Below are 72,089 nucleotides of genomic sequence, written 5' to 3' on the forward strand. Positions count from 1 at the left end.
AGCATGATTCTACGAAAACAGCCCTTTAGAAATGTCAGTTTTATTAGGGCAAGCCTATTTCCAAGTAATAGAGCTAGCACCTAAAATTCAGGAGTGGCACATAGCAAATAGATGAGAGAAAATAAAATTGTAGTAGATTAAGATTTATTGGCAAATAATTTTCTCCTTGATTTGTGTTGTATTGTCTTGAGCTGTAGCATTGTCTGTATATTTGCAGGTAATTTCAGCAACAGATTTATGTCTTCATCTAATTCAAAAGTATGCCTTCATAAAATGTCCACTTGCTTTATCTTCCTATAAACAGTGGCATTTCTCCACTTCTTTATGAAGAAGTGGGTAAAAAATAGCTTCTTTCTCAAAATACATGTCTGTTTAAAAGCACTGCCATCCAGACTGGGTAAACGTATTCATACTAAAATCATAGGGATAACATATAATCAATCCTTGGATTTTCCTCTGTAGACTATTAGAATCTACATGCTGAAATAGTTCTGGACCAATGGTTCATCGATCTGGATCTGGGTAGGTTCTGCCTCACCTTCAGACCTCATTCTTTTCAAAGAAAAATTAAGATTATGGTGGGTGGAGCTAAAGTTCAATTAGGCATCTTCTACCTGTGATAGTCCATTTCTAGGCTAAGTAGTAATACTGGGGATATTTTACTTAGAGGAAAGTTTTCTTATGTGTCATTAATAGTCCATGAAAAACAAAAATAAATTTGTAAATTATTTGAGAGGCACCAATTGTATGCATCTGATGCTACTCAGCCCCCATTTAAAGAGTATGCAAATTAATTCATGTGCGTGTGCACACGCGTGCACACACACACGCACACACACACTCACACACACACAAACACACATACTCATGCGAACTCAGGCAGCAAAAAAAAAATGGAAATGAATAAAAAAAACATACAACATACAGCTGGACACTGAAGGCCAAACATGATTTATGCAGACAACATATTAAAAGGGAGCTAGGAAAGAGGAAAAAATAAAAACAACATATCTTCCCCAAAATGTGAATTGTTCTGGTATGAGACATGAGAAACCTTGAACTCATTATAATTTATGTAATTATATAAATTAGTATTTTCAACTCACTATTTCAAAATGAGCATTTCTGACTAAGCTTACAGAGAGTTTTAACATGCACCTTTTATTTGCACTAGATTCCACAGATTATACTTTGGTGTTATACACTGAACACCCCAAACTTTACTAAAGGTAGAATGTGAGCCTACATGGCTCTAGATTAAACACTAAACTGCCTGTCGACTACAAAAAGTTATTGCTTCCTCTTCTAACATTGTCTTACGTATGCAAAGAGAGGAATAGATGACTTGAAGCCTTTGGAAGGCTGAATAAAATAAAATTTCTAATTATATTAATAATTATTATGATAGAGTTATCATTTTATTTATTGTAGATCAGATATTTCTAAATATTATGTACTTATTCATATTACCCTTAAATTACTAAATTGTAGGTATCCCTATTTTAATAATAAAGAAATTTAAGTACAGATGTGAAATAATTTGTCTGGCTCTACTCTCCTAAAACGCATGTGCTTCAAGACAGCCTTTACTCTCAGAGACTCTACAGTCATATTTTCTGTCCATAGAAGAATGCTTCTGAGTTAATCTATTCAAAAGTGTTCACAAATGAACTAAACTTAGCTTTGTGAAAGGGAATAAAACAGATATTTTTCTATTCCTATTTTCAGATTGTTAACACAAGCAAAGAGATTCTAATATGGCAAAAGAGAGCATAGGGTGCCCAGAAATTAAAAGGCACCTGTCATCAATTCCATTGTGTGATGAGGCCTACAAGCTACAGGTGGTTGCTCTATGGCAGGAATAGAAAAATTTAGATCACATGGTTGTGGATTATATAAATGAAAGTAAAAGGCATCATTTTACTCAAACTGACCTTTTAAAATAATCTGCTTTTAGTATTTATCTGTATTACAAAGTTTGAAAAAAATCAAACCATATTAAAAGGCTATAACATAAATTTGTACCTGGTGCCCTTTCTTATGCCAACACTCTCCCCAAAGGCAAATGTCTTTGATAATTTTACCTGTTCCTACTCTGGTTTAACTTCCCTTATTAAAATACACAGCTCACAGTTTTGTCTCGTGAATAAGTGATTCCAACACTGCTTTGCACTTCCAATTATATTACCCAGAAATTTAACCCTGATATGCATTCAATCCCATTCTTCTCTCTTCTTTCCTTGATAGTCATGTATTCATTCATTCACCAATTCATATATTAATTAATTTATTCAAAATAGTTATTGAGCACCTACTATCTGTCACTCATTTCTCCAGGACCTGGGAATAATGTCATGAGAATACAGTTATATCAGGCAAAGCCAAGCAACAAATAAACAAATTGACATGCCAAGTAAATGGTGTGTGCTAGCAAAATAAAATATGGAGAGAGAGGGGAATAGAGAATTACAAGGTGGTTTGTTAAGAAAGAAATCACATTGGAACAGAGGCCTGATGAAGTGAGGAAGGGTCAACATAGATATCATGAGAAAGTATCAGGAAGGAGAAGAATGAGTTGGAAATCTTGAAAGCAAGAGAATGACTAACATTTTCTAAAAATGGTAAGAAATTGAGAGATATAGATCACCACCATGAGAAAGCAAGTATAAGACTTTTTTCTTTGAAAATGCAGTGAACTGAAAGCATATTAAATAGAATGTATGGTCTGGGTGTGTTGGCACATTCCCATAATCTTACTAACTTGGGCAGCTGAGGCAAGAAGATTTGAGACCAGCCTTAGTAATTTAATAAGACTCTTGTGTAACTTACCAAGACCCTAGTAATAATGAAGATAATACCTTTTCATTGAAGGTCTTTAATTAAAGAAAGAAAAGGAAGAACTTTTTGTTACTCAGTGGTAAAATGCCTCTGGGTCTAACCCCCAAGTACAAAAAAAAAAAAATTGGGACCAAGAAATTAGTCTCTGGAAAGCTCTCTTCCATGTCAAAAATACTCTAAAGTTAACCCTAAAAGTGGAGCTATTTGTATGCCAACTGCAGCATTTACCTGGTATCAAACCTCCTTTCTCAAATTTGTAATTTTTCTCCCCTATCTTCTCTTTTCTTTCAGAACAAAAGATCTCCATTGACACAGGATTTATGATTATCTGTTAATGTGATTACTTATAAGTATGAAGGCCTTGGAAATCTGTGTCTATACATTTTACTTTTAACTAAGTTTATTTTATTCAATATGTAAGGTACATGTTCTTTTATCATTTCATTTACTTCACTATAATAATGTTTTTTTTTTTTTAATTGTTGGGTTTTGATCTTTGGATACTATGCTTTTCATTATTCTTGAAACCTTTCCACAATGGCTAACTTTACTTTTTGTTCTCTCAAATTACTGAGTTCTGAAAAAAGTGCACAGCTACTAACACTTTTTTTTTTCTGTTTGGTTCATTAAAGAACATAGGCGAATCTCTGGCTTTAAACATACTATTCCTACTCAGTGCACAAGGTTGCTCAAATAAATTTTTACTGGTTCCCCATGTAGCAGTAACTTCCTAAATAAATGTATCTTATTCTATGGGAAATGTTTGATATTTGTAAATTAATAATGATGATCTTAAAGAGCAACTTCTTGATACAAAAATATATTGCAGAGACAATGCAAATTAAATATTAATATATTTTGTATTCCCCAAAGCTAGAAATACATGTGATAAACTTCAACAATGTTTTTCTCTCCCCCAGATACCACATAATATTCAACATCAAAAATGCTCAATTATTATTAAAAAATTTTCCCTACTTTTTCTTGCTCACTTATTTGTATATTTACCTACAGGCACATTGAAATTGGATAAAATTAATGTTCCTGTGAATATCAGAAATTTGGATGAGGTTGGGTTGGTAATTCATAATTAAAGCCCTTGATATCATGATAAGTAATGGAGAATAGTGGAGATTTTGTCATTTAAGGGGACATTTGATTTTTGATTATGTGTTTTTCTGAACTTTAAATGCTTTTTTTATTAAGTATTCTTTGAAAAATCAATCTTTTGGAACTCTTTCTTCTTGTATCTCAAAACCTTTAATGGAAAACTAAAGTTATAAAACCTTAGAAGTTGTTTTTACCTCTTTATATGGAAGACTGCTTCCTTCCTTCCTGTGAAAATCTTGGCCTTATACTATTATATGTGCCATTTTTTAATCCTGTTTATTCCAATAACTATATTACTGAAATGTGTGCTTGGTATTCAGGTTATCTCTTTCGCTTTGTTAATTACTTCCAGGTCTAAAGAGCATGTATTTCAATTATAGCCTCCTGCCTCGGATTGTTCACTAAAATTCTCACTCCCTGGAAAGAGACCATCAAACCAATTGCAGAATGAGATCAAGGTTTTTAGTATCCTGGTACAGTGAACAAATGATCAGGAATCTTAAGGTCTTATCATAAAGCATAGATAATAAAGTTTTATAAATAACCCTATATCTATATCTATATCTATCTATCTATCTATATATATATATATATATATATATATATATACATACATATTTTCCTTTTATTTGACAATACACTTAGGGATAAATATTCAGTCACCACATGAACCAGGACATAACTCTTTCTGCTCCAAGGTAAGTACTCCTGTACTACCTAGAGGCCAACACTAGCAACTCTGTTTACCAAAAATGAATACCAGTGGGGGAATGGGAAACCCCAGGTGTGCTTCTCAATAACCTGGGGTCTCCAATCTTCTCATGCCCTGAATCTCTTGCTCTGGTTTTATTTAACATCTCAGTAGCTCATTCATCTCTCATACTCACATCTCAGCTTTTCTCTGTGTTGATCTTTCCTGAAAAATATTCTTTCTCTCACCCCACGTCTATTTTTTGTAGGTTTCTGTATCATAACTAATACATTACCTAAAATCTGTACAATATTTAGCAATTATAACTTATAACCACAGATTTCTCTAAAACCTGTAATTTTTTTTCTTCTGGAGTCATTTCTGTTATGTGGAAGCCTCAGAAGTTATTTGTATCAAATGAAGGCTGCTCATTTTTCCACATCCCATTAATTTTCTCAAAGCCATTTGTCACACTCTGACAGTTGCTCCTGGCTCTGCCTTGTGTCACACACAGTTTTTTTAAGGCAATGCTTATTTGGTGCACTACCAATGACACCTTCCTTATTTCTACCCATTCCCTTTTCACTTCTACTCAACATGGAACTTCCTACTTGTAGTGCATTCACATTTCTATTGATATATTTTTTTTAAATACTGACCGTATCATCATTTTAAGAGTTTATTGGCTAATTATCATCAAGACCTAGGTTTTCCTTCCTCTAATTCATAAATTCTTCTTAGATATTTCTTTCATTATAAAAATGTCTACCTTCTTTTTCATACTTGTAGATAGTATGTCCTTATAAATAGACTATTTTTCTTAGTATTAGGTGAATCTTCTGGGTTAGCTCCCTGTTGACCTATTTAAGGTACTGAGTGGTACCAAAGATAAACACTGAATCAGGTAGACTAAATCCTTGGTTGCCAATTACAAGTGGCCCCTTGGTGTTTCCAATCAATGCTGTGCAATTTTCAATCACTATGTGTAACCTCTTCTTCCACCATATATCTTAAAAGTCCCACATGCACTCAAACTTTTAGAAGATAATTTTGCCCTCACTGAAAAGCATTAAAGTCATTGGGGAGGAATACTATTTTCTTCTAGTGAACCAAATCCAAAGCTGAACTGTACATAAAATATACATCATGTCCAAGGCCATTTTGTCCACCAGTCTCTATATCTCATCTTTTGGGAAGTTAATAATGATGCCATTCTTACTATCCTATTAGTGTCTTCAATATTTCCAATACTACAAACATATTATTGTAAAATTTAAAAAAATATTCAAGTCTCTGTGAAATAATACTATCCCACCATCAGTCATATTCTTTTCTTTATCATAGATTTCTAATCCCTCTTTATGTCACTCTTTAAATGTTCATAATAGCTTCTTTTTATTTTTTTTTTCACTTCTATTCATGATCCCATTTGCATTCTGGCCCAATGATTTCACTGAACTAGCTTTAAGAAAAATCCAAATATGATCTCATTGTCACTGAATTTTATATATTTTTCATCCTTTATCTTGTTTAAATCCTTCCAATAGTTCATGCTATTTGCCACTTTCTCCTTCTGGAAACATATTCATCTCTGCTTTCATGGCACCACACAGTCCTGATCTCCATCCTGCACTGAATCACTGTATTTCACTATTGAGTACAACTGTCTTCTTCAATTTTTACTTTCATTGATGTCCTTTAGAGTTTAGTGCTAGTCATTTCTGATATTTCTTCTTTCATAACTTTGAGTATAAATAGTTCACCAGCTTACTTGATATCTACAATTTCCAGTAGATGAACTCAACATTCCCTAAACAGAATACACAATTATTCAGTCATAATCCTCAGAGTTAGCTACCTTTTTCAATCTCGTCTGAGGCTACTCTGTCCTCATGCCTACAACACATTGCACTTCCCTGCAGCTTTCTCTACCTATAGCTTATTACCCTGTTCACACAAACATTATTTAAGTCTCCTTTTAAACACTCTTTTGAGCAAAAACTTTGTATCTAATCAGTATTTTGTTTTCCCCACTGATCTTTGCAATTTCATTTTTCACAACTGCTTTTTACATATAATTATACATGGCTTTGTTAATAAAGTATTATATTAATCAAATGAGTACTAAGTAATCTGAACCTTAATTCTTTCAATCCCTGTAACATCACAATTTTGGATTCATATAGCTGAGATCAGTGAGAAGATATCTACTGGTTTGGAAATTTAAAAAAAAATTACATCTGTGATGTTCTTTCTTCTTTCCTTTTTATGAAAAATTTAATGCACACAGGTACACAGAGATTGATTTTCATCTTACAGTTTCCAAATAGTTTTCACTATGGCTTTTTTGAAAAATGATTTTTATATTTTAGATATGTACTGATTAATAAATATTATAAAAAGCTTTACCTAATAAAAGTTAGCAATATTTGAACAAATCTAAGGGAGTTTAATTTATGATGACTTGTATTTTAACCTTCTAAAAATTTACCCTTTTTATAATTTTAGTAGTTTAAAATTACTTCTAGCTGTCATAACTATTGTCATCAATTACTGGTATGAGGAAAGAAGCAATCTTTGCTTTTATTCAGTCCCTCATCTGTCAAACTAGAAGATAGAACAAAATGTTTTTCTTTAATTTCCATATTAAGATTCTGCTATATAGGGATGTCTTCCTTTCCATCTTGCAAAGTTTTAAATATCTACTTAGTGAAATGCTCTGTATTAATTAACTTTGGAGTTTATAACTTGGTTAAGGAAATGCAAAGGGTAAAGAGAAAAGGAACAACATCTGGTCAAAATCGAATAAGAAGCAAGATAGTCATGAAAGGGACTGTCATTGGAGGGTTAGTTTGTCAGAAAACTTCATCCTATTTTATCTCATTGTATTTCTTTCCATGCTATTCTATTCTGTTTAGTAAACATTTATTCAATGATATTGCTGTTCATGCCATATTTGAGGACAGGGCTTGACATATAAAATGAATAGAACATAGACTCTCTTCCCCCAAATTTGCTGTCTAATACCAAATAAAAAGTGTTTTTCACAAAGGGTATATAAAAGAAAACTGCCTCATGCAGGATATGGTAGAGATAGGAGCAAAGTGCAGTGGTAATAATACAGTGTGGGCTCAATTCTTATTAGAGGATTAGGAATTTCTATGAGAAATGGCACTTGAGTTGATACTTTGTAATGTGTAAGGCTTCAACAAGCATAGCTAAGGAGAAAGGTAATTTGTGCAGGGTAAACAGCAAGAGCTAACAAGAGATGTGAAATGCTGGTTGCTGGACAGTTAAAATTATATTTTTTGTGCATATTGTAGAGCTGTGCCTGAAATGATTCACTAATAATAGGTGGTAGAATACCAATGCCACTCACACAATTAATCTTTAGAAAGGAGTGATGGATAAACATCTTGGAGCATCCAAGTTGTTTGACCTTAGTCTATTTTGAGCAATTAATTTGAAAAAGTTTAGAATATTTTAAGAAAATTGTTTGTTCAGTCATTTTTCAACACTGGTTTATATAAAACCCAGACAACTTTGAACTTACACTTCAGCAAAAATGTAAGATTAATTATATAAAATAGCCTAATATAAAACAATGAAACACAATGTAATATAGAACAATGAAATATGAAATTATATTATAAAATATGAATTTATAAATTAGTAGAGGTAAGTAAAATAAATATATGATTCAATATAAAATAAGCAGAGTCTGATGATGGATTTTTAAAGTGTAAGAGAGAAGGGTTCATACTTTTCTGAAATTTCTAGGCCACAGAACTGAGAATGTTGGAAGCATTAGGCAACCTAGTGAGTTATAGAGAGAGAACAATCTTTGTAGGTAAACTGCCAAGACAGTTGAAGGATATGTTGGTTTTGTATTGTGGGGATGGCCAACAAATAATTGTAAATTTGGGTCCAAGGATCTAGGGTAGCAGAAAGCTAAGAATTATGACATGTTCTTCAGTACCTTACAAATCTCTTTCAAAATCTAACTAAGTCATTCATAAAAAAGAAAAGGAACAAAGATAAAATCTTACAAAGCTGCATTATAAATATTGTAAGTAGCTAAAACTGATTTGAAGAGTATAAATAAGTTATTTTTAAATGGAACCAAAAGACAAAATGTTTTTATAGAGAAACTACAGGGAATCTCTGTGGGAAAGAAATATAATACACAATCTACTGAAATTCAGAGTATATTTTTTAGAGAAGTAGGTGATAACAGAAGATGGGAGAAATCCCTCCTTTTGGGGGGGGATATATTTTATTCTTTGCATTATTTATTCTTTGCATTATTCCTAATTGATTTTGTGAATATGTCTATCACGCATAAAAGGTTTCTGTCAAGTACCTTCTTTCTTGACAAATGTTTCCTCTTGAAATACCATTCCTTTTTGAGATACCAACTGATGGCAGAACAACACAGGAACATCTAGTGTAATGATAGAACTTAAAAATCAGCAGAATGGTTTGTAGCATCCGAATGTAGTGGCAAAGATTGTCCAAAATGGATTCCTGCATTTTGATAAAACTTGAAACCAAAGAGTTCACTCTTTCTACTTCTTTGGCAAGTTATTATGTACTTGGTAGTTACAGAGCTTTAAGAACTGTTCTTCTAACTTGCCTGACAGAGAAATATTCTATCAGAGCCACTGAACTGTTATGCTGAAACCACTGTGGCATGGAAATAGAAGAGCATAAATTGCTATTATCTGTACGTGTCTTTGGAACTAAACTCAAAGAACTGACTTAATTTGATACAGTCACCAGAGAAAATTCATGTTTAAATGAGACAAAGGTGGTAGTATAGGGAAGAAGAATGCTGAGATACAGGGGAGAGGCAATAAATTAAATAATTTAAAACCTATATTCAAATATGGCTCAGAACACAGGTGATTTTTTTAAAGTAAAGAAGTTATGTATTCATATGAAAAGTGGCAGACTTCAGTGTATTTATCAAATCTCCAAATATGCTAAAAATACTGATTCATATTTGTTATGTTCTACTATAAGCAATTTGTACTTTTTTTGCCTGCGATGGTACCAAGGATTGAACTCAGGGGCATTTGGCCACTCAACCACATTCCCGGCCCTACTTTGTATTTTGTTTAGAGACAGGGTCTCACTGAGTTGCTTAGTGCCTCGCTTTTGCTGAGGCTGCCTTGAACGCAGAATCCTCCTGTTGCAGCCTCTAAGCCCTGGGATTACAGGAGTGTGCCACCTTGTCTGGCTGGCATTTTGTACTTTTTTTTTGTTGCCTCAGTTTGCCAACCAGTGTAACAAACAAATAAATAGTATATAGATCAAAAAATAAAGTGAGAATAATGAGTCAGAGAAGAAACATAAACCACAAATTACATTCAGTTAAGGCGATTTACTGATTCAAGACAAGATGAAGAATTAATGAGATATGCATAATGAAATTAGCAACCCAATGAACCTGAGCTTCAATGAAAAGACAGCTAGCAGGCATGAAACTTGCTCCCAAACACCATGTTCATTGTATTCCCAAGTAAATTGGATATTTTGTACTCTGGTGCCAAACGCATGGGAAATCATGTTCCTGAAAATTGTTTATGACATGAATTATCTCTCTTATATATTATTGATCATCAACATTCATTCTCCAATCCCATTTGTTGTACAAAGAGCCTTGAAACGCCACTGACTTTGGCACTGGCCTATGCATACATGCAGCTCTACTTCATCAATGGGAAATGCACAGAGGTGTGACAACGGTAAAGCTCCTTATCTGCACCATAAGTGCAAGGTCCAATGAGTGAGTATAAATTTAAGCTGGGTATGAGAAAAATGAGGCAAGTTATATAGACCTGAACCTGACTGATAGTCTGGAGCTGAGAAGAGCAGAATTCTAAGATGATGAAGCAGAACTGGGGGAATATTTTAAATGTATTATTTTAAAAATCTGACTAATAAACATTCTCACCATCTAATATCTCACTCTCTAAGAAATCATTTAAAGATAACTTATGGTTACCTCTGAAGTAAAAATCAAAGGAAGTGAATATGCATCTTAAATCAAAGTATGTATTCATACCACTCTCCACAGAAGCAAGATCCATGAGCAGTAATCACCTGTCACACACAGAATATGTTAAAACATTTTTAGTTTTCAGTTACAAAATGAACGAATCATCATTGTTCACCTCAGTTGACTTTAACAGATGTGTATAACCTTGTTAACATTCTCTTGGGTAAGCACCAGAGAATAGAGTTGCTAGGTCATGTGTTAGGTGCATGTATAATAGTATAAAAATATGACCATACTCTTACAAAGTAGTTATGCCATTTTACATCTCTACCAATGTTTAAGAGTCATAATTGTTCCTCATTTTTGCAAACATTAGACATTTCAAAGAATTTTCTAATAATTAAACTTAAGATATATATATATATATATATATATATATATATATATATATATATATATATATATATATTTGAAATTCTTATATTTGTCTATCTTCTGTTGTATAACCTCTGTTCAAATGTACTACAAATTTTTAGTTTTTATTTTTCTCCTAGTAGATTGGTTGGGATCATTCATACACTAAAGACACATTTTTTTTGGTAAGATATATTTATTGCAAATATATTCTCACAGTATTTGTATACTTGTTTTGTTGTCTTAATGATGTCATTATAAATTATAAATCATTAAAATTCCAATTCTAGGTCTGGGGACATAACTCAGTGGTTAAGCACTTGCCTGACATGTGCAAGGCCCTGAAGGTTGAATCCCCAGTACCATAAATAAATAAATAAACAGATAAACAGATAGATAAATAAATAAATAAATAAATAAATAAATAAATAAAAGTCCAATGCTATCTTTAAAATATATATATATATATACACATATGTGTATATGATTCATACTTTTTAAATCCTCTTTAAAAAGGCATTAAACATTTTAATTTCAGAAAGATATTATTCTCATATTTTTCTAATTTTTAAGAGATTTGTCCTTTATGTCAATGATATTTCTTAAATGCATTAATTTATATGAAGCAAATTTTGCATATCGCTCAAATAAAGGTTTGAAAAGAGATTTATTTTTTTAAAGAAAACCTGGATAATTAATTTTTAGAACACAGTTTGTAAAAATGCCTATTCATTCCCTGATAAATTACTTTGTCACATTGACTCTTTATGTGTTCATGCATGAATATGTGTGTGTTTCCTTACTGACTTCTATTATGTTTGTCAATGTATCTATCCTTCTGCCAATAACACACTGTCATAATGAATATGTCTCCTAAATAAATCTTGGAGTCATGCACGAAATGTATTCCAAAAGTGTTCCTTTTCCTCTTATCAAAGTAGTTTGGCTAATTCAGATGCTTTTACATTCTGTATGAAGTTGAAAATTATCTTGTACATATCTTTGAAAAAGTGGTTAGTATTTTTACTGAATCTTGTTGAATTTAGAAAGTAACTTACTAAGAATCAATTTTCTAACTGCATTTAGTGACTCAATCAATGGATACAATAAATTTCTAAATTAGTTTTACTTTACTTTTTAATTAGCAAATATTTTAGTTTTTAATGGACAGTTTATGCCCAAGTTTGAAAAATCTAATTATTTAATTGTCTTCTGCTATTGTAACTAGTGACTTTTAAAAGCATTTCCTTTTCTTACTATTCATCTCCAGAATATTAAAATAAAGTCAATAAAATAAGTGAATGTGTTCATTTTGGTTTTGCATCTTATGAATTCACTTTTTGTTTCAGTTGGGTTTTTGTATGAATAATGTAGTTTTCTTTCTTTTCAGTCTATATGATAACTATTGATCCTTACTTATTGCATTGACTAGAAACTCCAGGACATTGTGGAATTAAAGTAGCAAGAATCCACAGATTTTTTTTTATAAATTTTTAAATTTTGTTCTAATTAGTTACACATAATAGTAGAATGCATTTTGACACATCATACATAAATGAACCATAACTTCTCATTCTTCTGGTCATACATGATATAGAGTTAGATCAGTCATGGAATCAATCATATATGCATATAGGGTAATAATGTCTGATTCATTCTATTATACTTCCTGCCCCCCAAGCCCCGCCCTGGATAGATATCAGTTAATATTTAGCATTAAGCATTATATTATTTATGAATGTGTATTTCTTGGACATGCAGTAGAATATTTGTAGTGTCATTGTTTGTATGAATAAGAAACTAGAAACATTGTAATATTCATCAAGATTAGAATGAAAATAATTTTTGACATGTTGATATGATAGAGGAAAATACATGACTGAAAATGAATGAAATGGTTATACAAAGCAATAATATGATAGGTATAAACCACAGAAGAATATATGAAATATTATTGAATTTAAAGATAGAAGCCAGGATATTACTAACCATGTGAAGTTCAGAAAAAAAAAATTTATAAGTGAAAAAACTAGAAAAGATTTAGAAAGAATAAAATAAAAATATAGATAATATTTAACTTGGATAGAGGATGAGAATATGTTATAAAGGAAAGTGACTCACATCAGGATAAGAGATCTTCTATATAATCTTGTATGTGATAATGTTGTGTATACTCTGGATCTTAATTGAGAGAAGGAATTCCTTGGCATTTATTTTATTGTTAGAACTTTCCTCTAGGTTTTATACCTCTCTCTCTCTCTCTCTCTGTGTGTGTGTGTGTGTGTGTGTGTGTGTGCGCGAGCACATGTATTTGAGTGTGGTGTGGTGTGGGTGTATGTTTAACATCACTATGGACTTTATCAGGTTAATATAACCAGTTTCCAAAACAGTTAGAATCAGGTAATGCTCAATTTTAGTAGCACTTATGGATTTTCATTTTCAAAATATATGTTTTAGAGTAAAATTATATCTTGTATCTCTTAACGAAGATGCAGTAGGAAGCTTAATTTTATATTGATTTTTTTTTCTTTTTGTTTCATTGATCTTTCTATTGGCAGGACTTGGAACTAATAGCTCTAGCAACAAAAACATTTTGGCAAATGTAGCACCTACTCAAATACCAAGAATTTGGAGTTTGAAATTGAACCCACACACTTTCAGTTTCAAGTTCTGTTTGTTACTACATAAAATCAATTCCTGGTTCAAGAGAAAAGGTCTGATTCTGCTAAACCATTAGGAATATTTAGTACATTCTATGTGAAGAAATATTTGACTAATCAAATTCAGCATGATGATTCTGAAATCAAAGATATTTAGTTCAAAACTAAAATGATATATTTGATTTTAAAATATTTTAATTATAGTTTAAAATAAGACTATAACCAAATTATTTAAATACCCAGTGGATCTCTTATACTACTAAGCATTTAAAATCTGCTTGAAATCCAGCAGTTTTCTACCTATCCCTGGAAGAAAACCACTGACAATGAATGGAAAAAAATGTGCATCTTAGATTTCCATTTACATTTCTAAGCTCTGTCTTCCAAATCTTTAAGGAATAACAAGAATATTTCAGAGATATATCATGATCCAAAATTTGCTGAGGCTGGCCCTGAACTTGTGATCCTCTTGCCACAGCCTCCTGAGTTGCTGGGATTACAGGCCTGGCTTATTTTCTACAAGACAATCAATTTATAATTTAATGTTCAACATAAGTAATAAGCAATTAGAATATCAAGGAGAACAGAGAAAGTAATTTGTTAATGTCAACTGGAATGAGTCCCTCAATCAACAATCACTTAGAAATTGCCTGCTAGCAAGATATAACACTATTTCCACAGATACTGCAAACAATACCCAATTTTTGCCCTCAAATCAGGGCAACTCTAGTGTTACTCCCCTATTCTTTATACTTCCACTCTATTTTTTATTTGGGCATTGTCTTATCAATGAGAGTTTTTATCATTATAAATGATAAGTTCATGGCTATAAAAAATGTAGAAAACTTCATGACTTCTGAATACTTATAATAGCTCTGAATTGCTTTTAATTTATTTATTTATTTATGAAATTATTGTTCAATTAATAAATGTAGTCATACAAATACTGCAAGGTCTCACTTGTATCAGAAGTAGAATCAAAGAAGCAGAGAGTAGCACCGTGGTTAGTAAAGGCTGGGAAGGTAGTGGTGGGATTTAGGGAGATGTTGGTCAAAGAGTGCAAGAAAGGAGTAAGGAGTTCTATGTAAAACATGATGACTAAAGTTAATAGCAATGCATTACCTATTGGAAAATGTTTAAGAGTAGACTTTAAATGTTCTTACCACAAAATACAAGTACATGGGGGTATTGCATACTTGATTGAGCGATTTGATAATATATATGTATATCATAATTTTCATAATATATATGTATATCAAAACTTCATATTGTATACCAAGAATGCCTACAATTTTTGCTAATTAAAAATAAACTTTTGAAAGTATAGTCAATCAATTTAAATCAGAACACATATTTCACACTGCAAGTACTAAGAAACAGTGGGAAAATAGTTTATGTTTAGAGAAATAAACTTGCACAAATTGGAAAAATCAATAATTGCTAGATGTTACCAGAGCACCTGAACGCAAGAGAATTTCACACCATGGAAAGCTATTTTCCAGTAGGTGACAAAGTGGTTCTGCAATGGTTCTATTTGTGTAGAATCAAAATCCAGTAGCTATTGACAACCCAAGGGATACTTGAATATATCTTTTAGTTTTTGTTATAGGAACATCATAAATTGCATGTACTTTATCTAAATTGAGGTGGATTCCTGCAGACCTGGTGCAGCAATCTTAGAATATTTGCAGATTTATTCCAATTACATTTCTGCCCCATGATGTGAAAATGTTATAGAAAAGAGAGAGAAGAACCATAATAGCAAATGCGATATTGGTTTGAAATGTCTTTAGAAAAAAAAATCCCAGTTTGTTTCTGTGAATAACCCTCAAAATATCTTTTCTTGGAATTTCTAAACTTTAGGGATTGTATATCATTCAGTTTTCAGTGGTACTATCACAGAAAGTGTTAATAAATCACTAGGAACTACTTACAGATTCATGCTGACAAAACGTTTCTCCATTTCTTCCTTGTAACAATGATGCAGCCTTCTTAAGTGTTCTATGTCCACTATTGAAACAACATAAGTATTATCCACTTCTGAGGGGAATGGATAAGTTGATGGGATGCAAAAAAAAAAAAAAAAATAGAAATGTAGTGGAAAAGTGAGATAGCCACTGAAGAAAAGCAGCCCACAAGGCCATTTGTGCTTCCAACATACCCAGCACTCTTGAATTGAGTCAGTCTCCTAATTAATCCAGGAGCTCTAAGAAGACTGATTCTTAACTTTTATCTGACAAATAATCCCAAGGTTTGCATCTCTCTTCTTGAAGAAAAATATGGCTTGAGTAGATATGAGAAATATAGTTTGAAACTATCAAAGTGATAGTCAATTTCACAAAGAATGTTCTAGAGATGGTTGGCATGATAAATAGAAATCAAAATTTTATTGGATTTAAAACATTAAACAGGGATGAGAGGTGGGAGGGAAAGGGAGAGAGAAGGGAAATTGCATGGAAATGGAAGGAGACCCTCAGAGTTATACAAAAGTACATACAAGAGGAAGTGAGGGGAAAGGGAAAAATAATACAAGGGGGACAAATGAATGTCAGTAGAAGGGGCAGAGAGAGAAGAGGGGAGGGGAGGGGAGGGGAGGGGGGATAGTAGAGGATAGGAAAGGCAGCAGAACACAACAGACACTAGTATGGCAATATGTAAATCAATGGAAGTGTAACTGATGTGATTCTGCAATCTGTATATGGGGTAAAAATGGGAGCTCATAACCCACTTGAATCAAAGTGTGAAATATGATATATCAAGAACTATGTAATGTTTTGAACAGCCAACAATAAAAAATTTAAAAAAATAAATAAATAAAATAAAATTTTAGCAAGTTATTGAGACCTGTAATATTGCAGTTCTTTCTTACAAAATATGAAATGTTTTTAGTAGACCATTTTGCCATCTTTTAGGTTGCTATACAGTCTAGGAATCACTAGTTACAAGATATCATTAATTATTACTTTCCAAAACAGTTATGTATTATTTTTGTAGTAACAGTAAGAATTGAATAAAAATAGTAAAGGAGGTTTATGCATTATTTTCCTAGAATACAAGTCTATCTCCTAAGTCAAAATTAATAAATTTGTTTTATACTTCATTGAGTTGAGAAACATTTCTTGAAAATCCTCTTTCTTCATCTCCACATTCATATGCACAATTCTCAAGATCCTTATCCATCAGAGACTGATGTCACTTCAGAACAAGTTATAATAGAGAAATTGGTGTTAGAAGATGGTTTTATAGTCATTGTAGCAGAACTAAACTCTAGATATTACATTTTAGGTAATATGATATCTCTTAGAAATAAATTAGACTTGTTTAGAAATTCTCTTTGCAAGAGGATTCAACTTTCTTACATATTAAAATAATATAGTCTACCTTCAATTTAAATGAAGAGAATCATTGTATTAATTCATTCAAAGGACATTTAAAAAAACAACTTACATATGTCAGGAAGACTGCACTAAAATACAAAATTACACTAAAATAAAAACTTGTATACAACCTTTGTTAAATAAGAGTTTCCATCTACAAATTATAGATAAAATACAAATAAATGGCATTCAAGAATCACCAAAAAGTTTATGACTGTCTCAAGAAGAAACTATTGCTCTGGACCTTTCCAAAGGTAATAGCTTCATTGACTCTACCATTCCAGGTCAAATTAATAAGTTAGAACAGAGGTTTATATACCAAGAAAGAAAAGGGACTTTAAAATCTGTTTATCATAAAGACTATGTGTTTTTTCACAAAGAATGTAAAGGAGGGTTAATGTCAGACTTTCAGTAACATCTTGAGAAATTTGAACTTGATAGGAGTTGGAAAGCCACTATGTATATATGTATGTATGTATGTATGTATGTATGTATGTATGTTTGGTGGTTTGACAAAGATCATAACATTAAAAAGATTCATTTGGTAAAAAATATGAATTCAATCAGATGAAAATAAATAGAAACATATTGAAGCTGTTACATGATTCTGCTTTTAACAACATTATAATTAGAAAGTGAAAGTAGTGGAGACATAATGTACATTGGAAGAGTAGGATAGAGTATACGTTTGATGAATAAATAATAGTGAAGTGTTACTTAAAGGTTATTTTTCAATTCTGCATTCAATAATGATCAATGTTTTACAATTATATGCTTTTAAACATATTACTATAAGAGCATAAAGAGAAATCAATATATATTCTGAAGCTAAGAATAATACTGTCTATAAGATTGTGTTATTAATTATATTTCTTCCACATCACTGTCATTAATTACAATTTTGTTAAATCATTAGAATTAAATTATACATCAGCATGACTCTGCTAGGGTATAATAGAAAAAAATACTTCCTTGTGAATTGGTCACATCCATTGTTTCCACTTTAAAAATCATCAAAACTAAATTATATGGAAATGACCAATGTTTCCCAAGTCAGCAATAGTATTTGAGTCAGGAAATTGACATCACCTGATTAATAGGGCAACAGGATGCTATACCAGCAAATTCAACACATATATTCAAGCACTACACGTCAATGTTATAAAAAATTTATTGACCCAACTGTCCTCTTTTACAAATGAGGCACTTGCAAGTATATTTTTTTTTTTTTAATCACCATTCTTTGTTGGCCTATTCAACAAGATCAATGATCTAAATTCTGACCTTCCAATTCAGACACACTGGGGACATGAAGGCAGGTGTCAAATACATACAACAGCTCCCAGAAATAAAATTCAGTTTCACCTTGAATTAACAGGATATAGAAGGCATTAACCACTGTGTGACCCTGAGCTACTGACTTGATATCACTTATCCTGTGCTTTATGAAAATATACTAGGGGACCATTGCAATGTCTTACCAACTCTGAGCAAATGAGGAGGAAGTTCTTAGGAAAGAGTATCTTAACCTAGTGTTGAAAAGCAATTTGAGGTTAATTGCCCGATCTTGAAGCAGAAATACTAGCTCTCCGTTTCCAGGGCAGAAGTTGAACCTGAATGAAGAAGAGAGATTACTCCAGGAGGAAATGTAATGACTCTATTTGGAAAGTCTGTGATTGCAGGAGCAATGATCTGTTAAATGATGCAAAATCCTCCAGAGAGGAACGCTCTGATCCAGAACTTAGTAATGAAAGTTAGATCAGGGACAGAACTGTCTAATTGCCCTCCCCTGATAACATTTATAACATTTGGGAGAGGTTTCTTCAAGCTGAAGAGCTTCCAATAATAAGTAAAACACTCACTACAGTGGACATGATTCAATGAGCTGAGCTGAAGAAATAAGTACCTACAGGAAGCTCTCAAGAAATATATATATACACACACATACACATATATAAGACCACATGCATGCATATACACATATATGTCACATATGTGTGTATATATGTATATATATGTGTGTGTATACATATATAACTTTATAAGTGCATACTATGTGAATATGTATTTTAGTATTATACACTATAATATAGACTTAAAATTATATTTGGCCATATAAAATATATATTCTATGTTATTTATCAAATTGGAGCACAAGCCAAGACAGTTGAGATACACAGAAGGTATTGCATAATTCCAGACTCTAAAATTTGAGTGAATTTTAATTTAATATATAATTTTTAATACTTATGGATGGGATTATTATTTAATTTTATTTTTATGTATCCAAGGTAAAATTTCCTCAAACTTTCTCTGTGACAAAAAATGTGATATTCTGTGTCCTGAGTGTGAGATGATCTGTTGCTAAATTATAAGATAAAGATGCATTTTATACACAGTTCCACTGATTACCATTCATAATCGTCTCAATGATGGCTTATAATGAACAATGACATTGGTAACATCTTTAAGGACAATAGCAATGCTTTAGTTCTCTTACAGTTAAAAAATCAGAACTCACAATTTGATGAAAAGAAAAATGACTTAAGAGATCTGCATTTGACTCTTTGGGATAAATAACAAGAATCATAATTGCTAGATCGTATGAGCGTATGTATGTTTTATTTAATAAATCCTGCCAAGAGGGACAATAACATGGCCATGCCATTTTGCATTCCCATTGGCAATGAGTGAAAATTCTTGTTGCTCCATAGGTGTTTAGAATATTGTGAGTGTTAGAATTTTGAGGGTGTTTAGAAGTTTAACCACCCTAGTATATAGTGATGTCTCAAAGCTATTTTAGTTATTTCATGATACAAGATATGTAGCATTCTTTCTTTCCTTTTTGCCCTCTGTATCTCTTCTTTCCTTACATGTAATTATTTGGTCCAGTTTTCATCAACTCATCTGTTTTTCAGGAGTTCTTTGTGTATTTTTGGTCACAGTTCTTTATTAGGTACATCATTTGCATATTTTCTTTTTACTTTCAACCTTTGACTTGTCTTATTCTCTTGGCATTTTCTTTTTCAGAATAGAAGTTTTCAATTTTAATGAAGTTTATCTTATTAATATATATATATATTTTTTTCATGGAACACACCTTTGGTGTTATATGTAAAAAGTGGTGACAGATCCCAAAGCCATTCTCTCCCATATTATCCTCTGGGAGTTGTGTAGTTTGAATCCTACATTTAGGTCTGTATTCCATGTTGCGCTCACTTTTGTGAAAGGTATAAGGTTTCTTTCTACGTTGACTGATTGATTAGTTTTTATGCAGTTGTACAAATGTTCTAGCACCATGTGTTAAAAAGACTTTATTTCCTATATTTTATTTTCTTTGCCTCTTTATCCAAGGTAAACTGGTAAATTGATTTTATCTATGTAGGTCTATTTCTAGGGTTTCTATTGGACCTTGATCTATTTGCCTATTATTTCACTGTCTTCATTACTTTAGCTTTATTATTATAATTTAGACAAAATTTCTTTTATCACTTACTATGAGCCAGACTTTGTAGTAAGAGTTGGTGACAAAGACTGAATGCAAAATCAGATATAGTTTTGAACTCGTGGATATAAAAACTCAGTAGAGAAGATAGTAATGCATCAACCAATAAAACCAATCAACAAATTAAATTTTAGAAAACCAAAAGATTACAAATTAAAGAAGTTGTACTAAAAGGTGGTGAGAACCAGGAAGGGGTATAATTGAATTGTTTGAGAGATTGTAATATTTTTTAAATTATTTCCTATTATCCAGAAAGGAAAATTAATAATATTTTTATCATGGTACAGGACAATAATTGGAAGAGGCCTAAGGATAATTTGTAGACAAGGATTGTTTGTGGATGGAGGAAACATGATACAATTTAGGAACTTAAAACCTATGCAGGAAGTAAGTTGACCATTTAGTCAAATGGTTTAAGTGCACAGTGGCCAGAGCATAGCGGGTATTGCAGGTATTCTAGCAGACTTTTTATTTATACTAAGGTTCTAGGTAAGATACCCCAATGAGTGTGTGTGTTTGGGGGTGCTTGTTGGTCTTGATCATATTGGTCCCATTGAAAATAACTGTCTCATCATTTTTCAAAGAATTTGAAGGGGATGATAAGAAGTGATATTGGGGATGAGCTAAGATATGGTTGCAGCCATTTAAATGGGATGGCAACATGCATGACAGAATGGTGGTGAGTAGAGGAGCCAGGCAGATTAAAGAAATGCTAAGAAAATAAAATAGCTGGAGAATTATAAGGAATTGGCCTTAGGGAAGCATGTGGTATGAAGCAGATTCCAGATGTTTGGTTTATTTGAGTATTTGAATGATGGTGATAATACCCATTGAGTTTGGGAAGAACAGGAGAGTGTTAGACTTACAAAGTAGACAATAAGTGTGATTTTAGACATCTGGAGTTTAAGAAAAACTTAAGAAATTTAAGGAGTACCAACCTGTCTATTGGTTGTAGAAAAGGAAAAGAAATTAAAAAAATATATATTGTTAGCAATTTAGGGAGATAGTTGGCTTTAAATAATTTCTTTTTTACCATGTTACATTTATGTTGGACCTAAATAGAAAGATCAATGCATAAATAGATGAAATATACAATTCTATGAAGAGTAGACACTATTCTAAGAGGAAAGACCAGTACATTCATGAAGTGGTTAGAAGGAATACATTTGAGGAAATAGAGGATAATCTAGCCTGGAAAGGCCAGTAAAATTAGATTTTAAGGTTTCGTTAGAATGGTTATGACGCCATAAAAACTAGAATTATAATATTTGTTAAGTGATGGAGAGAAAAATATCAAATGAATGTATATAACAAATATGACTGTAATTATACTGCAGAACAACAGTTACTAAATTATGAATGTTGAACTATGCACACTGCCAAGATATTTCAAGAGATCTGCAAGTTTGAAATTACTCACATTTACAATAATAGTGCAAAAGTAAAGGCAAATAAATCTTCTGCATTTGTGTGAATCAAAGCAGTGGGAACAAATTATATGTGTAGAGGGTATATTCTTCAGCACTACTCCTGCTTGGTAATTAATAAATAAATAAATAAATAATTCTATTTCACTTAAACAGGTCCTAGAAACTGAAGCCATTATTACTTGTATTTAATCTCAAACTTTGGTACAGATCTCTTGATATTATAGCTTTCATTTCACAAAATGAAAACACATGTGCTGGAGACTGAAATATCAGAGTTGTTTTGAGAAAAAGCATTGGATACAATTTTTTCATTATGAGCTGAACTAGCTGCCAGTGCAGAAAAATGATAATATAGCAGATAAGATTGTGTGTCCTTAGGAAGGTCTTTCAGTGTGGGTTTTGGGGAGTGTTCTTCCTCTTCCCCAAATCTGAACTTTGCTTTCATAGTGGAAACGTGCAATTTTGTTACATGCCAGGCAAAACTTGTATATCACAAGCTCCCTAAAAGAACATTGGGTTTTGAGGGGCTTCTTGTTTCCTTCTCATTTATTTTTGAGTCTGGGTATTACAAAGTTCTCTAACTGTCCTCTAACCCTTGGTTACAAGTGATCCTCCTGTACCTCTAACTGTCCTCTAACCCTTGGTTACAAGTAATCCTCCCAAGTAGCTGGCATCACAGACATGTGTCTCTGTTCACTGCACAGTGTTTGTTTGTTTGTTTGTTTTTCTTTTTAGATCCACATGACAGTAAAAATGTATTTTGACATGGAGTATAACATAGTCTAATTAGGATATCATTCTTTTGGTTGAACATAATTTTGAGTTTCATTGTGATGTATTCATACACATGTGCGGCATACTTATGTCCAACACATTCTACTGTTTTTCCTATTCCCATCCATACTCCCCTCCCTTCCTTCCTCTTTGCAGCAAGTGTTTTTTGTTTGTTTGCTTGTTTGTTTTTAAATAGAAAGAGTGAAGAGAGAAAGAGAGAATTTTTAATATTTATTTTTCAGCTTTCGGTGGACACAACATCTTTATTTATTTTATTTTTATGTGGTGCTGAGGATTGAACCCAGCGCCCCGCACATGCCAGGTGAGCACATTACCACTTGAGCCACATCCCGAGCCCCAAAACAAGTGTTTTTAATATTTCACATAAGTTGTTACAACTTGTTGCTGGGGGAAGAAGTGCATCCTGGAAACTTATACCTAGATCCCTGTAGATTTTATTTCTTGTGCTTTTCCCATTAGCTGTGGTTGCTTAGTTGTCATCTTCTCCTTCTTCTTCTTCTTCTTCTTCTTCCTTTCTCTTCCTGTCCCCCCACCCTCCTCCTCCTCCTTCTCCTCTTTCTCCTTCTCCTTCTCCTTCTTTCTTCTTTTTTTAGTTCCTTTTATTTATCCATAATATTAAGGTCCATTTTATTTTAACATAATTATACAAGCATGGTATGTGACAGGCTCTAATTCAGTTCCCACTAGATCCCCTTTCCCTCTCCTCCTCCCTCTCCTGTCTTTTCCATTTTATTTTTATGATATTTATAGTTTTTTAAATTAGTGCCTTGTGAATATGCATGAGGGTGGTTTCACTGTGGTATATTCATAAATTTACATAGGTCAGTTAGATCAGATTCATTTCACTGTTCTTCTCTTTCACTCCCCTCCTTCCCTTTCAATCCCCTTCTTCTATTCTACTGATGATATCCTTTTGTGTTTTAAATTTTAGCCATAAATATATGAAGTCCTGTGAATCACAAAATCTAGAGTTGAGTTTGAGGCATCTTGTCATTTTACTTTTTTAAATAAAATATCTTCTACTAGAAAGAATGACTACTAAACTGTGATAATTCAAATTTGGATATTTTGATAACATTGTTTCAACAATTTATCAAGTGATCTTGTCACTTAAAAAAAACCAACTCAATATTTTTTGCTAATGATAAAGCTTGAGCATTTAAACAAGAAAAATGAGTTTTGATAAATTAGTCTATACCACTAAAAGTTTGATTAATTCTCATAATTAATCCTTTTCTGATCCTATTGTTGATGATATTAATTCATGTGAATATGTTTGAGTTTTTTTAACTATTGATGACTGAACCCAAGATCCTTCTTCCACTGAGCCACAGCTCCAGCCCTTTTTATTTTTCATTATGAAGTAGGCTCTCACTAAGTTACTGAGATTGAGCTTGAATTTGGTCTCCTCATGCCTCAACCTCTGGGTTTTCTGGAATTACAGTTCTGGGCCTCAATTTTATGACTTTTATGTTTGTAATACAATTAATCAATATTTGGGAGGTGGGTATACAACTCAGGAAAACAACATTTCAAAACATCAATTCATAATGCTACAAATTCATGAACAGATAAAAATTCAAACCACAAGATGGACCCATAAATCCTAAGTCAGGAGAACAAAAGCTTATCAATATGGTTTCTGATTCCACATAGTAACTAACCAATAGAAAACTACAATTACTGCACCTTGGAGTTCTACCAAAGAAGAATAATCACAATTATGTAAAAAGATATTTGAATATCATTTCTTAAAACTATGTGTTTCTGTGATGCCATATGTGATATCATAACAAGTTTAATACAGGAGTAGACACAAAAATCCATTGTGTACTATTATGTTAAAAAACTAGGAAAGCAATGCCTCTCTATTCTCTAAATTTTTGTCTTTGAAAATATATATTTTCATAAAGATATGTCAAAACTTTAATAAGTAATGGATTTTTCTTTTTAAGCATCTTAGAGACTATTTTCTAAATTACTTTGTCATTCTTTGTGCAGCAGATGATCATATAAATATTCTACATTAACAGAATCTCTTTGAAGATTTTAATAAATTTTGAGAATGCAAATGATTCCTGAGACCACAAAAATTAATAAATAAATAAAAATCTTTGGTGAAGAAGAATGGAAAAAATGGTGCCTGAGAGGCAAGTTAGAAGATTATTTAATATTTTCAATAACAATAAAGAAGAATTTCACATAGGCATTCACAATAAGCAAAAAAAAATATTTAGGGCACTTTGTAATTAAAATATCCATCCTGTATAACTAATTAATTGTCTGGGAAGAAAAAATAAAATTTTGAGCAAGGCCAAATTTGGAGTCTAGATGAAATGGATTTCATTACTCTAGGCAGGCAAGAGGAGAAGGCAGACAAGCTTAGGGCAAAACTGGAAGTTGTTAATGATTAAGAAATATTATGAGAGTCACTGTATCAGCTTTCTAAATATTAATCATCATTAAATTATGGTAATTATGTTATTGTTTTATATCTCAAAGCTATGACTTTTTTAACATCACAAGTCATCAATGTTTACTATGATATTTGATAAAGTGCCATGAAAATAATCATATAATTAATAAATTGTTTATATATGTATATAACTTATCATATGCCATATATTTCTCTGGGTATCACATTTCCAATAAATCAAAATCATTTCAGACAGTACATTTTTCATAAATATTCCTCCCATTTCTTTTTACTGGCTTCCGAGTTTCTTTATTATCATTAATTCTACAGTTGGCAATATTGACAATATGTTGTCAGAACCATGGGTTATGACCAACACTTTTAATCAAAGGCAATTCTGAGATTTTTTTCCATTTATATAATTAGAAGATTTTCTCACATCCCAGTTTTTTGTTTTAATTTGAACAAAAAAACTGGGATGTGAGAAAGAGTAATCTGTGCATTAATTAAAGTGAACATATTTGGCAATGTTTTGGGATATCAATGGTCAAAAATAATGATTTTTTAAGAAATGTTATAAATTAGATTTCTTAAGATTCATATACTTTCAGAATATATATGAAACTTTGGAAGAGTGAAGAATAATTTTCTTTTCTTAACACAAAGCATATAATTTTCAATATCTTCAAAAGAAGTTATAGAATTTTTTTCTATATGCTTGTCAATTTCATCTCTTTGATGCTTAAAATTAAAAGAAGTTGGAGGAGGCAGACTGTTAGAAATGTGAAACATCAGTAAGTAAGAAAAACTGCCTTAATATTCCCTTTATGGAATAGCATTAGCATCCATACTATTATTTAACAAAAGTGTCACCTTAAATATCATGTCCTTAAGAATAATAATCAAAGCTAACATAATAAAGCAATTCAGTATGCTTCCTTCTAATTTCTGTATCATATAATTTAGCTGATCATGTAATGTGCAGATTATTATTGCAACTTTAAACAATTAAGATACAGTTGTTTTTTTATGTATACACACATATAGATCTAAATAAACATTTCTTTGTTTCAAATACCATTCATGTTCTGTTCAATGAATAAAAATTCAAACTAATTAAAATCTCATGCATACCTCAAAGAAATAATATAGTAATAGCACTTATTAAGATGTGTAATCTGATTTTGCTCATTTAAGAAATTATTTAAGTGAGAATACCTGGAGGTAGTTGTTAAGAACACAACAGAAAAAAGCATTAAACTCCTTGTATAAAACAAGGTCTATAAAAACTGAAAATAGTGGTGAATTCTCTCCTTAGAAATAAACTTCTTCTATGAGTATTAACAATGAATGTTAAGAGGAAAATCAACTGATTTATGTATTACTTAATAATTAAGAAAATAATGACTGTAAAATCTTGTTCTAGGCATAGTCAAGTACATTTGTCTTTAGTTCAAAGTGAACTCAAGTTGCTACGGCAATACTTGTCAACTTCATTCAGAGAAAATTAAATATAAAGAGCTATTAGTAAGTATAAATGGACATTCAACTTTTATAAATAATTTAAGATAGGTGCCAATTGACCTGAACCCAAATCAAAGTAATGTAAGGTAAAAAATAAACATCTCAGAGAATCTACTGAAAACGTAAACCAATAGAATGACAGATGAAACAGTGAAACAGGTCATGAACACCTGGATGAAGGACTGCAGCAGCACAGTCAGGACCTTGCTTATATTGACTTTTTTTTTATTTTTTTTGCCCAATATGTTGTCTTCCTCTTCACTCTTCATTTACTGTATAACAATTTCCTCTAATCATTAGGTAATATAGCCAGTGAACACACCAATATTTTTAAGACTTATAGCTTTCCTCAACATAAAAAAATTACCTTTTAAAATAATAGTTTGAAATATCTCACACAAGAACTTGGCCATTTGCCTGATATTAAATCAATTAGCAATGATGTGGTATTCCCTTGTTAACCTATCTTGGGTCATGGACGAATGGACTCATGTGTTTATGCATCAAGGAATTATTATTTTTTTTTCCAGAGGCAGTAGTAGCTTTGGGGCCTGCTTATTTGAAAGAGAGGATTTTGTAGGGAAGAGGAAAAACTTTCTTTTCTTGAAGTCTCCAGAATAAATATCTACTATATTGATCTTTTCTGAGATTTCACACTCTTGAGACAAAATTATGTTGGCACTAACATAGCACAGATTGCTCTGGGTTCATTATATCTTGCTTTCTGTAAGTTCATATCATCTTGTGTATTGGGTGCAGTGTCTCTCCTACAAAATCATATCTTCCAGCTCAATAAAAGCTGCTTTCACCAGAGCTTATGATGCCAGTCATTCTCAATATCTAATGCAGCACTTTAGTCTTTAGCCTAGAATAAAATTTTAAAATTCTGCTTATTTAAAAAAAAAATGGACATTGCAATTCAGAAGGACTGAGGTCCCAGCGTGGAGCTTGCTACTGCAGAGTGAAGTCTCCATAATTTGGCATTTGTCTGGGTGGACAGTGGAGACACCCTGGGTGTCCACTGTTAAGCACTCACTAACGTGAGACAATAGGGAAGGCCTGAATACAGTGAAAATCTCACCTAGCTGGCACCCCTCAGAGGGTCAATCCACAGGAAAAATAACACAACAAGAACCTAGTGTGAAAGGCTAGAAAACTACCTGAAAGTCCACAAATTGTACAGATATGAAAACAAAGATCACTGACTTTTAAGGGAAAGCATCAGCACAAAAAGTAGAACCAAGACCATGAAAGAATGAACAAACTTGGGAGAGAAAAAAGAATGAATAACTTTAGAGAGCTTAGATTAATTAGAAATAGCACAATTTTGAGAAGCCAAAGATCAATTAACGCAATGGTAGGACTCAATAATGAAATTTTCTGAATTGTAAAGAAAACTTGAAAAGTGATGAAGGAGTAAAATTTTAAGAGAAAGGAAGCTCAATGAAAGGAATTTAACGTGAATTTCTCTTTAAAAAGAAATAAAAATAGAGAAAAAAGTGGAAGACAATATATATTGAAAAGTAAAATTTTGCTGACCTCAAAAAGAGGTTAGTGTTCATAGAAGTTCCCAAATAGTACCAGCATGTGAAAACCTCACAACCTCACTTTTGAAACAATTGTAATTATAGTACAGGTTATAAATAAAGGAGAAAGAATAAATTGACATAACATTTATATGAAAATAAGATATTAGAAGAATATGGTAATTGACTTATGAGTTATATAGTAAAGTAAAATTATTTTAACCCACAATTTTATATCAACTGAAAGAGTAAACTTAAAATTCGCCCATTTTTGAAATAAAAATTTAATGAATCCTCAAATTCTTCAAAATCCTAGTCCTAGTATAAGCAGACTTCTTATAGACATAATCATTCTAAAATTCACATGGAAACAAAATGTTTAAAAATATGCACTGTATTATATCAAGGTTTATTATAATGCTACAGGAATCCAGAAAACAAGATATTAGCCTAAAAATGAGTAAAATACATCAGAAGTACAGTAAGAAAAAAATGTGAAGGCATAAGATATTTGTCACAGAAAATAGACAAAAAAAGAAAAAGAAACACAATGGATCTAAAGCAATGGTATTAAATGTATTGAGACAGTAGAAAAAGCTGGATATGATGATTATTAGAAGGAGGGTCAGAGGGGGCTTGAGTCTCTTTATTTGTAGAATTTTTTTGATGCTGTGCGTGTTTCAATCATGTATTTATATATTATAAAATACAATTTAAAGTTGATAGTATATTTAACAATAAGTGGATTTAGCATTAAATAAGGCAGGTAGATAACGCAACTGTCCCATGAACTGTCCAGATGTTCAGGAATTGCCTGAATGCCTGTTGATCCAAATTCATTCAGGAGCCTTGGTTACATATACAAAGGTATATAGCACGCCTTTTACTCTCTTTACATGCCTTGAACATTGATAATGCTTAGTAAACTGATGCCTTCTCCAATTCTCTGGTACCATTTAATAGTCATTTATTTTATGCCAACATAGTTCCAATTGTAAATTTTATAATCTATTCTATCCCCAAACAAAACTCTAAAACTTCTCAGAGAGACATAATATTTATTTTTCTATGTGAAGTATATTCTCTTTCAAATAAAAGACAATAGTTTTGAAATGTGATGGTGAAACCAATGAAATTTGAAAAGAAAGTATTTAAAGATAATTTTCTAGCTTTTTCTTTCTTTCTTTCTTTTTTTTTTTTTTTTTTTTTGGTACTAGGGATGAACTCTGGGGTGCTTAACCACTAAGATACAATCCCAGCAATTTTTATTTTGAGTCAGGATCTCACTAGATTACCTAGGGCCTCCATAAGTTGCTGGGGCTGGCTTTGAATTTGCTGCCACCCTCCTGCCTCATCCTCCTGAGTCACTGGGATTACAGGCATGTGCCACCTTGCCAGGCTCTAGCATGATATTTATTCAAATAATGAAACAAAATTTTCATATGGGGAAACAAAATAGAAAACATGTAGCATTTTTGCAACCCATTTTTGATTTGTAAAAGATCTTCATGGTAAGAAGAAACTGAAATAGAGAATGAAAATATGAGGAGGGGCCAGGAGGAGGAGGAGAGGGGATTAAGGGAGCAGATGAAAGGTGGGAGAGTTAAGAAGGCAGGATAACACAGGAGTAAATAGTGTCCAGGGATTCAAAGAAATGTGTCAGTGCCCCTTTTATTACTACCAGCTCAGCAGTGATGACTCCCTCTGCGAACATTGTTAGGACATACTTAACTAGCCAGAGGAGTTATATCGTCCCCCAGGCTTTATTCTGCTTTATCCCTAGTTTCCTTATTTAACCTCTGCTTAAAGGCAGTTTTCAGTATTTTAGGGCTAAAACATCATGCAATATTTTCTTGGAGAATATCACAACAAGGCCCTCTTTCACCTGCATTCTGGAGAACAGTAGTTTTAAATACACAAGGAAATAATGTATCAAAGGGAAATCAAAAGCAGTGGGCTGCAGAGTCAGCAAGGGAACTGTGTCATCATAAATAAAAGCAAGTTCGGAGCCCCTTTCTTTCTTTTATCTCCACCCTTTCAATTTCTAACATCAGAAAAAAAAAATATATATATATATATGGCTATTTATGCTGCCTGTGGAGTTCTAATGACTGCTCTGCTAAGGCATCCTGGTGAGCTGGAGGTAGAAAATAATGACTATTGGGCAGAAGATGTCATCCAGAAGGTCAAAGAGAGAAGCTTGCAATACCTCCTCAGAGGAATGAAATACCATCCACTGCAGCTGCCAAGGTGGATGCAGTCTGAACCCTAAAGTAATTTGTGTCTAAGCAGCTTCTGCCCAAGTGAAGAAATGCAACTTACAGCAGCACTCAGGACTGAGATGGGTTCGAAGGTCAGTGATCACATTGCAGTTACAAACTTTCCATGAATTCACTCTAGATCATGAATGGAAGGTCCACTCTCTTTATTTTGCATTAGATGAATGCAGAAACAATCATAAAATATTTTGCTATATTATTTTCTAAGTTCACATAATCACATTATTAAAATGGTGATGTCAATAATACTTAGAAGACCTCTAATTTAAATCTGAGCAAAGGGATAAATAACAAAAGAATCTGAATGAGTGAATTCTGCACATGGATTGCCTGGTAGATTGCAGTATTCTTTCATATTAGCTTTATCTGATTAACAAATAGTATAATGTAAATCAAGCTTGTTTATTCAGTTGTCTTAGATGAGAGTGCAAAGATATAATGTGATGATAGGTTGATCATTAGATTATGAGCATCTCATACCTTTCAATTTCTTTTTGAGATATCAGGAAATGAATTTTTCAGGGGCAAGAAGAGGCTCATTGCAATATCATTTTTCTACTAATGTCACAGAAATGATGATTTTCCTAAATTTAGCCTCTGGATGTTTTTTGAATATACAAGAAATTTTTTTTTTTTGTTTCAGTCTATTACAGAAAAAGCAAAGATACAGAGTAAAAGAAAAGAGAATTGTCTACACATGTGTTTGAGGGGAAGCGATGCCCTTCAATAGCATCCATTATAAAATTTTAGTAAATTCATGTAGAGAAAAAATTGTGATTGTCTAATGAATGGATATATTTTTCTTCCCAAATGTATACATATGTACTTGAATTGTTAAAAATCACTGCACATCTCTTGTAAAACTTGAATTGAGGTTGTATGGAAATGCAATAATAAATATAATCAAGGGCATGGTATATAATTTTATTAAATACACAATGTCCTGTGTGTCACTAATTGTTTTACACAACTTAACATTTAATTCCACCAATGATTCTCTAAAATAGAAACAATTATTATACCCACTTATATTTTAGAAAAGCAAGGCTTATAAAACCTAAGTTTAAATATTATTGCTAAAGACCCCTCAGTTGTGACTATTGACCATTTAGTCAATCTAGAAAAAAAAATAATATCAAATATAACAGATTGTGATACATTTTCATTTCATTACATACTATCAATGTTCATCATCTTGTTATCCGCATATGAAAAATGCTAATAGTATGAAAATTTTCAGTAGTTAAGTTAGTCTTTAATTAGTCTAGACTGTTTTTGAACTTTTACTCCTAACATTTAATGATTCTAAAAAAGAAATATTCATGTGTGTAATAATGTACTTGTGAATCATTCGGAAATAACTCCATTTTGTGGGGTTGAAATTTTGACATGCATGTTTTATTGAGATATTTTGAAATATAATTGCTATATGTTTCATAACAAATTTAATATCATAAATGAATAGTATTAGGTACTGGTATTTTAGGCTGTTTTGGTTTAAATCATCTCATTTATATTATTTATAAATAATATATTTTATTTATAAATTATTTCTATTATTACTAAATTATGTCTCCCTAAAATTTTTGTGTTGACATCATACCCCTAATGTGACTGCATTTAGAGATGAAAACTTAGGAGTTAATAAGGTTTGAATGAGGTCACCTGGTGGAGCACTCACCCAACAGATCTGGCACTGTTATAAAGAGAAAAGACATCAGAAGTGCCTATGTACAGAGAATAGGCCTTGTGAGAGAAGGTGGATGTCTGCAAACAATGGAGGAAACTCTAATCAGAACCCACTCCTGCTGTTGCCTTGATTCTGGATTTCCAACCTTAGACTGTGAGGCAATACATCTCTGTCGTTTTAGCTACCCTGCTGGGTATTGTGTTATGAGGCACTAAAATAGGTGATGTAGGTTCTTTCTCTGTCTTTCATATGCATTACAATTTCCTATTTCCTCTTGAAAAGATGACCAATATATTGGGGGAATGAGAAATTAAGTTTCTATGATTCATTTCCTAAATGAATTTCAGCGGCTGCCTTTCCACACTTGGGGATGCAGCTAACTGCTCAACTTTCAACTGTTTACTGTAGATAAGGTCACCTTCAGTATTGGCTGTATCTCCAAAGTCCCCTGATCATGACATGTGATAACTTCAAGGTTCTACTTTCTGATGAGCCAGGCCTTTGCCCAAACTCATTGTATTTAGTCTCCTTCTCCATTAGTGCTGCTCTGTTGTTTTGGGTCCTTGTTTGTGGTTTAGTTAATTCCTAAGGAAGGAGGTGAATATTTCTGATTTCCTCATGTTCCTTCTTGCCAATTTAGTAGTTTCTAACATTCTTGTACTTTTGAGTTTCTACTTATTGGTGGACTATAAGAAAAATATGGACATGTCTCTTCCCCTTTTATCCTCTCTTGTCTTTTTCATATATATCAGATGGAAAGGGGAAGATTTTATAATTCTTTCCACATACCTGAAAACATCTAAGTCTAATTTTTGAATTCTTATGACTAAGAGTAAAATTTTATGATTCTATCTTTTGATCTTGCCTTGATGAGAGCTAACAAAAATTTTAAAGTTCATTTCTGCCTTGGAAAATTTTACTTAACTTGCAGGCTCATTTTCCTGTTAACAGCACTGAAAAAAAAAATCCCTCTAAAACAAATCCAAAAAAAAGAGAAAAGAAAAAAAAGAAAGAAATCTTAATGTGGATGTTAAAGATTGAATATCAATATCAAACGTTTCTTTTGCATTCTTGCTTTAGTAACCCCAAACTCTACTTAGGCAAATGAATTAGTCTTATAAACATTGTACCTATAAAAAACAGGTAAAACAGTATAAGGACCCTCTGCTTTTCAAACCTCCAGTAAGTTGGCTTTAAAATATTTTAAAGTTATGCCTATATGAAGGAATAAATCATATACCTTGTTATAATTTTGCTCATTTTTGTTTCATTTTTTAGGATGAGGATTCTCATGCTTATTGGCCATTTGTATATCTTTTTTAATGAAGTTCCTGAAAATGTGTTCATTTTCCAATTGTATTATTAACCCTTTCCTTTGTGTTTATAGTGGAGGCAATAAAGTTTAACTATAACTAAAGATCCATGAACATTGATCACATACTTCCTGAGATCAAATTCTAGTTTTGTCACTAAATAAATGTGACCCTAGGTACATTTTAAGAATCAGTGTCTGCATTTTTCAATATTTAAAGCAGAAATAATAGCAGTCCTAAATTCATTGTGAAAATGCATTAATACTGCAAATTACGTGTAACAAGGTCTTGTTATAGAAATCTAATCTCATCAGTTTAATACCCCTTCTATATATTCTTTCAGTCCTAACTCCTTTTAATTATTTAATTGACATAATAATTGCTTATCTTTGTAGGGTTCATTGTTATATTTTGGTATATTTATATCTTGTATAATGTTTTCCCATAGTGTTTATGTCATCCATCATTTTTATCACTTATAATTTCTTTTGTGATAAAATACCACAAATCCTCTCTTCTGGCTATTTTGAATTATACATTATAGTACTGTTTCTATAATCACCTTTATACCCTTCATGGGTAGGATTGGTGTCATTGTAATACAAGGACTTGAGCCCTCTCTTGAGTTTTCTGCCTTCTACCTCCTGCCCTGGGATGGTACGGCAAGCAAGTCCTTGTCAGATGCTGCATCTTGTTATTGGACTTTCCAGCCTTCAGAGCTGTGAATCACTTTCTGCTTTCTATTTAAATTTCTGGTCACAGGTATTATGTTATACCAACATAGTACAAATTAAGAGAGCATGGAACAAATTTAATGTGGGATTTAAAACCAAAGGCCAAGAAATTAAGTGAAAGGACATTTTAATACATTAGACAAAATACTGTGGAGGCACTTAAATTTAGGAAGTGGTTATACAAAAGACTAAAAAGATAAAGAATGCAAAAATGTTTAAGAATTTACTTAGCCTGGATTTTATAACTAGTTTGAAAAAATAGTTTGAAATAAGAAATGATTTATAATGAGAGCAACTAAGAACAGAGCAGGGAGGAAGAGCAGGAAGAAAAGATTAACATTAAACAGATACATGAGGTGGGATGGAAAGGGAGAGAAAAGGGAAATTGCATGGTAATGGAGGGAGACCCTCATTGTTATACAAAATTACATATAAGAGGTTGTGAGGGGAATGGGAAAATAAACAAGGAGAGAAATGAATTACAGTGGATGGGGTAGAGAGAGAAGATGGGAGGGGAGGGAGGGGGGATAGTAGAGGATAGGAAAGGTAGCAGAATACAACAGTTACTAATAGGGCATTATGTAAAAATGTGGATGTGTAACAATGAGGGTCTTGGAAATAAAGAAAATTTAAAGTTTTAAAAGAGAAATATGCTTGTGTGTGTGTGCATGCACACAAACACACAGACACACAAGTATTTCAGAAACATAAATTGCCAAAGTACATTGAGAGTTTTCAGCTGAAGTATCTCTTGCAATTTGTAGATCATCATTTTAACATTACCAGGAAGATTTTGTTATTAGGACAAAAGATACTCACTTTCAAATGATATCTTTTAAAACATGATAATTTAAGAATTTTCTTCTGAAATTATCAGTGAATGGACTTGTTCATTATTTCTTTCTGCTGTTATAACAGACTTCAACTTTGATATGCAAAAATCTTTATTTCTTCTACATAAAAACATGGATAATTAAGTACTGAGTTAGTAAGGTTGATTAGCATTTTTAAAACATCTGTCCATTTAGCTGCTAAGTTTGTATCAGTTTCAACATAATGATATTCATTATAAGATATGCTTTTCTGAGAGTTATTATAAAATGATAAGAAGCTGAAGTTTATTGAGTCTTCAAATTTAAAAAAGGATTTATGTTTTAAGAGTTATTTCATATATTATTTGTCAAAATATATGTAGGACAATAAAAGAGTGTACATTTCATAATAATATCAGATATTCCATCTCTTTAGTTGAAGAATGTGATTATATTTTGTTAGTTTGAAGATTATAAACTATATTTAGGCTAACCTGTATGATCATTAATGCTAAAATATCACCTCTCTCAATGTAATATTTTGCACCTAACCTTCTTCATTTTCAAATCCTTTTCTGCTCTTACATTTCTCTCATAATGAATATCTTATGTTTCTCTGTTTTTCTCCAGTTATATTCTCAGTATTTTAGCTTATTTAAAATAATTAATGGACAACCTTAAATATGAGCAAAACAACATGTCAAAATATATATCAAAATTGAATTATTAAATTGTCTTTTAGAAGAGAGAGATCATGGAAGGTGTTAAGAGACCTTTTAGGACAATTATGTTTAAAAACAGACAACATAGCAAACTACTAATCCTGTAATAGTATTTCCAATGTAGAAAAAAATAAAATGCTAGAAAAATAGATTTATAATGAAATTTTAAAGTCATGGCTGAGATCACAAAATAGACTGGAAAAATCACCAAACCAGCCTGAGACAAGGTTAATTCCAAAGAAACAAAGGAAGACATTGAAACCTGAGACATCCTCAGACATTGGTTATGCTCAGAGATAGAACACTTTCTTTCAGAGGCCAGGTAGGGGCAAGAGACCTAGCCTCAGTCCATTGTATGAAGCCAAGTCCCTTAAGTGTTACAACTTTAGTATAAAACAAAAATGCAAAATAAAGGGAGATGAAGGAACAACAGAAGTTCAGTGGATTAGATAAGTAGGAATGAAGGAAAGGGGGTTATGAATAGGAAAGACAGTGAAATGAATCTTTCATAATTTATATATATATATATATATATATATATATATATATATATATAAACACAGCACAGTGAATCTCACCCTCATGTACATTCGCAAGTCTAGGATCTTAATTAGAATAAGATATAATCCATGTTTATATAATTATTTCAAAATAGAGTCTGCTGTCATGCATGACTAAAAAGAACAAATTTTAAAAAGACAGAAAATGGTAAGGAAACCTATCTGCTTTGGTTATTGCTTTGGATAAAAAGGAGAAAAACACCCTGTTCTATGCACAACTCAAATTCACACATACAGTTTGGCCAAAAACTTATTTAATTCTGAGTAGTTAGAAATTTCAAGATTAATTATACAAGCAAAGATTATCTTTAAAAAAATATGATATTCATTAAATAGCTAATGATGATATGTTTGTAGCATACTGTTATGATCATAAATAATTCTAGGAAGGATGCCCATCATCACTTTGATTTAAAATTGTTTATACCAAGTACCACCCACTGATATGATGTAATGATAAAGGCACATTATCCTTTGCTACTGTTTTTCCCAATGTATAAACCTAAACTAACTTTGAGAAAAACATCAGACAAAACTAGATTGAAAAATTCTGAATAATATCTCACCAGCAATCCTCAAAACAGTCAAAGTTATCCAAACCGAAGAGAGACAATGAAACTGTGACAGAAAATAGGAGATTAATAGGGTGTGAGGGGAAAATGAAATGTAGTATCAGCAATAGGGAAAGTATGTTAGAGGGAAAACCCAATGAAGTGTGGGAATGTAGTTAATAGTAATGTGCTAATAATGATGGTTACTAATCATGTTGGTTCCTTAGTTGTGAAAAGTATATCATTTTGATATTTGAAACACAGAAAACTCCTGAGAGTTATATCTTTGTAATTGTCAATATAAAATTTTTCATAAATAAGAAGTTTATTAAAAACAGAACTTTTTTATTACAATCACAATAAAAACACTTTTTTGTAAATCAAAAGACGTGACAATGAAAATAAAACCATACAACCTAGTAAGGACAGTTGGAACATTTTTAGCCCTCAAACCACTAGTAAGAAACGTATAAATAGTTACTAACCATTAGAAATTAGACAAAATAATATAAAAATGGATAAAGATATTGACAAGTATTTTACTAAAAAATCCTCTTCATTAATCATGAAGATGTATGGGAACATGATCAATCTCATTAGTTACAGGAAAATAAAAATTGACACCAACATTATTCTCTATTTGGCTCTAAGTAAATTGACAAAAATATGTAGCAGCTGAATAATACCAAAGGTTGATGAGAATCTTGTGTCTCAGAAAATCCATGTTATCGTATTCTATTGATGGGTGAGTTTGTTGATAGGAATAAATTGGTCAACAGTTTGGAATTTTCTATAGCATAGGACATATGCATTCTCTCTCCCACATATATTTCTTTAGTAGGCATACTAGGTATATAATTGTAAGTTCTCCTTGACTTGTTCAGTTTTTCAAAGAATTATTTGTAAATAATTGAAATTTCAATCATGTGTAAAACAGATAAAATAAGCTATTTGTTACCATTGAATACTGTGTCACAGGAAAAAAACGATTGGTTACAGCTCTATGCATAAACTTAGGTGACCACTGCAACTTAGTATTAACAAAAAGTAAGTTGTGTAAGGATTCATGCATGTGATAACATTTACACAGCATGCCAAAACAAGCAAGTAAGCTATGTTTTACAAAACTGAGTGGAAAGCAAGGTAATAATAAATAGAACATTCAGAAAAAGGGTAGCTTTTGGGGGTTAGACATAGGTTATGAATCTGGAGATGTTTCAAAATTGTTAATGTTTTACATCTTAAAGTAGGTGGAAATATATGGGTATTTTTATTTTATGTTCTAAAGTACCCTATTCATTATTCATGTTGTGTACATGAAACAGATTATAATAACATAGTAAGGCAAAAGTAAAATCAGATACATATGTGATGATATCATTGAAAATTCTAAAAAACTAGAAACATAAACATTTTAATAAAAATGTCAAAAAATAACAGTGCAATGCTTTTCATTGAAGATCAAAGATGGGAGGAATAATTATCAATAATTAGGGAGTGACTGATCAAGAAAAACAGATTTGTAAATCAGTCTTTTCCTCCAATGTAGAAATGAACATCACTGCTGGCAGTTTCAGTGAGATTTTATTTTTCTTGGTTCTAGTTAGCTTGGAACCAGTTTCTTCTACCTTTCCTGTTCAATCTGAGAAAAATTGTGAAACTGCTTTGCAAAGAGAGGACACTTTATCCAACCAGTCAAAATAGGTTTGATTGAATCAGACTGTGAGTTGAACAGGGGAGACTGGCCACTATCAATATGTGCAGTGTGAGATGCCTAAAGGAATCTTTTTGGGCAAATGCCCAGAAATTTCCTAAACATGAAGAAATGAAGAGGAGAATGATTCAAACTGGAGAAATAAATACGAGCCTCATCGTATCATGGAGTAACTTATATGTAGCTTATTATAAAAAAATTTGGGTGAGGGTGAGACAGGGCAAAGGACAGGTAGCAGATTATGAAAGAAAAGGAAATGAGTGGCCAGCAGCTAACCTCTAAATAGAATTTCCCAGCTCAACTGGTTGCTAAAATCTCCAGGGGATGGGAAGGATCTCCATTTCCAACACAAGTGATTACCAAGGCAAGATAGGAAGAGGAGGTGGAAGAAAGGAAAGGAAACCTGACAACTACACAGAGGCAAGACACACCCTCCTGTGGGCACCAGCACTGGGTCCTCTTCTCTGGAGAAGTCTGTCTCTGTTCTGTCTATTAAATATAAGTTGTTTTCTCTGCTTATCTTTGTGTTTCTCAAGTGTAAAATCCCCAAAACCAACATGGGAGGAAAAAGGAGCTGATCCTGATTTCTAAGACCAGTATCAAGGGCAAGGAAAATAACTTGTAATGAAAATGAAGAACTTCAGTATTTCTATGCTAATTACTTTTGGAGGGGGGCATTATTTTAGCCTGAATAAAGGTTTAAAAGAAATGAGCATATTTGTGTAATTCCATTCATTTTTACTATAAAACATCTGAGAATATTAAAATAATCGTAAATATAAACAATTTTATTGAATATTTTTTTTCAATCATATATTTAGTACAACTGTGCAACAGTAATTTTATTTCAATCTTTATGCATGCTTGGTCTGTCCCTTGGTAATACGTTTTTAGTAATACATTTTAAATAATTTTATTTCATAAAACCTGTTTGAATGGATTTTTATGTCCTTGCTTTGCCATGAGGTACTTCATTGCATTAAAAGTGGCTTCATTTAAAATTGCATTGTATTTCCCAGATTTAGAGGGTGCCCTATTTGACATACTTGTAATTTTCAGTAGCTAAACATTGAAAAATATTTGAGTGGTGATGATGAAGTTCAGGTTATTTTCCATGTTTTATGCCTCAAGAACTTGTTTAAATAGTGGGGATTTCTCTGTGTTTGCAAAGATTAATTTCTCACCCCAAAGGCTTGAGGAAAATGTCTTCTTGAAAAAAATCTACTTCTTTTTAAAAGCAAAAGATTCATCCCCAGGTATATTTTAGCTTGGCATGTATGTATATGCCAATGAATAGCTGAAATCATCAGTAGCTACAGAGAGAGCCCCTGGGGAAAATGTTAAACAGATCCACTTGAACACATAAATAACAATAGCAAACAAAATGCCACTGACCTATTCTTCAATCAAGAAGTGACTTATACATAGCTTATTGGGAAACAAATTACTGCTTTCCAAGCTATTTCATCATTCAGCTGATTTCACGTTTTAAGTTTTCTAAGCACATACAGCTCAAAAGAGTCTATGTTTATTTGGGCTTTAGAGAAGGAGGTAAATAATAAAATGCTAAATACTTTATAATGTATAACTTTTAAAAATGTTACTTATATGAGAAAACATTGATTACTGATTAATCAGAAAATTTTGACCAATAAGAAAGAAAATGAAGATCATCTGTGATCACATGCCCCCAATCAGGGTAATTACAAAAATGGCTCATATTTATTAAGTAGACAGTCAATTATTTCAGTCTATCTCCATTTTAACATCCTTCTCAGATTCTAAAATAATTTCAAAGATTAATTATAGGAAACATGCAGAAGTTAGCTTTTATTTTATCTAGACTTATAATACTAATTGGAAATTGAAAGTTTTTATATTACACAGCAAATATCAGAATAATTGTTTTTCAAAAAATTTTTATCATATGTTGATTTTCAGTTACAAATGTCAATTTGAGTGGATTGAAACTTGTACTCAATATGAGCTTTCTATCAACCTCTGTGTGGATATCATCTTACTCTGATTAAGTGATCCTATACTCATTTTGTATATACAGAAAGATTGAAATTTCACTCTAGCCACTTAACAGCTGTGGCGTCTAAAATGATGTCCTTTAGTTGTTAGTCATTTGTACTAGAAAAGTGTGTACCTTGGTCAGATCATTCACAAATGTAATTAAAAATGGATTTTACAGAAGGGAGGGGACCTTGGGGAATTTTTATCAAAATGATCCAATCTTTCAATGTCAAGGAGTACAAATCCACTTTGAAGATCAACTTTATAGTTGGAAATGTCATTGCAATATAATTTAAAATTATCTCACATTAAGTTAATTTAATACTCTTCCTTAGTCTCTATCCTTCTCACAAGCTCACATTCATTATGGGAATTTTTATCTCTCCACCCTGATTGATTTATAAAGAGCATACCATACACTTTTTGGAATATACTTACATTAAAATATAATTAATACTTTTCTGAGATTAAAATTTGACTGTGTAACTTACATTTTATCTGGCAAACTTATACCAGACTCATAAGGAGGAAGGTTTACAGATTGCTTCTCAAACACATTATCAGTTAAAATAGAAATCAAAGTATAAATTAGCTGCTTACATCAACAGCACATACCCTAAAAATTGAAATATACAGGGATTAGCATGACTCTTGTGCAAAGAGCACAAATTGGATACATTTCATTGGAAACATTTCATATTTTTTTAAAGGTGTAAATTAGGACTTGAAAGAAGGGGGTCAAAGGACAAAAAAAAAATGTCTTTTTAGATGGATTCAACTGGAAGAAGATATTGTATGTTTCCTGGAAATGAAAGATGTTTTTTTTTTTGTTTGTTATTTCAATATCAATTGGAAAACAAGAATAGTAAAAAACTGGCAAGAAATGAATTGAGATTTAGAATGTGAAAAGCATTTAAGGCAAACAGAACAGATGGATACACAAACCTGGCTAAAGAAAACAAGAGAGGAGAAATAAGTAATGGTAGAGAACTCTATTTCCCAATGGTCTTATGAATGGTGCAGATTGCAAGCAAACACGTGTGGGTCATTTTCTGTTAGTCTTCCTAAGGATGCACGTTTTTATTTCTTTAAGGAAGAAGAAGATAGGTGAGATTTATGTGACATTTACGTATAATCACTGTAAAAATTTATTTTTGTTATGTGATTATTTGTATTAATGAAATTTTCTCAACTGACTAAAATGTGCATTCTTACAAAAGAAAATGTTTGTTAATTGTGCAGGAACCACATTAATAAAATATATCACTCATGGGTGACAGACTGAAAGGTAGTGTCACATAAAAACAAAACATTTATTCATTTTTCAGAGACAGGGTTGAGATAAGATTACTGGAAGGTTTCAAATGTGTGGCAATGTGGGTATTATTTGAGAATACAAGTATATTATTGGCTTGGGATTAGAATGAAAACAACTCATCTTTCCATAATATGTGTATGTGTGAGTGTTTTGGGGAAATGAGCATGAGGGAGTGTGGAGCCTGTTTTTCAATAATTTGGCAATCCCAGAGTCTCATGAAATCTGCAATGAATAACAAACTTCATTTTTCTAAGAGCTTTCAATTTAAGAACTCATATTTACACAGGATTTTCTTGTGGCACTATTAAAATTTCTCTTGTAAATATTGATACATCATTTTTCCAATAATATATTATTAGCCAGAGACAGATGTAAATCAGATTTTTTTTAAAACTCACACAATAAAACAGAAATAAAAACAGCAATAGGGTACATGCTTACTCAGTTTAGACATTTATTTGCATTACATTTTTGTTAGTGTTTCCTGATCAGAGCAAGACAAAACCATTTTCTAGTATAGTTGTTTGCATTTTGTAATCTCTTAAGCATATTAACATTGGAAATGCTTAGACTATAAATGTTGATGTCCTCCCTGTGTCAATATTTTATCTAATAAAATAGCTTTGCCTAACAAAGGAGAAAAATCTACACTTTCTAAAGCGATTCAGCAAAACTTTTTGAACTTCTGTTTGTGGCAGAAAAAAATTGGGGGGGAGGGTCAAGAAAGCTCTATCCAACATGAGAAAACTTAAGCAATCTAAACAATCAATTGGATGAAACATCCCAATCTTTAGCAATTTCATGCAATTGGTATTTTAATTCTTAGGAATTATTAGTTGAATTAGGCAAGTTATATAAATCTTTATAGAAATTACACAAAAAGTAATCATCAATACTAGGTGGGAAGTATTTGCACTTTAAGACTGCTAACTGCTCAGACCCTGAAGTCTATTATAATTGCCAAATAAATTAATAGACAAAATATTAGAATGAGAAGGATAAAGAGCAGTATATAATATGACTTAAATTTGAGACCTGTTTAACTTCAAAGTGACCTTTATACCTCTTTCCAAATGTTATACCTCTTCTGAGTAGTAGGAGAATTTTGACTACCGAAAAAGACCTCCCCACTGCAGCAAAGAAAAATAGCTTGTGGAAAGTAATGGAAAGAGATTTCCTTCCTCTGTTCTTATTTCTCATAAACTACTTCCTTTCCTAAATAATTCAGAAGATTTGGACCTCTAAGCCACCAACAGCATTTGTTTATCATGGGAGGCAATTTTCATTTTGGTACATTGCATTCTATTTCAAAGTATTTTGCTAACTTGGAGAAGAAACCAAAAGAAAAGGATAACTTAAAGACAGCACCACCTTGGTGCTTGCCAGAGGCTCATAGGTTTATAGGTACCAGACACTGTTTCTGCATTGACAGTTTATTCATGTTTAAACCCAGAAATCTGAATGGTATAGAGGTCTCTTCAAAAGTGTCTTGAATACACATGTGTTGAAGATTCTTGTTTATAAATCATTGCTCTGCTTAGTTTCCAAGCAGATTATATTCTACAACAGATATGCCTTGGTTTGAACTTTATCAAGTATATGCTGCCCGATTCTGCATAAAATTCCAAGGATCCTAAAGTTTTGCTGGATTATAAAATTTTAGGTGGCCTAGCCTATGAAATAGGAAACAGAAGAGTGAGCAACATTGAAAATGTTTGTTCTTTAAAATGGTTTCTATTTTCTCATGAACTTTGAGGGTTTGTGTCCCTCAAAGGCATAAGAAGTTTTTCATAGATTTAAAGAAAAATACAATGAAGATTTCTGTGCACTTTTATACTGCACAAATTGCATTCCTCTAAGCAGCTTCCAGCCAAAAGGAATGCATTCCACTTCTCAGTGATAAATTTCGACTCCACTGCCTTCAGCTAACATTAGGGATGCTCCTTCTAAATTGGATACAGGGCTCAGCTATCAGAATCCCCAGATGGAACCCCCCCCCCCTGAAAAGTGATAAGTACTCCAGGGAGGTGGCAGGACCTGACTCTTTCTCTGACTGGCTAATCACTGTGGTTTCTAAGTACCTGAGAATGCCAAGCTTCTTACATATAGCTTATTTAACTTTTCTCTCCGACTCATCATCCATCAGAAATTTGACACTTTTTTAAAATATATGTTCATGTTGCTGCTTTATAGGACTTCCTAAAATTGTTTGTAATAATCATCCAAAGTCCATTTCATCCAGGACTTTGCATTTCAGGATTAGAAGACTAAATAAGTCCACCAAAGGCAGGATTAAAAAATTGCAAAACAAATTATTACCTCCCATGTCTACTGGTAGTATTCCAACTCTAAAGTATTAGTATACCTTTGATTAAAGTAAATTGTTTTTAAGCTTAAAGATGTTTTTTTGTTGTTGTCATTCCTGAATGTATCAGAAAAATCCTCTGTTCAGTGCTTATATTTTCCCCAGCATGATAAAGTATAACCAGAGCCAGGCTCAGATAAACCATATAATTACATTGTGAAAATACCTTTCCTGTAATTTCTCTCTCTGTTGATGGTGATGTCCTCAATCTCATCTCTTAAAATCAACATAGGAGTTCATTAATTATTACTGAAGTAAGTTGAGTAGAAAGGAGGATGCACTTTTTCCACTTTTTGAAGTAATGTAATTCATTTTTATTTATAAATGGCTCACGATTTTATAGTTTACACACTTTTATGACTGTACATGATTTTGACTTTCTTTTCCTTGTCTTTCTGAGATATTTTGTTGCATTCCTTCCACTTGTACTTCCACCCCCACAGACTACAATCAATCTTGAAATTTCTTTCTTAATTTCTTAATTCTGCCTTAGTTCTGCCATACCTCAGCATCAATCACAATCATGGGAAAAATGCATGGTACATTCAAATGGAATAATGAGAATAACTTAATAAAGGGCTATTTAAAAAGGGTAGGAAGAAGATTAGAGAATAGGAAGAAAACTTTTCCACTCCCTGTCCTCCCTATCCATGGCTACCATGGGGAAAGATGGAGGAAGATAAGGAGAAGAATAACCAATACACTGTAACAACTTAGAAAGGGTGCCTTAGAAATATTGTGATGCCATTCTCCTTTCTCCATCTGATCTCCATTAGCTGAAGCCAGAGAAGCCAGAATGCAAGGAAGTGCTGATTAGGATAAGCATATAATTTGTAGTCTATGCAAGAAAAATTTTAAGAGCAAAAAATATGCTATTCATAATAAGATTGAGACAGCAGATATTAAATGGTCCCAGGGCAAAATGTAGATTAGAGTTCAGTGGAATGCTGATCAAAGTATCAACTTAAAAATAGTCAATTCAACTTCTCCATTCATTTACTCTTCCCCATGAATTTCTTTTAATATATGTATTAAAATTTTGATATTTCCAAAGACCTATTCCCAACCAACTACCACCACACTCTATATCTCTCTTGGAATGATATGGCCATTTCATAGATATAATAATATTTTTCAATGACCTTCAGACTCATATTCCACTGTTTAAATATGATATACTATAATAATCTCACAATAAATTTTTCAAATGCTTTCTTATTTCCATGTAAGTTTCATTTTTATCTTAAAAGGCTTAATTCTGTGGCTGGCATCACCCTTCTATCACCCTCTTCCCAATCCCAAGAGCAGGTGTCTATAACTACTCTCTCTCCAATATCTGATATCCAGTTAACTGCAAGTTCCTTCATTGCAATAACCAATCAATCATGGTTAAGAGCTTAAATATTACTGGACAGGCTGTCCTCCCTTTCACCTCTGTTACCAAGCCTCTGTACAATTTTGCTCCCAAAAAGTTTAGGTGGTTAATTTTATCACATGCTTGGAGGGCAAAGATAATGAGAATTGAGTCACTGCATCTGATACCAATGGGTCTATGTGAATCTATGATGCACTTGTTTTAGCATCATCAGGACCATTCCTGGGACATCATTAACAAATGCATGGGGATGAGATAAAGACAATAGATATGGATACAACCTGATACAAATAGGTGGAAACTGAGTTTGATGCAACAGAACATTGGAGGGAAACACCATCTTTGTATTTGTTATATGGATTTATATATGTACATATTTATTTACTTATTTGGGGGATGATAAGGAAAATATAAATTCTTGAGCTTGTGATGGTTACTCATAGTGGGAAATTACTTTTGAAAATAAAAATCCAAAAAAATTAATACAAAAGAAGGATACTGGAGCAGGATGTTAAGAAATAAATTCAGGAATATTAAAATTTAGTCTGCAGTGTTTTACTGAAATAAAAGTAATTGTGGCACTATAATATTTAAGGTCAAGAAAAAATGAAATATATTAATTATTACTCACATAATTACATATTATTCTTTGAGGTAAATGAAGAATTTTTTTTACTATTCCTTGGTATTTTATAATTGGATATATAATTCATCTAAATTATTTTATTTTTCTTTTTTGTGGGTCACTATATAAAGCCGTGTGTGTTTGTGTGTGTGTGTGTGTGTGTGTGTGTATATATATATATATATATATATATATATATATATATATATATATATAAATGCCTAATAAGAAACAAATTAGTTCTAAGGGATATGGTCTTTAATATAATTTATGAGTAAAAAGTATATGCACATTTCTAACTTTAATATGTGTTTCTAAATGCTTTTCAAAAATTTGAAAACACATTCACAGCAGTGATGAGACTTTAAATCATATAGAATATGATATGCTATATTTGTGATTTTCTTCTTACTCCATATTTCAGTCAGTTTTTCACATCTGTGACCAAAAGACTCAACAAGAAAATTTTAGAGTAAGAAAAGTATTTGATGTTCATGGTTTCAGAAGTCCATAGTCATCCACAGATGGACAATTCCATTGAGATGAAGCAGAATGTCTTGGTAGAAGAGTGTAGAGGAAGAAAGCAACTCAGGACATTACAACAGAAGCAGAGTGTTCTGGTCATCAGGGACAAAATACATATTTCAAAGGTATGCCCCCAGAGACCCACCACCTCCAACCACACTCTACCTGCCTACAATTACAAACCAGTTCATCCTTATCAGTAGATGGACACATTGATTAGGTTGAGGGTTTTATAATCTAATCATTTCATCTCTGAATGTTCTTTTGTTGTCTCACACATGAGCTTTTGGGGACACCTCATATCTGAACTATAACACACCTCATATCTGGACTATAACCATATATTTAGGCATATATGGTTATAAGAGTTATAACCATATATGACTAAATAATTAATAAAATTAACTACTATATCTTCTGAATTGAAAAAATCTCCTTTTTGATAAATTCTCACATATATGCTGAGGTCAATTTCTGAATTAACTGGGCTATGAACTAACTTAATCATTTGCTTTTGTTATACAATATCAATTTAATTATACTAACATTAGAATATGTTAACAACAAAATAATTATTGAGGCAATTCACACTGTATTACTAAACTTTTCTATACTTCCTAACATTTCTAAGATTTTTAAAAAATCATTATATAAATATCCCCCCAAAGTAGGATACAAATTAGAACTTGAAAAATAATGCATTCATTTTGAAAGAACAGAAGCTTTTAAACATTACAAATTTCTTCCCAATATCAGAGTATGTCTTTCTTCTATTATTCTATTGTTCAGATCTTCTATTATTCTCCTTAGGGAGACTTTATAGATTCTATATTTAGAATTTTAATTCTAATTTTTATTTAACTCATTCTTAAACGCATTACAGTTTTATCCTTCTTGAAAAAAACATATATTATTATTTGAATTTCTAGTTTCTTAATAATACAGAAACAAATATTCATGTGTTTATATTTTATAATTAAATATAATTTTAAATATTCTTATTAATACTAATAAATAGAAACTATAGTCATTATAATATTCTGAATGAAATATAAAAATATATATTTCAAAGGGAATAAATATATAAAAGTTAACATATTTTACTTCATGTTGAAAATTTTAGATGTATTTACTTGTGAAGTTTACCTTATTATTTATCTATTGATATCATACTTTAACTTTCTTAATCTCAATATTAAATATGAAATTGTTTTTCCTAAGATATTATTTGTATCTACATATATCTGCTATTATATCTGATATATATATCAGATATATCAGTTTTCAAAGTGTTTCACAATTATATATCAGATATATCAGTTTTCAAAGTGTTTCACAATTATACTTTGTTTCATTTTTCCAAAAGCCAACTATTTGGCAAAAGAAACCATGTTTGTTTTACTAATAATAAAGTTTAAAGGAATTTAAAATATTTGTTTATGATAATTAACTGAATGGTCATTAACAAAATTATCATTAATAAAATGATCACTAAGTAAATGATCATTAATAATCATTCATGATCATTCACTTAGACCTTGGTTTTCAGTACATCTGTAGGTAAAAATCCAAGGAAATTTCAATGGAATCCTATATTTCAGAGATTAACTCTTTGATTGCATTTATAATTTATAATTTCGTCTCAACATATGTTGCTTTGAAGCTTAAAATGCATTTCATACCTTCATTCATATTCAGGAAAGACATTTATTTCAGAAACAATAATATACATAATTTGAAAGTAAATCTTTTAAGGATCTTTTTAAACATATTGATGCTTCATTGACATGATTTCTAATCATGTATTGCCTGTAGGTTTTCATTTTAATGATTTTTCTTTTTAAGATAAGACCATATTTTAAAAGAGGAAAGAAAAAGTTTTTATTTCTAGCAAAAAAAAAAAAAAAATCAAAGTGTGTCTTGGTTTAAATGATGCCATAGATCAGAAAATTGTTTTACTGTCAACCAATGAAAGTGACTGTAAAAGAAAAAAAACTTAGAAAAATTTCTTCCATTTAAAAATAGCCCTAGGTGTTTTCTAACTCAAGGAAAACATCTCAAAGGACAAACTTATGAGTTCTAAGATCTGTATGCTTTTATTCATTCTTCTATTTGAAAGTTTAGTCTATACATTATTTCCCTTGAAATTTTATTTGAAGGCAGATAAAACAATGATAGGATATAGTGGACACAATGAAAGTACTAGATTGAGTAACTATGGACTTTCAGAAAGAAGGTCAGTGTCACAAAAAGTACTGGACCTTAGGAAGTAAATTAATTGAGGTTTTAAAAAGGGAATTATCAGTTGCTAGTTAGTCATCCTAGATATGTTACTTAAGCCACTATGCCTCATGAAGCATGGAATAAGCTTATATTGCAGGCATACCATCAAAACAAAATGGCTTAAACATAAAGGAATATTTTCCTTAAAATATGGAGAAGGGTGCCTTCTTGTGTCCTACCTCCAGGCACTATGGCTGAGATCCCCTCAGAGAAAAGGATTGGCAAGAGGATAAGACCAAGGCAATAGTGAGGATTCCCTGAAGAAAGAGAAAACCTGGAGATCTCCACCCATATCTAAAGGACAAGAACCAGGCATTGGGGACATGTCATCCTGCAGGAAAAACTGTGATGGCATTTTTTTTTTTTTTTTTTTTTTTTTTTTTAGTACCAGGATGAACTCAGGGGCACGTGACCTCTAAGCTAAATCCGCATCCCTGTTTTGTATTTTATTTAGAGACAGGGTCTCTCTGTGTTGCTTAATGCTTCACTTTTACAGAGTCTGGCTTTGAACTTCCCTAACCTCCTACCTCAGCTGCCTGAGCCACTGACTGGAATTACAGGCATGTGCCCCCATGCCTGGTGTCACATCTTTTATTTGCCACTTTGCTGCTCCGTCCAGATGAGGTTTTGGTCTTAAAGGAAGAAGAAATTTCCTCTTTGGGTATTAACATACAGTCTTCTTCAGACAACATATTCTACTACAAATTGGACAGAAGAATTCCTGGCTCATTAAAACAAAAGGAAGATTAGTTTTCAAAAATATCAATTCCCTAGGAATGTGATTTTAAGATGATAATCCGAAGTTGTAGAGCTGTAAGTATTTTCTCTCATATCTGAGAGACTAGCAAAAGGAAAAAAAATAAGGTTTCAGTAAAAGCCTGTACAACTTGCACACAACTAAATTGATTTGATTTGGGGTTTTCTTTATTCTAAGAATTATTTATTGAATATGTAAATATATTAGTCCCAATTGTAGGCCCTGAGGATATATTGTTGGGGGAGCTGCTCTTGTGGACCTTATAGTTAAGTGAGTCATTAACATACCATTTATTGATCAATCAATTTTTCTTAAAGTAGTATAAAATTCAACATAAATTCATAAATATTTCTTGTTCTGTTTCTGGATACTATTGAGACACTGATTTTAGATAGATGTTACTAATATCTGATCTGTGAAAGGTGATAATGTCATCTGTATGAGTTTACTATTGCTGTTATAACAAATTTCCAAAAACTTGGTGGTTTAAAGTCGAGATTTATTCTCTTACAGATCTAAAAGGATGTCATCTGAAATACGCATCAGTGCACTGTCAGAATATATCTCGCCTCTTCCAGCTTTAGTGGCTGCTGGCATGACTTGATCATCACATCACTCCAATCTCTTCCTCATCACTCCAATCTCTACCTCTGCAGTGATTTCCTCTCTTTGCACATGTAGTAAAATTTCTATCTGTCTTTTAAGTATACGTGTTATTATCCTATTTGGTCCTACAGGGATAATCCCAAATACTCTCATCCCAGTGCCTCAACTTAGTCATATTTGTAAAGACTCGTTTTTATGACATAAGAAAACATTTGTGTTTCCAGGGACAAGAACATGGATATTTTCAGGCTTCATTATTCATTCTATTACATCACCATTTTAACTTGAATGAACTTGTAGAAGTGGTATATCTTTTTATTTTCTATGTTCTCCCTCAATAAAATACACAGCGTATGAATGACATGTCAGTTTTTTTGTTGCTGTGCTCATCTCTTTTCTTCACATATTAAGGATTTCAATACTGATATATACAAATACATTTTTTTACCACTTGGTCTTTCAATGTCTTCATCAAAGTTATTTTAATTAGCACAAGTTTCTGATAAACAGTTCAATTTTTTTATCTTTCTCCCTTAGCATTTGTTACCTTTGGAAATTTATTTGTTTTACCTTTTACAGTTACTCAGTCTCATCTTAAAATATTTTATCTCGTATTTTCTTAATATAGTAGAAAAATCTAAAATGAGTTAACTTGTCTTATAATAATGTTAATAAGTGTGTCGAATTGTAAACAGGATACCATAGATTAAATTGTACTTAAACCTATATTTTCATGATTTATATATTTACTAAGGAAAATCAGTGTAGTTCCAAATTATCTTTATTCAAATTAATTAGAAAGTACTCATTTTGTCACACTGATGTTTGAAGTGAAAGTATAAAGAGAACAGCAAACCATGAGTTGCTTTATGAACATTATGTGAATAACCAGAATAATTTATGAATTATGGAAATAATACTGCTAATAATTTTATAAATATTTTATTATAAGATCAAATATTTTATTAAATAATGGTTAAGATGCATCCATACCTAATTCTGCATAATTAGGTGTATTGAAGTGTCCAATAATAAATAATTATTTTCAATATGATAACTGAGGGTTTCATTTGGCTATAATTGGTCAAAGTAGTTCCATTTAAAAATGACTTATTTAATTCACTTTGTAATATTTTCACAAATAGCATCTTAAATAATGTCACACACAAAAAGGACATGACAAACTGTTATAATAAAACAGAATTTAAATATATACAATTCATGAACAAATAAATTAGTAAAAAAAGTACATAACATGAGAAGAAAAAGTCAAATATAGAATACCTAAATTCATAGTAATTAATTCTGATAAGCTTAAAATAGCTGCACTGGCTTATTTTCATCTTTGCTTATATTTGTACCTGATAAATAAAAAAAATAAAAATGCAAATCAATCAATGACTAACTAGGATTACAACAAATTTTTTTGATAAAGTCTCTGTTGTATTAATATAAACTTTGTTAAGTCAGTTAACACTTCCTTAGTACAGGTATTCTCACCCTCAGCGCTTCTACACTGTTGGCATGTATGACCATATATTTGCTGTGGTAACTGCAGAGTGAATTTTGGTTAAGTGTAGTAGAATCTACACTAGTCTTTTCACAAGCCAAATTGTCTTTAGACACTGCTAGATATTACCTGGGTGGATGGGTGCAAATCACCTTTGAGAACCACAATTGTAGAAGATACTATTTTTTCATACTAACCAAGAAGTACAGAATAAAAAGCAAGACAAGATTCTACTAAATGAGAAGTTACATATATAATTTATTCCAGTATTTTTAGGTTACTAAAAGAAAAAGCCAGCATGTCTTTTTTTTTCCTGGAGTTGCTTTAAAATATATTGTAAAGATTCAAAGGAATGAATTTTAAATATTTTTGTCTTTGAGGCTTGTGGTTAATTATGAAATAACACACACTGAGAAAAAATAAAGTCCTGAAAATTTAAGATAAGATTGCATTGCTAGTTATAATACTTTACCTTGAAATACTTATTGTACTTTGAAATACCTGATTAAGGTTTCTGCCTAGAACTATACATAAAGCCATATCCCTGTGGTTTTCTTTTCTCTGTTTTCCTTCCGCATGGGATGAGGCATGATCTCCCTTACTGGTAAATGGGAGTGGAGGCTGAGCAGATTAGTCGCTTCTTGCTCCATTCTTCTGGTGAGCTTCCCCTCAGCAAGTGTAAAATCTAGTGGTAGGGTAGAACTTGGATAATCCAGCTGTTCTAGTGACAGGCTGGATACATATCTAGTTCCAAAGTTACATATTGTGGGCTGATACCTATATCCAGACAAAAAGCAAAAATGGCAGTTTCTACTTGGCACCTGTATCTCTCAATTATTTTAAAACAGATTATGGAAACCAAGTGCTGTTTTTTGTTGTTGTTGTTTTGTTTTAGTTTTATTTTATTGTTTTTTAAAGTTATACATGACAGTAGAATCCATATTGATAAAATTGTATAAGTGTAATATATCTTATTCTAATTAGGACCCCATTCTTGTGGGTGGGCACTATGTTGCTGATTACCTAGGTATTTTCATGTGTGTACATAGGGAAATATGTTAGATTTATTCCACTTTTTTTTCTATTCTAATCCCCCTTCCCCTCCTTTTGTATCCCTTTGTCTCATCTAATGAACTTCTCTTCCCCTCCCCTTCTTTATTTTGGTTTAGCTCCACCATTCGACCTTTGGAGTTTTGGGGATCAGTACATTACATTTGTCATAATATTTTCCAGATCTATCCATTTACTGGCAAATGTCACAAAGTTATTCTTCTTCAGGGCTGAGTAATATTACATTTTCTTGTCCATTCATCTGTTCATGGGCACCTAGTTTGGTTCCTTGGCGTAGCTATTGTGAATTGTACTTCTATAAATATTGATGTGGCTATGTAGTATGCTGGTTTTAAATCATTTGGATATATGCAAAGGAGTGGAATAACAAGAGTCAAATGGTTGTTCTATTCCTAGTTTTTTTTGAGGAACCTCCATACTGCTTTCCAGAGTGGTTATACTAACTTGCAGTCTCACCAATAAAATGTGAGCATTCCCTTTTCCCCACATCCTTACCCACATTAGTGGTTACTTATACTCTGATTGGAGTGAGATGGAATCTCAGTGTAGTTTTAACTTACATTTCTCGAATTGCTAGAGATGTTGAATATTTTTTTCATTTATTTGCTGATCATTAGTATTCGTTCATTTGAGAAGGGTCTGCTCAGTTTATTTGCCTATTTATTAATTGGGTTATTTTATTTTTGATGTTAAGCTTTTTGAGTTCTTTGTATATCTAGGAAACTAACATTGTTTCTGAGGTGAAAGTGGCAAAGATTTTCTCCTAATCATATTCATATACACACATATGTATATTTATGTATATAAATGTATATATGTATAGTTGTAGATGGACACAATTCATCTATTTATCTATCTATCTATTTATTTATATTGATATGATGCTGAGGATCAAACCCAGTGCCTCACATGTGCCAGGGAAGTGCTCTACCACTGAGCTACAACCCCAGTCCCCAAATTTTCTCACACTTTTTATATATTATCTTCACACTCTTGATTGTTTCTTTTGTTGTAAAGAAGCTCTTTAGTTTGATGCCATCCCATTTATTGATTTTTTATTTTATTTCTTCTGCTTTAGGTATCTTCTTCAGGAATCAGTTCCTGTGCAAGTATGTTAACTATTGGGTCTACCTTTTCTTCTAGTATGTGGAATGTTTCTGGTACAATTCCTAGGTCTTTGATTCACTTAGAGTTGATTTTTGTGCAGGGTGAGAGGATATGGGTTAACTTTATTTTATTACACATGGACTTCCAGTTTTCCCAGCACCATTTACTGAAGAGGCTATCTTTTCTCCAACATGTGTTTTTGCCGCCTTTGTCTGGTATGAGGTCACTGTATTTATGTGGTTTTGTCTCTGTGTATTATATTCTGTTCAATTGGTTTTATTGCCTATTTTGGTGCCAATCGAATGCTGGTTTTGTTACTATTGCTCTGTAGCATGATTTATGTTCTGATGTTGTGATGCCCCCCCCTCCCGCTTCATATTTCTCACTAAGCATTGCTTTAGCTATTCTTCGTCTCCTCTTTCTTCAAATTAATTTCATTAACTTACTTTTCTATTTCTGGAAGAACTTCAATGGAATTTTGATGGGAATTGCATTGAACCTGTATAGTGCTTTTGGAAGTATAGCCATTTTGACAACATCTATTCTGTCTATCCAAGAACATGGAAGGTCTTTCCATCTTCTAAGATATTCCACATTTTTTTCTTAGTGTTTTGTAATTTTCATTTTAGAGATCCTTCCCACCTCTTTTGTTAAATTGACTCCTTAGTGTTTTATTTGTTTGGAGGCTCTTTGTGAATGGGATGGTTTTTCTAAATTCTCTTTCAGCTTATCTATCATTGGAATATAGGAAAGCAATTGATTTATGGGTGTTAATTTTGTATTCTGATACTTTGCTGAATTCATTTGTAAGTTCTAGCAGCTTTCTGGTGGAGTTTTTTTGAGTCTTCTATATATAGAATCATGTTTTTAGCAAATAAACATAGTTTGAGCTCTTCTTTTCCTACTCATATACTTTTATTTTTCTTTTGCCTAATTGCTCTGGCTAGAATTTTGAGGACTATGTTGAATAGAAGTGGTGAAATATGGCATTCTTGTCTTCTTTCTGTTTGTAGTGGGAATGATTTCAGTTTTTCTACATTTAGAATTATGTTACATTGGGTTTAACATATATCACTTTTACAATGTTGAGGTATGTTTTTTTCTATCTCTAGTTTTTTTTACAGTGTTCTAAGTATGAATGAATGTTGTATTTTGTTAACTTCTTTTCCTGCATCTACTGAGATATCCTGTGGTTCTTTAAATCTATTGATGCGATGAATTACATTTATTGATTTCTGTATGTTGAACCAATCTTACATCCTAGGATGAAATCCACTTGATCATGGTGCAGTATCATTTTAATTCATTTTGTATGAAAGTTGCCAGTATTTTATTAAGAATTTTTGCATCTATATTTATCATGGACATTGGTCTGAAGTTTTCTTTCCTCCATATGTCTTTGTCTAGTTTTGGTATCGGGGTGATATTACCTTCATAGAATGAGTTTGGAAGAGTTACCTCCTCTTCTATTTCATGGACTAATCTGAGGGAAACTGAAATTCTTCTTTAAAGCCCTGATAGAACTCATCTGAGAATTCATCTTGTTCTGGACTTTTCTTTGTTGACAGGCATTTGATGGCTTCTTCAATCTCATTACTAGAAATTGATTGGTTTGAATTTTTTATATCCACCTGGTTCAATTTGGTTAGGTTATATGTCTCCAGAAATTTATCAATATCTTCAAGATTTTCTAGTTTATTGGAAGATAATGTTTCAAAGCAGTTTCTGATTATCAAAGTGTATTCCAGTAGTGTCTGTGGTGATGTTTTCATTTTCATTAAGTATTTTGACTATTTTAGGTTGTTTTTCCTCTTTCTTTTAATTAGCTTGGCCAAAGGCTTATCAATTTTGCTTATTATTTCAAAGAACCAACTTTTGTTTCATTGATTTTTTAAATTGTTTTTAAATCTAAATTTCATTATTTTTGGCTCTGATTTTGATTATTTTCTATCTTCTATTGATTTTGAAGTTGTTTTGTTCTTCTTTTCCTAGGGCCTTGAGATGTCATATTAGATCAATTATTTGGTATCTTTCCATTCTTTTAATGAATTTCAGGCTTTTCATCCTAATAGGAGCTACTGGCTGAGAACTATTATTTGTGGGGTTTTGTTTGTTTATCTTGTTAATTTAAGGATGGAAAACAGGTTTATTTATTGGACAAAATGTGAATAAAACTTTTATATTAATGTGTCCTTGAAAGAGTTAGAATAATATGTTTAAAGTAAGAATATGGAAATATATGTTGTCATGTTAAAGTGGAATTTTGTTTTAAATCAAAATATTTGCACATCACAATCACCATCCACACTGGCTGATTTGAATTATAAATTTTCTATACAAATGAATCATTATTAGCTGAAAAATATGATAGAGAATTCATATTTATGGTAATATTAACTATTCAAATTTGTTTTCTGCTTAGTGTAATACTGTCGTTTTATGTAGTTTGTGTTTGAATTTGCTCTCTGTATTTCTGACAGTAACAATTAGCTAGTTTATTTTGATGGGTGAATAAGTAGTAATGGGAATATTGATAGTAAGAGCATCTAAAGCACACTTGCTATGTGCTTGTCACAATTCCATTTACTGGGCCTGTGTTTGCTTGTTTCATATTCACACCAACCTTATACTGTTGAGATACCCATCAGGAGACAGAAGCACAGAAAATCTTTATGATCTAAGTCCATAACCATAAGGAAGCATGTCTCTAACACTACATTTAAGTGTGCATTATCAAAACAGGAGGGAAGTGTGCTTAACTGCCTGGTGCTTTTAAAGGTAAAATATATACCTTTCCTTAATACAATTAAAGGAAAATGTTACTACACTAATATGAACATAGTGTAGATTTTCCAGATGAAAGAGCAAGCTATCTGACAGGTATAGACTTATGTGGTTTTCTACATTTTTGGTTAATATTTTAATTAAACTTATTTAAAACTAGAATATAAAAATATTAAAAGTGTAAATGTTAATGGTATAATATGATGCTTAAATACATGTGTACATAGTGAATGTTTAAATCAGAATAATTAGCTTAATTATGATCTCTCCTTGATACATTAAGTGGAAGTGTTAATGTATTGGGCTTCAGTTTACCACTGTCCACTGACATTGCTATACCTTATGCTAATTAAAAATTGGCTGGCATAAAGATTTCAATATTATAATTAGGAACACTTACATTCTTGTATCCTGTGAAAAGCAACAACTAATTGAAAACAGAGTATTAAATCTCTTTGCACTGGTAAGTACACGTTTTCTGAAAAGTAAGATAATTTGAAATTAAAAAGAGCTGGATTTTTGTGTAGAACATACATTGTAATTTTCATTCTCTACACTATGTGAATTTTGCTAATGTGATTTGTCCTCTACTTTTCTTCCCAAATGAAGAGTTATAAAAATGCCCATTTGAATACAAAAGCATAGCATTAAAGCAAAAGTAAATTGAGAATTGGACTGAAACTGTGATCTAAAAATTTCATGTTACAATTTTTATCCATATACATTATTGAAATAATTTAAGTTTTTATATTCTATTGATGTGAGATAAAGGCAAATAGTCTTTTAAATTATTTCTAAAAATGAGCAATTTATTTTGTTTTTTACTATTAATTCCAAATTTGGCAACATAAAGAAACTTAAAACACCACAAGTAGAAAGCAAAGTGTGTCTGTGTAACTATTTAAGTGGAAAATAAAAATCATATTGAATGAAGAAGTTTGAAGGAATCAAGTTTACCATAAACTGTGAGAACTCTTGAGTGTATTTATCATTAGCCAGATTTTCTTCTTTCTATATAGTTCCTGAAACCTTACTTAGGAAAGAAGGACTTTGGATTGATAATATAATGCAAAAACTATCTTTGCATTGATGTAGTCAGAAATGTGCAGCTTTCATGAAATAGAATGTGAGCAGGTCATGCAACATTCAAGGAACTTTATATAGTGTGCATAAGTGTGTGTGTGTGTGTGTTTGTGTGTGTGTATTTAATTGAAAGTAATCTTATAAGAGAGGCGTGATTCTATTATTTCCCAAAGACAGGCAAGTTAAATAATTCCCTGAGGTAAAATGACTGGAAAATGACTGATATCTGAAGTCTATCTTGTCAGGCTCCACAGCACATCTGTCTTTAAAGCCATTCACTGAACTTTATGGACATTTGACAAGTAAATTATATAACTATGAATCTTGAACACTGTAAATTCAGAATGGCTTTCTCAATTTTGATTTTAAAATAATACTTCTCAGATGCACATAGATAGTATTGAGCCACTTTTCTTACTTTATACTCTTTTTCAGTTTGTCACTGCCTCTCTGAATTTGCTAGTGCTGATGCACTGACCAGAGCTGCATAATAAGTATGGGATAGTCAGTTGTGTAGTTCTGCTGATATTCAGAACATTCGGGTATTACACACTGTATTGGTGTCAAACGTGTTATGTATTTCATCTTGTTGAGTGGTGTTTTTAAAAAATGCATTACATTATTCGAAAAAAATATGAACTGTTTTTCAAAACCTGGCCCCAATCTAGGCTTTCTTTTACACAAAGACTGGAATGCTGTTCTTACAGAGCTAAAATGGATTGAAACCCAAAAAGCTGCAAATGGAAGATCCAATAAGCCAAAGAAAACTGACGGAACCCCAACTGGGGGTACAATTTAATTCTGACACTCTCTACCCAGTGTCAGCATAAAGCACAGATTTAAGGGCTTGATCTCACAGGAATATCTTCACTTCAGACTCCAGGAGCAAATACTGGGTCTCAGAGTTACTCACACTTCTGTCTGATTTGGTTACTAATCACAGGTCCAACAACACACCCCACTTCATATTTATAACATAAAGTCATCAAGTTGCTGACTCTAGCAACTCAAGACAGAACTTCATTTACTATCATTAGCTCATTATAAAAAACACAAATCAGGAACAGCCAAATGAAAGAAATGTATGAAAAAGGTACTTGGGCCTGAGGGGGGGGGGGGATCTGTGTAGCTTTAGTGGCCTCTTTGGCATTTCTACCCTTCCAGTACCTTAATGTGTTCCTCCACCCAGAAAGTCTCAAATCTACTTTATTTAAGTTGTTTTTTTTTTTTTTTAAACAAAGTTTGGCTATGTAGACATGATTGATTATACCGCTGGTTGCTGCTACTTGAACTCAATCTCCAGCCCCTTTCCCTTCCAGAAAAATTTGAGGAGGGTCCTGCTGAAAGTGCTAAGCTTCTACTGAAATTCTGTTCATTGAGGGGATTGACCAGCCCCCATCCTCAAGCTATGTTGAACCTCTAGCTCAAAAATATTTAGGGAATGAAAAAGAGTCATCTTATTAGAACAATGAGGCTCATATCACCTTTAAATACTCGAGAAATTCCCAGGGTCTTAGTAGTTTTATGCCAGGCATCAGGACAAAGACTTATATACTTATGTTATATCAAAATTGTAAAAATTAATTTTACTTTGCTATTTGTACACTTTAATGTGGCTACTAGATGACTTAAAATTATATGTACATAATTTTATATATGTGTACACATATACATATATAAATATATATGAATACCATTATATTTTTACTGAAAAGCACTATCTTAGACCCCAAAGGAATTTTTTGCTGGACATAAAATCTTATTAAAATTCTATGGTTCCTTCCATTTTATGCAAGTGAGAGCCATACATATGTTATCTTAGAAAAGAGAAAAAAAAATGTTTCATTTAAAATATAAAAATATGTTTGAAATAACTCTGAAAATCCTTGAAATTCATTTTCATTTTTGAAAACTAATATCATGGAATATACTAATCCTACTACATTTTCAAAAATGTAAAGAAAACGAATTCATAAGTATATAGAAAAAATACATAGATGTTCAATACTACATGTAAATTCTGTAACATCCTGATGGACTAAACAAATTATATAAATTAGTACTGTTAATTGTACTCCAAAGGGCAATGTCAAAATGATCTATGGGTAGGGCTGATTATTGAATGTTCTCTGTCAAGCATAGAAAAATGAATTAGATCAATACGGCCAGAGTGATTTTTTGAAGTACCTAATGTTTTCATCAATATTTTTCTCTGGGTCCTTCCTTCTCTCTTAGTTTACTCCTTATGATAATCATTAAAATAAATAGCTCACTGCATCTGCTGATTGCTCTGCTAAATTTTAGAATAATCATTATTTAAAATGAATTAAGAAAGTAATAATATCATTAATTAGCATCTTCTTTATTCTACAATCATTATATATTGTCCTTTGCTTCTTTTCATTCATATTTGTCTTTTAAGCATAGAAAAAGACTAATAAAATATATCAATTATGTCTTGGTCTCTGTTAGATAGCTATCCATAAATATATCCTATCAATATTTTCTGAATGTTTTTCTGCCTATGGAAAAAATTATGATATTTTTGAACAAAATTATAAAACCAATTAATTTATAACAAGTAAATTTCAGAGTTTTTAGGTACCTATCAGGCAGGAAGAGGCTGGTATGTCCTAAGTGACTGAAGAGTAAGGAAAATCATGTCCTCTTATTCCTGACTGGAATAAACCCAACTCTTGAACTAAGTAATAGAATCCAAAAGTTAAACCCAACATGTGACATATTAAAAAGGCAGAAACTGTCCAGAGTTATACTGGCAAATAAGAGTGATCCATCTAAAAGAAAAATCAATGATGAATAATTGATCCCGTGTAAAATAAGCAAGAGAGAAGATTGGCAATATTCCATTAGATAGCCTTGAAATAGTAATTGGATTACAGAATTCTTTTTTGCATTACAAGGTTTTATTTGGGCTGGCTTTTATCTGCAGGAGTTAAGCTTCTGTAAAATATTGCAATAGATGGTTTAAGAAACTTGGCTAAAATAGACAGGGTTTTAGTGATAGTATACCAGAGATTCAGAGACGAAAGTAGAGGAAGAGAGATATGTGGACATACTAGGAGGACTAGATGGAACTTGCAATGGACAAATGTCTATGTCCCCATCCAGTCCACGCGTTGAAATCCTAACACTCTAGGTAATGCTGTCAGGAGGTGGGGCCTTTGGTGGGTAATTCCTTTGTGATTGGGACTAATGTCTTTATAACAAAAGCCCCAGACACTGCCTTTCCCTTTCTACCATGTATAGAGCAAGAATTTAGCAGTCCCTAGAATTCACTAGAATCTGACCATGGCCACATCTTTGACTGGTTTTCTTGCTTTTAAAACTTTGAGAAATATGTTTTTATTGTATATAAACCACCAAGTATATGATAGTTTGTTATAACTTTCTGAAAAGATTAAGACCTGAGAGAAATTATAGTAGAAGCAGCAATCTCCTTAGGCTGTATTAGTATGTATATGGGGGAAGAAAGAATAAACCATTACAAACACTGAAAAGTAAAAGAAAAAGTTTTCTTTTTCTTTAAAGAGGGAGGGAGGGAGGGAGGGAGGGAGGGAGGGAGAGAGAGAGAGAGAGAGAGAGAATATGAATCTTTTTTGTAGATGCACACAACAGAATGCCTTTTATTTTTATGTGGTGCTGAGAATCGAACCCGTCCTGCCCATGCTAAGCGAGCACTCTACCACTGAGCCACAATCCCAGCCCAAGGTTCTCTTTTATTACTACGTTTTTTACATAATACTTCTATTTTGAATGCACATCTATTCCTTCAAGTCATTCTTATTGACTGTCTATTATTGATGCCCCCCCACTATTCCAACAGTTACAAGGAAAATTAATTTTGAAATAATGCATGACCTCTAGGAACATATGTGCTCAGTATACGTGCTCAGCTACTAATTATTCATTTTCCATAAGTAGGAATTTATGTTTCCATATGTAGTTGAATTAATGTCATGAAGTATTTTTCTTGACCACAGTCAATAAAACACTTAAAAGGACAAAAGATTACACCAAATGAGTCCACATCCCATTCCACTAATGTACCAGTCTTCACTTCTGACTTGGTACTAGCTAATACTTAGTCAGCCCACTGGCTTCAAGAGGACATCAACTAAGCTTAGGTACATTTCCTGGAAATTGTGAAGCTGTATTTAGCATTACAAAAGGTTAAATTATGGATGAAGATGTTTTGTTACAGTTTGGATCTGGAATGTTCCTCAAAGGCCCACATGTAAAAGGCTTAATTCCCATTTTAGAGCTATTGGTTGGTGGTGGAAACTGTAAGAGTTTCTTCTAGTGGAAGGCTGCAGGTAACAGTAGATGTTGACCAAGAAGGGGATGTTGAGACCTTTTTTTGCACCTAGTCATGAGATTAAATGGGCCTGTTGTGTTGTACACTACAACCATCATGTACTGCACAGACTCAAAGTGATGGAGCCAGTAGGTAATAGACTAGAAGCTTTTAAGCTGTCCTCTTTTTAAGTTTATTTTTACCTTTTAAACTTGTCCTCTTTTTAAGTTTATTTTTATCTTAGATATTTATTACAGTCATCAAAAGTTAACTAACAGATACTTTTTCTATTTTTCCAAGTTAGGTCATTCTGTCCTTCCTTTCTCCCTCCCTCCATTCATTTCTTCCTTATTTAGTTGTTTTCTTTCCTTATTTATTTATTTTTTTGAGTTTTTAAGGACTTTTACCAAAAACTTGGTTAGCAAAATTAATGTGGATGTTTAATGATAAAAGGAATTACAGAAATAGCTTAGGTTAATAAGCAGATATGTTTTATTGATGGAGAAGCATAGTTTATTTAGATAATGACAAATGTGTTCTCAATTTGTACTGGTTTTTCACATAAAGTGTTAGATACAAAAAAGCAAAACAGTTAGAAATTAGTTTTTTTTTTAAACTTTACATATGAAAGTGTTACAGATCTGGGTGGGGAGGCAAAGAGAGGGATTATCAAATGAAAGCATGATAAATGCATATATAGAAATGTCATCATGAAACCTTTTAATTTGTACAACTAATATGTGTTAATAATTAGCCTAATAGATAGGTATGAAGAACTCTTTAAAAATATAGAAATGAAAAGTTATCAAAAAATTACTTCTGAAATTAGATGACAATGTTATCTTGAATTTCAGACATACAATACTCTGCTAAAACACTCTCTTCTCTCTCTCTCTCTCTCTCTCTCTCTCTCTCTCTCTCTCTCTCTTAGATGCCTTCAGGAAATTCTGTTCCATTCTCTGAGTACTGAAAAACTAAATGATTTATGAACTCACTTTTTGAGGGGTGTGCTTTTCCTTTGGGCACCTACAGTGATGAAAAACATTTTCAAAAAAATTTTAGGATTAAAGTTTTAAGATTGCTAACAAAGTGTTGGAAATTTTAAAGTCATTTCTACAAATATTAATCTCTTTTATATAATATTACAGTATGAATAAATCCATTTGACTATTTGAAAGAATATTTCCTCCAAATATTGCAATATTGCATGCTTCTTTAGAGAAACAGAAATATTTTTTTACCCTATATGATCTTTTGGAGAATATTCTCTGTGGTCCAATTGATTTATTGAGATCCTTTCTTTTTTTTAGAAGAATATGTCAACTCTCAAGTGTCCAGTAGTTCCTTTTTATCTGATGTGGCCTCTTTAAAACCTGCAAGCATGTCTGGGTTATCAGATTTGCTTTAAAACGCTGTCATTCATCTGTTCAATTTAATGCTTGCTCAGAAGGGAGTTGCTGTATTGACGAAAGGCTATGCCACTCTGCAGCTTGGAAAATGAGAAAAGAAAGAAAGGCAGGCCCAAGCTAAATATACTATTAACTCTCCCTGAGACTGTGATACATCAATAGCACATTAGACCTAATCATGTTTTATATAGTTAGTCAAGCACAGAAAAGAATAATCTGTGATATTTATTCAAAATGGAACATCGTTTAGTCTTTAGACCATCTGCTCTTCTTTTCTCCCTTAAAAATGATGTGTAGTGATATGTTTTTATCAGAACAGGCATTTTTTTCTACTCTGAAAAATTAAAACATACCCTACTATGAAGAGTAGAATTCTAAAAGAAAGAAAAAGGTTTTAGGCTGTTCAATGTTAAGTGGATGCTATTACAATATAAATAGACTAAAGCCATTCTTGCTGGCAGATAATATTTTTGTGTTATATGTATTGATTGAAGAGGAATGAAAATGTGGTCCCTTTTCAATGTTCTATTAAATAGACCTACTTTGTACTCATTAATACCTAGTTGTATCTCAGGGTAGTAAAGCTGGATTTTAATTTAAGTCACCTCAATAAACTACTACTATTATTCTGTTTGTGTTAGACAGTTTTTCAACTTTCTTTAAAGGAGAGTAAGTCAAATTAATTTTTTTAAAGAAAGAAACTAAAGAAAGGAAGGAAGAGAACATGGGATGGAGAGACAGAGAAGCATGGAATGTGCTTTTTCTGGGAAGCTGGTTTAGTAGACAAATATTGAAATCTGTCTGCCAGGTCTGAGCAATTGCTTTACTTCTTTTAGGAAAGACAATCTGGATTAAGCCATTTTCTATTGTGTGTGTCATTCTATAATATCAGGGATTTAAAGTTATAATAATTATTTTTATCAGATTGTTTTGAAAACTATGAGATTTTATATATGTATTATGTGTGCATATATGATGCCTATATTATATACACAGGCATATATAGTTTATAGTTCATGAGATATAAATTGCTCTGCAGCACTTCTCAATCACTGCCTTCAAAAAAAGAGCAAACATACCACGAACTAAAGTGAGTTGTCCATCTCACAAAAATAGTCAAAGAAGAAAATTTTCCCAATTATCAGATATAATCAATTGATACGTAATGTTTTCCATTTTAACCTTTTAAGTTACTTTTTCTTATATAGTAGGCAATTGTTACTTCTACAGAATAAATGCATAAAAACTAATAGAATGTTTTGAACTTGACAATCTGAGAACACACATTTCTCCTTTCCTTTGTCAATTACAAACTAGAAACAGCACAAAAAAACTGTTCAACACATCCTTGATTTAATATCAATGCAATGCTGACTCGGAAATACCCCCATCTGCTTAATGCACAGACACAACCAATACATATATTCATGTATACATTTGCACTTATTTTGAGTAAATATAAAGTCAAAATTTATTCTTCTTCTAATATAAACTATCCAAAAAATTAAAAACATTTAGTTTTATCTTCATTTTCCTGAGAAATATATAGAATGATTAAGTTGACATAAGGTAAAACGACTGTTTAGAACTTTGTGGAAATAGTTTTTGGGGTTTGCCACATAAAATAAATTCTGCAATGTTTAATTCTTCAGAGATTTCTTTTACTTATAATTTTTATGAAAAGTGGCTACTAAATTATGTCAAATATATTTTGAGCATTAATATGTACAGCCATTGATTTCCCACTTTATTTTCTTTTTTTTATTTATTTTTTATTGGTTGTTCAAAACATTACAAAGCTCATGATATATCATCTTTCATACATTTGACTCAATTGGGTTATGAACTCCCATTTTTACCCCAAATACAAATTGCAGAATCACATCGGTTACACACTCACATTTTTACATAATGGCATATTAGTGACTGTTGTATTCTGCTACTTTTCCTATCCCCTACTATCCACCCTCCACTCCCCTCCCATCTTCCCTCTCTACCTCATCTGCTGTTGTAGAATTCTCTCCCTTGTTCCCCCCCCCCTTTCCCCTTACAACCTCTTATATGTAACTTTGTGTAACATTGAGGGTCTCCTACCATTTCCATATGCTTTCCCTTCTCTCTCCCTTTCTCTCCCCCAACTCATCTTTGTTTAATGTTAATCTTTTCCTCATGCTCTTCCTCCCCGTTCTGTTCTTAGTTGCTCTCTTTACATCAAAGAAGACATTTGGCATTTGTTTTTTAAGGATTGGCTAGCTTCGCTTAGCATAATCTGCTCTAATGCCATCCATTTCCCTGCAAATTCTATGATTTTGTCATTTTTTAGGGCTGCGTAATACTCCATTGTGTATAGATGCCACATTTTTTTATCCATTCATCTATTGAAGGGCATCTAGGTTGGTTCCACAGTCTAGCTATTGTGAATTGTGCCGCTATGATCACTGATGTGGCAGTATCCCTATAGTGAGCTCTTTTAAGATCCTCAGGGAATAGTCTGAGAAGGGCGATAGCTGGGTCAAATGGTGGATCCATTCCCAGCTTTCCCAGGAATCTCCATACTGCTTTCCAAATTGGCCTCAACAATTTGCAGTCCCACCAGCAGTGTACAAGTGTACCCTTTTCCCCACATCCTTGTCAACACTTATTGTTGTTTGACTTCATAATGGCTGCCAATCTTACTGGAGTGAGATGGTATCTTAGGGTGGTTTTGATTTGCATTTCTATGACTGCTAGAGATGGTCAGCATTTTTTCATGTACTTGTTGATTGATTGTATATCCTCCTCTGTGAAGTGTCTGTTCAGGTCTTTGGCCCATTTGTTGATTGGGTTATTTGTTATCTTATTGTTTAATTTTTTGAGTTCTTTGTATATTCTGGATATTAGGGCTCTATCTGAAGTGTGAGGGGTAAAAATTTGTTCCCAGGATGTAGGCTCTCTATTTACCTCTCTTATTGTTTCTCTTGCTGAGAAAAAACTTTTTAGTTTAAGTAAGTCCCATTTGTTTATTCTTGTTATTAACTCTTGGGCTATGGGCATCCTATTAAGGAATTTAGAGCCCGACCCCACAGTATGTAGATCGTAGCCAAATTTTTCTTCTATCAGACGCAGTGTCTCTGATTTGATATCTAGGTCCTTGATCCATTTTGAGTTAACTTTTGTGCATGGCGAGAGAAAGGGATTCAGTTTCATTTTGTTGCATATGGATTTCCAGTTTTCCCAGCACCATTTGTTGAAGATGCTATCCTTCCTCCATAGCATGTTTTTGGCCCCTTTATCGAATATAAGAAAGTTGTAATTTTGTGGATTGGTTTCTGTGTCCTCTATTCTGTACCATTGGTCCACCTGCCTGTTTTGGTACCAGTACCATGCTGTTTTTGTTACTATTGCTTTGTAGTACAGTTTGAACTCTGGTATCGCTATACCTCCAGATTCATACTTCCTGCTTAGAATTGCTTTTGCTATTCTGGGTCTTTTGTTTTTCCATATGAATTTCCTGATTGCTTTATCTATTTCTACAAGAAATGCCATTGGGATTTTGATTGGCATCGCATTAAACCTGTAGAGAACTTTGGGTAATATCACCATTTTGATGATGTTAATTCTGCCTATCCATGAACAGGGTACATTTTTCTATCTTCTAAGATCTTCTTCTATCTCTCTCTTTAGGGTTCTGTAGTTTTCATTATATAAATCTTTCACCTCTTTTGTTAGGTTGATTCCCAAGTATCTTATTATCTTTGAGGATATTGTGAATGGAGTGGTTTTTCTCATTTCCATTTCAGAAGTTTTGTTGCTGATATACAGGAATGCCTTTGATTTATGCGTGTTGATTTTATATCCTGCCACTTTGCTGAATTCATTTATTAACTCTAGCAGTTTCTTTGTAGACCCTTTTGGGTCTGTTAAATATATTATCATGTCACCCGCAAATAGCGATAATTTAAGTTCTTCTTTTCCTATTTTTATGCCTTTAATTTCTTTTGTCTGTCTAATTGCTCTGGCTAGTATTTCAAGAACTAAATTGAATAGAAGTGGTGATAGAGGGCATCCCTGTCTTGTTCCAGATTTTAGAGGGAATGACTTCAGTTTTTCTCCATTTAGGATGATGCTAGCCTGAGGTTTAGCATATATAGCTTTTACCATGTTGAGGTAAGTTCCTGTTATCCCTAATTTTTCTAGTGTTTTGAACATAAAGGGATGCTGTACTTTGTTGAATGCTTTTTCTGCATCTATCGAGATGATCATATGGTTCTTGTCTTTAAGTCTATTGATGTGGTGAATAGCATTTATTGATTTCCGTATATTGAACCAGCCTTGCATCCCAGGGATGAATCCTACTTGATCATGGTGCACAATTTTTTTGATATGCTTTTGTATTCGATTCGCCAGGATTTTATTGAGAATTTTTGCATCCAAGTTCATTAGAGATATTGGTCTGTAGTTTTCTTTCTTTGAAGTGTCTTTGTCTGGTTTCGGGATTAGAGTGATGTTGGCCTCATAGAATGAATTTGGAAGAGCTCCTTCTTTTTCTATTTCCTGGAATAGCTTGAAAAGTATTGGTATTAATTCTTCTTTGAAGGTTTTGTAGAGCTCCGCTGTATACCCATCCAGTCCAGGGCTTTTTTTGGTTGGTAGTCTTTTGATGGCTTCTTCTATTTCTTCCTTTGTTATTGGTCTGTTTAAATTGTGTGAGTCTTCCTGACTCAATCTGGGCAGATCGTATGACTTAAGAAATTTATCGATATCTTCACTATCTTCTATTTTATTGGAATATAGGGTTTCAAAATACTTTCTAATTATCTTCTGTATTTCTGTAGTGTCTGTTGTGATATTGCATTTTTCATCCCGTATGTTAGTAATTTGAGTTCTCTCTCTTCTTCTCTTCGTTAGCATGGCTAAGGGCCTGTCGATCTTATTTATTTTTTCAAAGAACCAACTTTTAGTTTTATCAATTTTTTCAATGGTTTTTTTTGTTTCAATTTTGTTGATTTCTGCTCTAATTTTAATTATTTCTTGTCTTCTACTACATTTGCTGTTGTTTTGCTCTTCCTTTTCTAGGTTTTTGAGATGTAGTGTGAGTTCATTTATTTGTTGTTTTTTTTTTTCTTTTTTTGAGAAAAGAACTCCAAGAAATGAATTTCCCTCTTTAAACTGCTTTCATTGTGTCCCATAGATTCCGGTATGTTGTGTCTGTATTGTCATTTGTCTCTAAGAATTTTTTTATCTCCTCCTTTATGTCTTCTGTAACCCATTGATCATTCAGTAGCATATTGTTCATTTTCCATGTGATGTAGGATTTTTCCTTCCTTCTTTTATCATTGATTTCCAGTTTCATTCCATTATGATCAGATATGGTGCATGGTATTATCTCTACGCCTTTATATTTACTAAGAGTTGCCCTATGGCATAATATATGGTCTATCTTTGAGTAGGATCCATGTGCTGCTGAGAAGAACGTGTATCAACTTGATGATGGTTGATATATTCTATATATGTCGGTTAGGTCTAGGTTATTGATTGTGCTGTTGAGTTCTATAGATTCTTTATTCAGGTTTTGTCTAGAGGATCTGTCTAATGGCGAGAGCGGTGTGTTGAAGTCACCCATAATTATTGTGTTGTAGTCTATTTGACTCTTGAACTTGAGGAGAGTTTGTTTTATGAATGTTGCAGCTCCATTGTTTGGTCCATATAAATTGATAATTGTTATGTCTTGTTGGTGGATGGTTCCTTTTAACAGTATATAGTGTCCTTCTTTATCCCTTTTGATTAACTTAGGTTTGAAGTTGATTTTATTCGATATGAGTATGGCCACTCCTGCTTGCTTCCGAGGGCCATGCGAGTGGTATGATTTTTCCCAACCTTTTACCTTCAGCCTGTGTATGTCTTTTCCTATCATATGAGTCTCCTGAAGGCAGCATATTGTTGGATTTGTTTTTTTTTTTTTGATCCAGGTTACTAGCCTATGTCTCTTGATTGGTGAGTTTAGGCCATTAACATTTAAGGTTACAATTGAAATATGATTTGTACTTCCAGTCATGTTTATTTATTTTAATTTCATTGTCAAATCTGAAGCTTAATTTTGCTGGATACAGTATTCTTGGTTGGAATCCATTATTTTTTAGTGTTTGAAATACGTTGTTCCAGGATCTCCTTGTTCTGTATGTTGGCTATCTTCATAATTATATGTCTTGGAGTTGGTCTATTATGGTTTTGAAGGTTTTGGGTCCTGTAGGCTTCCAGGATTTGGCAATCCATTCCATCTTTCATCTCTGGGAAGTTTTCTAGAATTATTTCATTTAATATGTTGTCCATTCCTTTGGTTTGAATCTCTATGCCTTCTTCTATCCCAATGACTCTCAAATTTGGGTTTTTTTATGACATCCCATATCTCTTGAATAGATTGCTCGTGGGATTTAAGCATCTTTTCTGTATTGACTATATTCTTTTCAAGTTAATAAACTTTGTCTTCATTATCTTATGTTCTGACTTCTACTTGATCTAGTCTATTTGTAATATTCTCGTTTGATTTTTTTAATTTGGTTTATAGTTTCCTGCATTTCTAGGATTACTGTTGGATTTTTTTTTTAAGATCTCTATCTCCTGGTAAAGCTCGTTCTTTGCCATTTGAATTTGTTTGTTTAATTCATTTTCAAAATATACTTTTATTGCTTGGACTTGCTGCCTCATGTCTTCTCTAATATTCCTTTCCATCTGAGTTAGGTGTGCCTTGAGTTCTTTCCCTATCCCTGTTTCTGATGCTTCTAGGTCCTCCTGTAGACTTAAGTTGTCCTGCATTGTTTGTACTCCTTTTTTCCCTTGTTTTTTCATGATGTTCACATTACTTTCCAGCTGTATTTGATTGCTGTGTTTCTGCTCTCTTCTATAGATTTGTTTTGGTTTTGTATATCTCTGTTGTCTCTCCTTTGTGTTGGTAGACTATGCCTGCTAAAGTGGATTCCGCTGGGAAGGAATTCTGATGGCCAAGCTCCAGTGACTTCACCTCTCTGCTATGGCTGTCCCCAGGCTCCTTGCAGGGGAGTCCGAATGGGGGTGTGGGACTGGACTGTCTCTGGATGGTTTCAGCTCCTGATCGCCAGCTGGCAGGCGGTCTCCAGCCGCCCAGTCCCACGAGCGGGAGGGCTGTCGCCGGCGAGCGGGCGATCTCTAGCCGCCCAGTCACAGGGGCAGCGGGTGGGCTGTCGCCGGCGGGTGGGCGATCTCTAGCCACCCAGTCGGGCGGGCAGCCGGGGGGCGATAGGTCGCCGGCATGCAGGTGGTCTCCAGCCGCCCAGTCACAGGGGCAGCGGGTGGACTGTCGCCGGCGGGCGTGCGGTCTCCAGCCGCCCAGTCGCGAGGGCCTGGCCTCTAGTCCCTTGGTTTCTCCTGCTAGTCCTGGTTTCTCCTGCTAGACCAGATTTCCCCTGAGTGATGCCTCTCAGCGGTTCAAACTGTACTCTTTTCCTGCCTGCCATCTGTTGGGTGTGGAGGGTGTCTATTGGGAACCCCAGCACTCTATTGTTTTGATTTTTCCGCTTGCCCCTCCCCCAGCACTGGCTAGACAGGTTTCGTTTTCCCCGCTGATGGGAGGGGGAGTTGAAGGTCAGGTGTCTCTAGTTTTCCCCATGTTTTATGCAGGCTCGCTCTGATAATCCCTCCCCTGGAAAGCCTAGGAGAGATTTTATGCGAATTCCCCGCTGTATGGGAGCTAAGCTGAGTAACACACACCTGTTTTATTGTTGCAATCTGTCAGAGGAGAGTGGCGGTGGTTACTTCAGCTCTCCAAGATGGTGGCCACTGGTTTCCCCACTTTATTTTCATACATTGTATAATAGTAATAAATGCATTGTTGTGAAACAAGACTCGTCTTATGCAAAGTCCCTGCTTGCTCAAGTAAATAATTTTGGGGTGGTGAATGATGGTTCAATTTTACTTTTCCATATTTAATTTTTTAAATAAGTTCTCATAGATAAGATTAATCAGTATGTGCATTTTTTATAGTAATACTGTTATCTTGGAGATCAGGAGATTAAACACCTAGAGACACCCAGGCAAGAATAGAAAGGAAGATTTATTTAAGAATGTGATACAGACAGGCCTTTCTGACAAAAGTGGGCCTTGGAGCCAGAAGCTTGGGGGTTTGACTTCCCTTTTTATAGGCCTCAGAACTTCCTTCTCTAATTATTGTCTCCTCTTTCTTCCCCATGTATGGGACTGAGCACAGGAAGGAGCAAAAGCATAGAGGTTAATTGTTAGCAATCTAGAGTACCAAGGAGCA

This window comes from Marmota flaviventris, chromosome 8 (genome assembly GCF_047511675.1).
Source record: "Marmota flaviventris isolate mMarFla1 chromosome 8, mMarFla1.hap1, whole genome shotgun sequence".
Taxonomy (NCBI): Eukaryota; Metazoa; Chordata; class Mammalia; order Rodentia; family Sciuridae; genus Marmota; species Marmota flaviventris.